Here is a 71841-nt window from a genome sequence, read left to right as displayed (position 1 = left end):
GGCGAATAAAGTTTCAATATACCTGGTAGCTTAAAGATAGAAAAGATTAACTTGAGCAAAGACAGAAAAATTAAAACAGTCCAAACGGGTTTCATGATGTTTTATGGTCTAGGACTCAAAGGCACACTGGCATCTGTTGAACAAAGTGACTTGCCAAGGAAGTCTATGGGCCAGGCTATAGATACTGTCATTGCAACAAGATGCTACAGACACCTCAAAATTAGGAACTAGTACAGACTGGGATTTCTGCAGCTCAAGGTCTCTTCTGCTATCTAATAACCACTAACAGAAATAAAGGTATTAAACTTCTAATGAGAATAAGAGTTAGCAGACTTGCAAGAGATGTCACTCTAGTTTTTATACATGAGAAGTTGGGAACAAATTGAGGTGAAGGAACAAAGTACTCTTCCATTTTCAGGGTAGCAATCATTTTTTAAAGGATACTGTAGACATGAGGCCCAAGAGGTGAAGTAATGCCTCCCCAGCATGCTCCCACTCCTGGTGCACATCCAGCTGATACACTTGTCATGACCTGTGCTGATAAGCCACTCTGATGCCAGGCAGAAAGTAATAGCAGACACTCGATTCTGGTGAGCTGTGAGAAGAAAAAGATTCCGGCTATTTTCCCCCCAAAATCAAAGTGCATTCCATACTTCCATTCTAATTCAGACAGAGAGAGGTTGAAGATGATATCTAGGCAATGCCCCAGGGATATCTCTCACCATTATATAATACTTGCATCTCAGCTGAATGAAAAGGTTCCCATAGTTCTGTTTAGGATTTGCCTTCTGAATAGCTCAAGTGAACCAAACCCATCACTCAGCTGATGTAAGCCATTCCCCCAGAGAGAAAGAAGCTAAGTTCAGCCCAGATACCCAAGGTTAAGGAACAGGCAAATCCTCAGCTTCCTCTAGTTAGCTCAGAACTTCTGAGAGTAATGCAACACATCTAAAAACTTGAATTGCTTTACTAAATGCATGTTTTTGTAACCCAGAGAGCTATGCTCACATTCATAATTCCAAGCACCTGAAAGGATATCTAGTCCATGGCATTCAAACTGCTTCCTGTGACATCAACCAAACCCCACCCAGCTTTGTTGAGAATGCTGCCACTAAGCAAGAAGTTACACGTGCTTTAGAAAGAAGCCTCCCCTGTCCCCCAGGCTGCAAGTACTTCCCTTGACTGAATTGTCAAATCATCTCCCTTAGGATAAAGGGAGGTTTTGTTGCTTTAAGAACAAGGTCTTTTTCTCCCAAGCAAGAACATTGCTTCTATCGGTGTCAGGGAGTCACAAGACAAACTGCACTTTGTTTTGCTACATAATCTGCAGTCTTTAAGAGCTTCAGGCCTTTCATATTCCAATTTTAGCCAACAACTGAGTTTTGTACTTCTCTAAAGGATGTGTACAGACAAATGTTGAAATTAGTATCTCTATAAATATTAGAACAATCCCACAAACCCTGTTTCCCACATATTGGAAAAATTAGCTCTTTTTCCTCCCTGTTGCTCTCCTAGGATGACAGAGGAGGTATGGACTCTTACCTTGAGCTAGGAGTAACCAAGCCCATTGATTACAAGAAGTAAGGAGAGAAACTGCAAATACCAAAATCACCTTTAGAAAGCTCTTACACCAACATTCATGGAGTACACCAACATGGAGTACAACTACTCCAGCTGAAGAGCAAAATCCAAGCTCACTAGTTCTGGGTTGTTACATTGCAGGCTAATGATGTAGTGAACTTAATGATAATGACTATAACTTAGACTCACTTGTCTGACAGAACATTTTTCTTATGGCAGTTATCCCCCAACTAAGTGACATCTGTAAGGTCAGTCAGAGTTAAAGCATATCTAGATTTGATTCATGTGTGACTGTGTCCAGTTTCCCAAGTATTGTAGATACCTTCCCTTTACACAAATATTAGTGTAGATAGGTAGTGGTTAACTGTTTACCTGGATAGGTCTTGACAAAGTTCATCTTATTAAAGTCCTCAGAAATATGAAACTCCTAAAAGCGAAGTGAAATTGTTAGAAGATACCACAGTGGCATAAAGCAACATTGATACCAAAAAAGGAGCAGCAACCTCAGACGTGAAATTTGCATAGCAGCAGTATAGCCCACAAAAAACAGGCATCTTCTGAGGCTGGAACAAAGCACACTGAAATACCAACTGTAAATTAGGGTTTTAAGTGAACTGAATTTTCAACAGGGAACATCCTTTCAGAATTGAGTTTACTGAAGGGAGAGTATAGGAAGAGATAAGATCTCATTTGTCCCCAGCAAACAAACAGGAGCAAACAAAACTCTGTCTTGTAGTACTTAGGATCTGCATGTTCGTGACTTCACAATGGACAGGTTTAAGTGACAGGATTCTCTATTTGATCCATTAGACTTAATGAAATTTTAGAAGTCTCACTTGAAATTTCCAGTAGTTATCACTAAAATTCTATGCAGTTCTTTGTAGGCTATTCACAGCAGTTATCTGTGGAATCACTCTTTATGACACTCATGCGGTACCCTGGCTCTTTATGGGGCAGCTATGATTTTGACCTTATTCTCATAGAGAAAGGAAACCATTAAAGCATCTGAGAGTCACAAGATTCCCCTCCTTTACCAAGGGGGGAAGAATAAAACCCAGTTTCTGTTCTGCCACGTGTATGCTCTCCAAGATAGGGACAGCAATTACAGCAAGAGTATACAAAGAGAGAAGAAAGAATTCCCAGCAAGAAAAGAGATGAACCCAGCCTCTTATAATTTTAGAGCTAGTGATGAAATTTCTACATTATAAAAAGATCTGCAGCAATCAAATCCAGAGATGAATGTATGGCAGGATACAGACAGATCCATACTCCTGGCCAGGGGCAAACCAAATGCAGTTCACAACCCCTGTCAGAGCACCACCATGGCACTCTGCCCAGCTTACTGTACTGCCCTCAAAACAACTCCTTGGCCAAGAGTAATTGTTTGGGTCCACTGCTGCACTAATGGCTCAAGGGCTTCTTGAGGCTACCTGGCTCACATCTAACCAGAAGAACCTTTGCTTTGCAGTCCTCCCACATATGTCTCAGCTGAACTGCCAAGAAGCTCAGCCATTTAGCAGTAGCTGCATTCCAAAATGAATGGAAAGAAAACAGACTATCAGCTGCCAGCAACACATGGGCAATCTGAGCAATTCTAACCTACATTCAGCAGAAAAGTCACAACAACTTACCATGATAGCTCCATTATCCTGGCCAACAAATATCCGTCTGCTGTCATGATGATAAGCCATGGCAGAACATGGGGCTGTCAAAAAAAGCAAGTACATTACAGTATTTAAATAGAGGTATTAGGATACACATGACTTTAATAAAAGTCAATTCTTTCACTCAGGACAAAAGCTGTTTAAGTAGTTTGAAAGAAACTAGTCTGCCTAACTAACATCCCTTGGAATGACAGTTCAATTCCCACGTGTGAAGCTGAGGACAGGAACATGACTACTGTAACTCAGATATACCAACAGGAACTATATGCAAACATGATTTCCTGCCAAGGTACAACTCAGAGGAATTTTACATAGGCTGAAAGCTGACTTAACAGCAACAGCTGATGACACTTAAGAACTTGAGCTCACTAAAATTATTTCAAATGCAGCCCTGAAAGAGAAAAAAATGCATACCTTGGAAAGCTGAGAGTATTCTTATGTCTCAACTTTCTAACCACTTTCAGCTAGTGGTTAGAAAAGCTCTCTTAATTGGCAGACAAGTTATCTGACATCATTTGAGGCACCTCCAGCAGCAGATCCACAATCATTTACCTGGTAAAGGATGTGATTCTGACAGAACACTGTCACAGATCTCATCCGTCATGCAGCTAGTTTTAAATCAAAGTCTGAGCTAGATTTGCTGCAAAGCTCCCAAAATCAAGATCATTGAGGGAATCCAGCCCTTGGGGAAATAAGAAGGAGGTATTCCTACACACAGCACAGGTACAAAACCTATACTATGCCTGGCCACCACTTAGCACATCCATATTGTACTTACATGCCATGGTGTGATAGATGCTGGGCCAGTACTGCCCACTGTCTCTCTTCAGCCATACTCGGATTGTCCTGTGTCATGGGGAAGAGCAGGGAGAAGCCAGCTTAAGTGCATCATCCCCTACATCTGAACCACTTCATTACTTATGGATCAGCTCCACTGCCCTTAGCTTTTGTGCTACTCAAATATAATAGAGGAACAACATAACAGAAATGACAGCACTCAAATATTGCTCTAACATGACAAGAATACTGGCACCCTTGAAGAATAGGCACCCTTGAATTTGGAAAAGTTTTCTTCAAAGCTATTTATACATGGAGTTTCAGTAAGTATGAAATGGAAATACTATTTCAGCTCACCTCAGAAATTATTACAAATTGCATCCCTTTACTTCCTTCTTGGCTCTGGTTGATACAAATCAGAATCAAACTGCAGAAACTTTCTATCTTTGGAAGAGCAAATCACAGTTTGTTTACAGCAGATTAAGTGTCTGATACATTAAAAAAATTGCAAATTATTTTTAATGGAACTCCAAACTTTTAAATTTTTACAGCATCTCTGTGTAATTCACCCTTCAGCAAGCCAGATACTGAATATTAATAACAGAAGCACCTCATCTTCTAGACCAGCACATTACTGACATCTCCATCCCCAAATATGAAGAATCTATAGAGGACAGCATATCTAACTCAGTATTATTTCCTCTAAGCCATGCTACTAATCCTTCATGTAGGAATGCAAAGGACAACATTAGTTGCTGTTGGTTTGTACTGCTTCTCTGCCCTAAATATGATCAGGATTGATAAGCCAGTCAAACGTTAACTGAAAAGCTGACAAGATGGCTTGGACAGCATGCTAAGATTCTTTATAAAATTGCAACCTTCCAGACTCATCTCTTGGAAGGAAAGGATAAGTGGTCTTGTGAACATTTAGCATTATACTACTCTGATGACTGTCAAATCCTGGGAGGAGGGTGTAAGAGTATCAGCAAGGAAGTGCAAAGCTACTGTCAGTTAAAAACATTCCCACAACAGACACATTGAATGGACTCTACATCAAGAAGTTAAGAGCACACATGTAGACAGTGTTAAGGTTAAGTCCTCTTGAAATGTAATCTCCAAACCATTGTTAACCTTTTTGTTACTTTTTAAATCTAACTTCCTCATTCCTAAATGATCTGTAAATATGAGTATCTGGAAACACTGTCAAGAGGTTTCACTGAGATGTGCTGTTCTATTTACTGTTAGCTAATGGAAGTTCTAGTATTCAGAATTCTTTAGAAAAATACTAGGGGACTGATTAGTTAGACACCATGTGGGATCAACACTAAAAAGTTTAACAAAAAGAGCACAGAAGGAGACCAGTGTCTTGCACCACAACCGGAAAGTTTCAGAAGTTTTACTGCTCAAGATACAACAGCAGCATTCTAATCTTCCAACCCATTTCAAGACTTTTCTTTAAAAGACCACTCAAAAATAAAGCAGACAATGCCCACTCCTAATATACTACTTTTTGAAAACTTGAAAGCAATAGACGTGAGCATACACTGCCCCAAAATAATGATTTTCAGGTTTTAAATCAAGTTACTTTTTTACCAGTTTAGGGGCATATGTAGATTAGTCTAGTAATTGTTGGACACTAAATATTTTGCATTAAGACTGTCTCTCAAAAGCTATCACTTCCTCTTTACAATAATCAACAGCCTACCTTATGTCAGTGAGTCACCATTTCAGAAGAGCAGTTGCTATTTCTTGGTAACACAGAATATGGGAAAAACAGTGTTTTCGAGTAATTCTAACAAATTACTAGTAATAGTAATAGTAACCTAATAGCACAGGTTAACACCTATGCACCTTTATCAGCTTTTAAACTTGGTTTTTAAAGAAGCTCCATCATACTCAAACTGTTCTGAACATCTCAGATGGTGGCTTCTACCCTTACTAATTCAACTCTTCACTTCTAGGCAAAGTCATGTAATTATCTTTTACTTTTAAAAATTACATGGTAAGTTATCATGGTGATCAAAATCATGCATTGCTGATTTTTCAAAAGCAGACTTAGCTTTCTCTCAGTATGGTGGTTAATTGTACTGAACTAGAATAAAGGAAGCAAAGATTAGTTTTTTCTAAGAAGTTATTTAATAGGAGTATAACTTCTGTGTTGATCATCAACGGTACAGTCCCTCAGTGAAGTTGAGAGGCTAAGCAAATAGCTGCAAGAGTTAGCAAAATTAACTTCTGAAAGCTTCTTATTTTGGTTTAAGTAAGATTTAGACTCTGCTCGCCTCATGCTTGCAAAGATAAGCTGTCAGATAGCTTTATATCTAATTATATAAAGCTCTGACTGAGCAAAATTTGAAGAGATCATTTCACAGTAGTCAGCAAGTGACCTCTGCCAAAATGCCATTTCTCCCTGATTCTCCCTCCAACAGACCTGTTTTTGTGATGCACCTCCTTATGTTGGGACAAATTCGTAAAATACTAATTCTTAAAGGGCTAGAGAAGTCCTCCAGTAATGCTGCTCCCACAATCTCCTTCAACCACTCAATTCCTTTGTTATGACAACTGCCTTTAGCACTTTCCTCAAAACTTGGTCTTTAATGAAGAATCCTGTGCTCAGTACCTAAGAAGAACCAGCTACCACTCCTCCTTAAGCATTCCACCGGGTTGTTTGACAGCAGTCTCAGTGAAGACACAAAAATGCTGCAACTCATTAAGAAGCACCCAGAGATAGATATATGACTTTTTAAATTCTAGACTCAGGTCTCTGAGAGTGGCAGGAGGAAGCAAAACATTTTTTAAAGAAGATTAGAAATAACCTCCAAACTTCCCTAACACTCAGTACTGAACCAGAAGCTGCTTTCAGCTGAGCAGCATGCACATTTATAGAAGCACAATTCAAAGGGGTTTTGGCACAGGATTTTTTAATGAAATATAAAGAAAGACACTCAAAAGCCATCTTCAAGCAACACTGACTGTGGCCTTACCAATTTCTAAGAGTTTTTATTGTTCTCAATTGCTGTTTAATTGACAGAGTGAGTAAACACCCAACATTGTTGGAGAAAAAACTTGGGATTTGAGAGCAGAAAATGCTGTATTCCAACAGTGTTTGTGCTCCTGCTACACCAGCTGCCCTCTGAAAGCCAACAGCACAGGTGCCAGGGAGGGAGAATGATGAAAGACCAACAGTCAAATCCAAACCTGTTACAATACCAGCACTGCTGCAGGTTACTACAAGCTACACCAGCCCTGTTCCCAGCACTGCATCTTCCTAACTCCTTCAAGCCACCAACAACTGCTTTCCTACCCAAAATCAACCACTGGCAGTTGTTTTCCTAGCAAGAACAGAATACTGCCTCTTTCTGGTAGTTTAAATCAAAAATATTTATACTGTTACCAACCTTGTTCCCAAAACAGCAATAGGAATCTGGTTTAATCACAGTGCAATGGAAGCTCAAAGACCCAGCTGATAGTTTTTATCTAATTTCTGCTAAAACTAAACCATATATTGACCAATATTTAAGCTTCATAAGAAAAATAAACAACAAAAGCTAATACTGTACTTTAAGCAGCAGCATTGAAATGTGCCAGTAACTCCAGAGCTCCTGTTAGGCTGTAGTAAATACATTACATTCATCTTGCATTTAGGGTCTTGCACATAGCTTATCATCCCTCAGCATTCCCAGCTGCAGCTGGGAAACACTCCTCTTGCCTTAGCTATTTGTCTGCTGAGGGACACACTGCAACAATTCCCAACATTGTCTCGCAGCCAGGGTCAGACAAGATGCCAACAGGGACACAGAGTTAATCATCCTTTCTAGATAAGTTCTGAGAAAGCTTCACAGATGGCAAGTGTCCTGCTGAAAAATCCGATTGGGAAAATTAACTCTTTGTGTCCTGCAGGTATTCTTGTTTCTTTTTTCCCCTCTAAAAAAAAAAATCGTAGAACTTTGTTGCCATTTACAGATCTACTACAAAATTTTCTGTATCCTCTGAAAAAAATAAAACCATTGCTTTTCATTCTAGGAAATATAATTTAAAATAGGAAGAACTACAATGAGTAGCTCTAATGAGAGAATAATCTACAACATTCCCAGAGAATGTTTGTGTACCAATGTTTTCCTCACCACCCAACTTGTAAACACATTCCTCTGACTGGTTATTATGAAATACTTGACAGCCTTAGCTGCATTAAGACACAATAAAAAATACTTTAGCCCTGCTCTTAGTACACACAGCAGCTCTTTTGCTCCTTGTACTCTGCACTTTGCTGCCAGGAGCATAACCAGTTATGCAGTATTAACACCTACACCCCACTTGTAGCAAGCAAACAGGGGAGCACTGTTTGACAACATGTTGAACTGTAGGTAAAAGCTTTGATGTACTGTAGGAGGTATCCCAGATTAGAGGCAATACAGGTCTCTGAAAGTTCAAAGATTCTCACAATAAGGTGGGTGACACAAATCCAGCCACAAGTCCACAAACTCCCTTGGAACTGACACACACCAAAGGTGGGTGGTGGCCTCTCCCTCCTTGTACAGGTCTGTATCTGACATCAAAACTTGCCCAGATAAAGATGCAGCTCCATCCTTGGCTCTTATCAGCAGCCTAAGCATGCAAACTGCTTAACCTTCAGCATTAGACCTTGAGTTTAAACGCTGGCACTGTCTGCCCACAGGCAAGCCTCTGCAAGCCTGTACCATGAAACTCTGTGAAGGCTGAACCCTGCTATAGAGTCTTAAAAATCATTATTTCCTCTTCTCTCCTTCAGGAGGTCCATCAAAGCAAACTGAACACAAACAATCACACCTAAGTGACTGGAATGAAAGGAAGCTGCCCATTCCCATCATAAAGCTGTTATCCAACATGTACTGCACAAAGCCATCTCCATATTTCCTATGGATGACACAACCAACTAGACAGCTCATCTGTTTGCAATTTTTGACCTAAAAATAAATGCCAGAAAACCCAGTTCAGATAACACCGTTGGTCTGCTGATTTTCAGCACTCATACCCTCCTATTTCTCACAAGGTCAAGCTTTCCAAACAAAAATTCATGCAAATATTAATGCAAGTTTAGTTTTAAAAGTTTTATAATATTACAGTAAAATTATCCCCGCACCAAGCTACACCTCAAAGAATGCACTTTTGTACTTTTAAAAGTACACCGTTGCTTCAAATGGAGCCACAGTTTCTTAAGAAGCACCTCTCATCCCTCTTCACATTTAAGCATCACTTTCCACATGGCACAGGTGAAATTCCATCTCTCGCTATACACACTGCAGATCCCTCACCACTTTCCTGGCCACAACCCTCTGTACTACCTGCTTCCTCATTTCCACTTTCCTTTCATCTGAGTAACTGTTTAGCGACATTACCAGCTTCCGTGGCAGAGGAGCCAGTGCCGAGAAGCAGGGTCAGACTCTGAAGAGACCTTCCCCTCAAAGCAGAGGAGCCAGTGCACAGCAGCTGATCACCCCCTCTCCCCTCAGATCTGCCAACTCACTCCCGGAGCGGCTTCAGCCGGAGGGAGGCAGGTTTGGGACCTGCACACCGAGCCACCGGAACGGGCTCGCTCCACCGGGGCAGCTCGGGAAGCTCCAACTCTCCCGACAGGCAGGGGAAGCAGTGACACACTGCAAGTGTTTCAGCCAGAAGAGCGGAAGGCCGAGGGAAACACACTCCCTGACTCCTGTTCTGCTCTGCAGGACCCATTCCCACAGGACGAGCTGTGCTTTCCCGCGGCTCCGCAGGCGCAGGACAGCGCGCACGGAGCACAGCCCCTTCTCCCCGCCGCTGCCAAAGTGTCAGCCCCGCGTCCCGCACCGGGCGGGCCGAGCCAATCCTCCCTCACAGCTGATGCCATCCTCCTCCCCGGGACCGCGGCTCCGCGGATTTCCTTACGGCTGCAGGCACCCTGCGCGCCTCCCGGCAAAGGCACAGCGCACACACGGATTTCCCTCAGCAGCCCCGGCTCCCACCCCAGCCCCGCGGCCCGGCCCTGCCCGGCGGGGAGCGGGCCCCGGGTCACCTGTCCTCGCCGGCCGTGATGACGCCGTCCTCCTTGGGGATGAGGAGCGCGGCGCTCACGGCGTCCTGGTGCCCCTCGACCTTGCTGAGCAGGACGGGCCGGCGGCTCTGCGGCCGCGAGTGGATCTCGGCAGCCATGGCCCGTAACGCTGCGTGTAGCGGCGCCGCCCGCCGGGCCGAGGTGTCCCGAGTAGCGGCGCAGCGCCACCGCGCGCCGATGCCGTCACGGGCGGGGCGGGCCGCCGCCAGCCGTATGCTCTAGAATAGAAGGGCCGCGGGCCGTATTTCATAGAAGAGCGGAGAGGTCAATGCGGCGGCGGGACGCGTCCCCTTCGCTGTGCCTGTGGCCTGGGCCGCGGTGCTGGCTGTGCCGTCCCGTGGGATCCGTCCAGGAAAAGTCGTTGCCGTGACCCCGGCTCAAGGAGCCCAGTCGCTGCCCATCCCCGCTGGCGCGGGGCCACCACAAGGCAGCAAAGGAAAGGCTGTTCCCCCTGGAGTAATTAACGGAGGGATATGGGCTGAGGCAGGATGTGTAGCCACAGGAAATACATTAGCTCCTTTCTGTCTGTTAAAGCAGCTGTAATCCTTCAGCCTATAAGTTCTTAAGCAGCTGGATTGTGCTGTTATTGTCTCTGTGTTCACTGCATGGGAATGTTGGCCACGTAGCTGGATAACCAACAGCAGAATTCCTTCCCTCGGTGCTTGGTTTTTGGTCTTGTATCCGAATACCAGTGTTTGGATATAGCCAACACACGCTGGGCTTAACTGAAAACGCTCAGACAGAGCTGAGCCCAAAGAGATGAGCTCCAAGATGAGGTGCAGACAAATCTCCTGGAGCAGGGTGCTGGGGATTGTATTATTTGATAAACTGCCACAGACCATGTCACACACCTGCAGTCAGGGAGGGTGAATGAGGCTTCCCCAGGATCGTGGGGGTGGGCAGCAGACAGCAATTATCTTTTCCTTGACCTGTCCCAAGAGAGGAATTTTGTAGCTGAGAAAGCCAGTAAGGGAGATTGGCTACACAGCAAAAGAAACAGACACTGGAAGAACGGGTCCAACTTGAAACTTTAAAGATACATGTAGTTAAATAGACTTTGTTTTGCCTCAGTTTTTCCCTGCTTCCTTATTTTTCCTCTGTATTTCCAGAGTGACTTGGTCACTGAGGACAAGAGTATTACTCCAGGTCTGGCCTAACAAATCACCCCAGTCAAGACAACAGGCAATGACCACCTAAGCAAAATACTTGGCATAGCTGGATCTAAAATCCTTCAAACACAATATTTCAGGCCTTGACCATGTTTGCTGTGCAAGGTTTCCCTGTGCTTGCAAATAGCAATGCAGTGCTTGGCCCAGTGGACATATCTGTAGTCAGAATGATAATTTGTGATCCAAGCAGACGCCAAAAGGCACCTTGTTGCCCAGTGCTCTGGTTATTATTCAGACTTGTACACACCTATTCCTCTGCTTTTTAAGCCTGACCTGCTTAGCTCCTGCCAGTTGTCAGGGGTGAGTTTGGCTCTCCGCCCAAAGAGGAGACCGTGTTCTCCACATACAGAGGCTTCACAGCAGGGATTCTGAATGAACGTGCAGCTGGCATATCCACAGGGAAATGTTTTCAAGAACTACTATCCAAAAACTTTATTTGATGACTAGCGGTTATGAGCTTTTTTTAACCTTCCTTTCTTATCACATGAGACATTCCCTCCGGCCTCATCATCTGCTACTCATCATCCTGCCGCCCTTGGCTAGGGACTCGTGGTGGTGTTTTGGCGTGGAGGTACATCCTTCCACCCGCTCTTCCGCCTCCTGGCTGGGGACCCCGTCCCGCAGGAGCGGGGGATGTGCTGATCCCCGGTGTTTTCCTGCTCCCGCACCGGGGCCCCGCCGCGCCCCCGGACCGGCACCGGCACCGGCACCGGCACCGGGCTGCGCCGTGCGCGCAGCGCCGCCAGGGGGCGCTGCGGCCGCGCCGGGCCCGCGCCCCAGGGACGGATCCGCCGAACACGGGGACCGCGGGAAAGGGGGACATGGGGACATGGGGACAGCGGGACGTGAGCACAGGAGCATGTGGGGAAAGGGGTGCGGGAGAAATGGGCATGCGGACAGGAAGATACGGGGAAAGGGGAGAGGGGGACAGAGGGACAAGTAGATACAGGGAAGATGGGGACAGGGAGATGGGGAGATTGGGAGATGGGAAGAGGGTGACGAGGACAGTGGAAGGTGGGAAGAGTGGGGTATGAGGACAGGGAGACAGCGGGATATGGGGACAAGGACAGGAAGATCTGGGGAAGGGAGAGAGGGACAAGAAGATATGGGGTGATGGGGACAGGGGACAGGGAGGCAGGAGGATATGGGGACAGGGGGAGAAGGGAACATGGGGAAGTAGGATATGGAACAGGGGGATATGGGGACAGGAGGACATGAGGAACCTCCTGGTGAATCCCATGCAGAGGCCAGGCAGGAAAGTCACCTGTTCAGCCCCTCTGCTTGGCCCTGGTGCTTAGAGGACACTGTTAAGAGCTACCAACAGGAAAAAACAAACAAACAAAACCAAAACAAGAACAAAACTGTTCAAATGACATCATTTTGCCTCGGAATGGATTTAGAGGGCTTTGGGGTCTTTGGTTGATGGTTTTGTTATTGTTGTTTTTGTTTGGGGGCTTTCTAAAGTGCAAGGTGGAGCACTGAGGGGTGGCACTGCTTCTCAGAGGGACTGATAGTGCCCTGTCCCCCCAAAGCCCCACTGCTGCTGGGGACAGCTGGCAGCCAGGCTGGTCCAGGGGCAAGAACGGCCAAAGGTGACACGGGGCTGTGCTTTCCGTGGGCAAACAGCTGCCGGCAAAGCCTTGAACAAACCAATTGTAGTGTCCTCACCCCAACCATTTCAGGAAGGGAGAAAAGCCCAGATTGGTCAGATGCAGCAAAAGATGCATCCCTGCCTTCCCCCTTCTGCACCACCTGTTCTGGTCCCAAACCAGCACACATTAGTCTGAACATGGAACAAATGCTGCCTGTGATCCAAGGAGACAAACCCAGCCCTTCTGTCTAGGACAGGGTGGCTCACAGCCAGTGTAATTAACTGATGGCCACAGGCTCCAGGTGCTCGGTGCCCCAGAGAAAAATCATTTGATTCATTACCTCTATTGCACAAAAACACTTCAGGAGCTTAGACACTTAATTACAGGGAACATGGTGCATTAGTAGCCCAGATCCAACATTCAGGGGAGATGCCATGGACCTAGCAACCCAAAACGGCTTGGGGAAGATAATCCTCAGACCAGGGTTGATTGTGCATTGGCAGCATGTTGGAATGGGAATGACACTGTGTTAATGCACAATGCATGGCACACACATCCCAGACAGGGCCCAATCTTTCTTCCAGTCTGTACGAATTATCCTCACCGTGGTCTTGAAAGCAAAAATTAGCATCCCTGAAGAAAAGAGAGGACAGCACAGCACTGAGCTGGCTGTCCTGCTGTGGGCTGGCAGCACACACCCATCACTACTCCAGCAGCAGCACAGAAAAGTGTCATCTAGTAAGTGAACAGTGCCCACCTGGCCAAAGCAGCAAGCCCAGAAACAAGAGCAAGGACAATGCACTCTGTCACCAGCACCACCCTCTTGGGGAGGAGGGCAACTGCAGCTTCTACCTTTAGGTTCCCCGAGCTGATCTCCTCCTGGGTCTCACATCCAATACAAGACCATCACAGCTTCCTGGCACCACAGTAATAATGGAAATTATTAGTGTTAGACGAGTTTCAACCACTGCAGGTATTGGTATTATTATTACTAATAAATGCACACAGTTTAAACTGGTGAGGCTAAGCTCTTTAGCTTGTAGTTTCTTTGAAGTATGAGGGAGAGTTTTTAAAATGTTGCTTACAAAAGAGATATTTCAACTTGCTCTTTTTCATCTTTATTATGCCACATTGCTGCTGGGAGGCAATGCAGCCATGTTTTTAAGGGAGAGGCTGCTGTCAGAAGGCTGCCAGCAAGGGACTGTGCTGTGATGCCAAAGAGTGAACAGCAGTTGTCCCTTTACACAGGCTGAGGAATTAGCCCTTCCCTACACTTTCCACTCAGTCCAGCAAACAGGATTTGAAATCAAAAATGTTAATGAAATGCGGAAGTTGTAAAAGAAAACCAGCCTTTTTAGAGCTCTCTAAAGTTAGAAAAACAAAGTTAAGACATGGTTTGGCAGATTAATAGCCTGCTATTTTACCTGTTAATTACTTCATGACTAACTACTTTCTTCATTATGTACCTGGCTCAGGAAATGTATGGCAAGTTTTACCAAACTCTTTCTCCCTACTTATTCTCTAGGCTAAAGCAACTGTAATCACAAGCATTTTCCACAGCCATTCCCTGCCCAGGGTTTCAGCCTCAGTCTGAAGAGCAATCAGTCTCTCAGGGCTTTCCACCTCAGAAAAGTTTACAAAGGATGTGTTATCTGTGCTTTTAAAGACTGAGAAACTGAGGTGTCTGTAGAGAGCAGCCAGGAACAGCAGACAATGCGACCATCTGAGCAGCAATTCTGCAACTCCTGCTTGAAGTTAACCCATCCATCACTACAATAAGTTAAGCTTTGCACATTCATGGTCTCTGTTCTTCCTTGAGGATGGTCCCTTCCCAGCCCTCCTACCCTCAGACATCGAAGGGCTCAGGGGCCCAAAACCATCTCAGCTTTGCCAGGATGACAAAGTTCAACTGTGAAGCAGTTTGGAGTGAAGGAGGAATAGGCTGAACCAAGTAGTGGGAGCATTCACCTTAGACCTGGGAGTCCTAGAGGCACAGATGACTTTGAAAAAATTAACATGCTGCCTCTACTGACTGCAATCAGATTCCCCAAAGCCTTTCAAGAGCAGCTAACAGACTGCTACACTAAGGGTTAATAGACTACACTAAAAACTGCCTTAATGCAAAAACATCACACTGAACTCATTACTCTGTCAAGCAGGACTGGAAATTTGATATTAATCAGCTCCCAGGATGGAAGAGCAGAGTGTTTTTACAGCACTACTGAAGAGGAAGTTTTTAGCAGCTAACCTGACCCCCACCTTCCAAAGCTATTAACTCATTTCCCTTCACCCCAAGCTCCTCTACCCAGTTTATAGGTAAATATCACCAGCATCTTTGTTCAAACCTGCACTTTAACTTTTCTTTTCCAGCACTGAAAAAAAGAAAAAGTGCTGCCTAGGAGTGGCAGAGCTGAACTCCCCTTTTTCTGAGTGGTGACATATTTCACCCTTGTACTGCAGAAGATGGAAGCTCACCAGGAGTAGCTGAGACGTGTAGCATTCCCCCTCAGTTTGCTCAGAGCTCAGCTTGGGCAGGTAGTCCTGGCTCCAGCAGACTAAATAACCCTGTTCACCTTTGCCAAGCCACCCTCTTCACTGTCCACTTTTGGGAAAAAAAAAAATACCCAGTTACTCACTGTTCATGCTCTAAAGCAATCATCTTATTTTACAAGTTATTTCAGGACTAACAGAAGGGAATGACAGTTGTTTACACAGAAACTGTGCTAAGGCAAACCTGAAAGCTTATGTCACTGCATTTTTTTTCTTGCCCAAACCTAATCCCAAACCTGCTTGCTGCCCAGAGCAGACACTGCTGCTGTGTCTAAATCCTGTGGGAGCTCAGTTTCAATGCCAACCCCGAAATATTTGAATTCTTAACACAAACATTAAATAGAAGCAACTGGAAAATTAATTCTCATATTGCAATTTTATTTTGATATTAAAACAGCAGCTGTTACTCTGAAATACAATCCCACAGTGCTCCAGAGCCCAAAGATGACATCTTGCACCCCAGTAGTCAAAAAAATACAATGTGTGTGTGAATTAAGTCTACCTCAGGTCCTGGCTCTGGAGTTTCTGTGAAGCAACATTTCTCTATTCTTGCAGGATAAACCATGTTCAAGACAGATGCAGGACAAACCAATGCAAATGTCACTGTAATTGTTTACAGCCCAGTAACTATTCTGTTGTTACTTGTGCTCCTTAGGTCCATGAGATGCAAGGAGGTGTGGCTGGGTTAGCCAGGAGAGGTCTCCTGCTCAGCACTGGAATCTTCAGTTACCTGATCCCTACTTGTTTTTTGTTTGCTGCTTTTGAGTGTATCTTTTTTTTCCCTTCCCCACGTGCAGGGTTCACTTTCTCTTCAACAAGACAGGAAGACAATGAGGCCATGTTAGTTTCTCTGTTCACCTATTGCAGGAGACCTAGCCCTCAGCATGCAGCAGGAGCATCCCTTTCCCAGCTTACATGGATTGGGTGGTAGGCAGCTAATATATCCCATAAAACACCTACAGATTTATTCTTCTTGATGAGTGCAGTGTTCAACTCAAACAGGAAAAGAGAGGCTAGCAGATTGGCTCAGTATCTTGCAGCATAGTATGAGCTCTCAGCCTGGGGTTTGGACTGGGTTAGGAGTGACCATGCACAACACATTCAGGTACTTTCTGCTGGAAGCATTTTCTCTTCATCTTGTTTTCTTACCTGGCCAAGAGTCTCAACACTCCACTTTATGGACACATGCTACAGTCACCTATTCCACCAGGGCTGAGTCTGCAGGAATTTCTCCCCTGAGACCAGCAGCCTCTTCTCCCCGAGTGTGCCCTTCAGAGATGCCAAAGATTTATTACCTCACCCACCCAAATCCCTCAGTTGCCACAGAAGCAGTACAACAAAGAACCATCTGTGACAAGCCAAAGGGATTTACTGCTTATCTTTTGGAAAGAGTTTTGCAAGAGTGCTGCAAGGGGCATGAAGAGATGCCCATGTGCATATAAACTGACTCACAGGGAACCGGAGGAAAGGCCCCAAAGGTGCACCGAGATGTCCTCATGGGGCAGTTTTCAGCAATAACTTAGGCATACCAAAATAGAATTCTCTTCAGATACCAAACCTGTGGATAATTCATCCACAGCAGAATGACTTCAGAAAAGGTCATCAGAAGGACTAAAACAAGCAAAATCCAAACAACCAAACAAACCCCACCACAAAAAATCCAACCAACACCCCCCCCTACACACAACAGAAAGGTCTCACAAAACATCTCCCTCCTTTCACTCTTCTTAAATCTCAAAACAATTACACAGGGCTCTGGACCCCAATATCCATCAGCACATCCACGATCCACAACACTGACTGTTCATAATGCAGTTTTATTTTTTTCCTTTGTACAAAAACAAATATAAAATTTAAATCCAATAGAAAGTGTATACTAGCAATGACAAGTTTACATTACAATGAGACAGGACAATGCGATGTGTATTGAACACCACATTAGTTTTAAAACTCTCAGTGATACATGCACTATATAAAAACTGCTAGAACTTTTATTCTATTTCTACCAAGAATATCCAGCTACCAAGATACTCAAGAACCAAAAGTAATCTTGATAGGTGGTATCTACAAAATTAGACCTTTTCCACACACAAGAAGAAATCAACATTAATAGAAACATTTATCATTCTTTGTTAAAATCCTCTCACAAAAAGCCATACATAAAATTCTTAGTAGATACAGAAAAAGCTCAGAAGCTGCTAGCATAGGTAACCATTCAGTAGTTTAGAGAATCTTTTAGACATTTTGAAGAGATACTGTAGTTTTCAATCTGTATTTTCCCCACAAAGCCAGAACTATGTTGACTCCTGTTTCAAAACCTAGTCAGTGGTTAAAACTAGTTCTTGAGTGAAGTCAAAGAGTAGTGTACAAAATATTTAACAGAACAGGGGTGTGCCTGTTTACTTCTTGAAGAAAGTCTTTTCCACATTCAAGGTTTGTTTATTTGTCCCATAAACAAGATTGTACCTAAGGGATGAAACAAAAACAAGGATTACCATCATCTGCAAATAGAGTTAAACTTTTCCATGAAAGCATTAAGTCCACAGAGCACAGCCAAGCCACCTCGTCAGTCCTGTCCAGCCTCCCGCAGGTCTGTGAGCCCAGGGAAGGCATGTTTGGATAGGTGGCCAGCTCCTGTTTCTAGACACACAGCCCTGTTGATGCTCTGTGGAGGCTGGGGATGGGGCCTGCTGCCAGCAGCCTGCTCTTCCCCCAGTGCTGGCAGCAGCACCTCGCTCCCCACTGACCGACACTGATCACACAGGTCACGGCGAGAAGGGCAGGTCTGCTCTAGGACAGTCAGCCCATACTGCAAAGAGCATTATATTGGAACACTCACTTATGTTCAGGGCAGGCTGGAGCAGCACCCTGGATCCCAACCCCCTGTTCTACCTTGGCCCTCACTATCTGACTGTCCAGAAAGCTGGGTCCTGTTCACCAATTCACTACCAGTAAAGAGCTGTTTCCTCTGCACTCAGGCATCTACAACTATTAAAGACTCTTCTTTTATACCCAAAAACCTGCCACACTTATTTCTGTTACCTTGACAGCCAAAATGTATTTTTTTCCCTGTTCCAAGCTGTATTCCCAATAAAATAATATAAAATTAAGGGCAAAAAAAAAAAAAAATCCTGCAAGTACATTTTGTAATAGTTATTCAGTAGCTCCAGACTTCTTTTGTCACTATTACATAGCTGATACTCAACTTCTAAGCCAAAAAGTACTTGCAGATGCTGCTTACCTGTAGGATTGTGCCGGATGAAAAATACAAATGGTCTGTCCACTATGAACCAAGGAGGGGATGACCTGGCTATTAAAATTGCAGCTTGCCAAAAAAAAAAAACAAAAAAACAAAACAGGTTAAGAGTGAGACAAATCAAGCACCATAATGAATTATATAATCTAACAAAGTAAAGTTTCCTTGTAGATATATAGATGTGCGTGTGTGTGTGTGTGTATATAGGCTTGAATAGGTGCAGACAAATGCCTAAAACTAACTAGGACATTTAAAGCCACACAGATCACATGATATTCTTACAGGAAGCATTTAAAAAGACAAGACCCACAGAGAACTGGAAGTCTTGGGCTGTCACCCAAAGGCTGTAGTAGCTTACTCTTCTTTGTAACCTGGATAGCCAGAACATGCTATCAGTGGCCTGATATAAAGTCTAAGCCATGAGGAGACACTTCCCTAGAAGTAAGCCTGTTAATATTTCTTACAGTGATCAACACTGGCAAGTTGAGATTTGACTGAGACATTACACAAAACCCATTAACTGATCTGAGTCTGAGCACGCTGCTGCAGTGATCTCCAAGTGGGCTCTCTCTGCCTAGTGCCACAGCCTTCTAATGGTGTTTTCCCAAGTCTGACAGTTATCAGACTGTTACTTGTCAGATTTCTTACTTGTTGCTGCAGAAGCTTTGGTTCCATCTTCACTAACTTCAATTTTTGTCTTCTGCAGAACATTGGATACATGAAGACCTTCTGCTCCTGAAAGACCCAGTAAAACCTTCAGTAAAACTCACTGAGAGAGTCCTGAAGTACTGTGTAGCTAAGCAGCTCTGTCAGCATGGCTCAGAATACTAAAAGCTGCTACAATCCTAAAGCTGCAGTACAGAACCATACCTCTGAATACAGTCACTAAGTGAGTAATTACAAAAATACAGAATAACCTTCCTCCTCCTTCCTCCCCATTTTTAAAGTTTTCTTATTGATGGTTTAAGTTACAAGTGCTCACATGCATTTTTAGTTTTAACTTAAAAAAACCTGAAAAAATTTGCTATTTGAATTTAAGTTATATTTCCATGTGTCTCAATGTCAGGGAAAAAAAAAACACTTAGCAACATACCTTGCTTTCAATGAAACACAGGCATTTGTTTTCTAATTAAGCCAGCACAAGGTAAGCTTTTTTGTTAGACATTTCTACAGAAGCTAATCAGAATTTTAATGAAAGCAGTGAAGAGAATAAGACGATATTTTACAGCCATGAGTTCAAAAGTGTTTACACCCCATTTTCAGATACTAATATTTACAGCTTTGAGTTGGTTCAGTCCCTTACAGTGTGAATGTTTTTCATACACACTTTCTTACAGCTCAAGAAAAAGTCACTAAACACATACTTCAGGGAAGGTTACACACTGTAGTTGCAGTATTTGCTACAGACTAAGGCATGGCATTGTTTAAGTCCTGCCAAAGATTTCAGACAATGCTCAAGACCCTCAAGTTGCAATATCAAATCTTAAGCTGACCAGCATGATTTACTGTTGTAATGTAAGATGAGGGAGGAAAAAAGCCACTGCAATGTTGAACAGAAGCAAGCAGTCATGCCTGGCTGGCTACAACATAAAACCAGCTCCAATGTCATGGCAACACTTAGCCAAGAGAAAGCAGACAACTGCATTGTTAAAACAAGCACTTCATTCAGAGCTAGAAACTATCAAGGGCCATCATGAATTAAAAACAAAAACAACTTACTTGTTATTTTTGCAAAGTTTGCCTTTGACTGGTCAAACATATCTGTAATACCAAGTGCTTGCAGAGGTTCCTTTAAGTCTGTTTCTGCTTCTGCTGTAAATCTGGTTGGAACAAAAAGAGAATGCATCAGTATTATGCAGGAAAGTCACCTGAAGTATTCCTTCTCCTGTATCAGATGAGATACATATAAATAACCCCCCAAACACTCCCTGGAGAAGGAATGGATTGTGTAAGTACTTACTTTGGTAAAATAACCTGCACTCTTTTTGCTACCATGGTTGTCATCCAGCTTCCTATTGTTTTTGTGCTGATGTGGGGGATGATAGCAGAGAGCGGCGTTGTGCTTTCAGTGGGCAGTGCAATCAACATGCTGATCATTTCCCCGTGGTATGGCAGCTCAATGATGTTGTACCACAGCTCATTTGGGGTACTTGTAGTGCCTAAAATTACAGAAACAAACCAAACCAAACAAACTAGTGAGCCATAGCCATTATAGCCTTAAATCACTACCTTAACACAACTACTGCTAGAAGAGTCTGTCAGGAAAGCTTTGCCCACATCTCAAACCCAACTCTGAAGTCCCAGACTTCCTGCTGAGCTACCCTTCAAAAGGCTTGGGCTCTGTATGGATGCTAGTATGACATAAAACACAGACAGGACGATACCATGGAGCATATACTCATTTAACATACATACTGTTTCCCAGACAAATCTCACCAGCCCAGAGCAGCAAGCCAGCTATTCTAGAAGTCACCAGGTCTGTGAATTAACTGGATCTCTGCTCCAGATCTCACCTGTACCAGAACCAGCTGTAAACTGAGAATAAAAATAAAGCAAGGAATAGCAGCAAATCTTTCCAAACTGAAGAGATTTTGCAGACAAGCTTGTTCCTCCAAGAGTTATTGCAAGACCTCCTGGTTCCTGTCGGAAGTAGTCTGTTGCATTTGCTTAATTTTCTTGCTTAATAAGGATCTGATTAGGAAGCAAGCTGAAGTCTTTCAAGATAGTGGAAAGCAGCCACTTTGAGGCAGTGCAAGAGGCCAATTAGATGAGATGGAGGGAGATAGCAACACATCCAAGTTACAGCAAGACTGTCTTTGAGCAACCCTCGCCTCCTCCAGGCTCCCATTGCTTACTGTGGGATTTCTGGCATGTGGCTGGGAAGCAAATGCTTTTTATAGTAGTTTCAAGTTAAAATTTGTCAGTTTAACTACAGGCAGTATTTCAAGCAAGGTTTTAGGATAGCAACAAGATCTTATTGTATTTCCCCTTTCTTCAACTAAATCTGTACTTGACAGTCCAAGCTGAAAATCAACAGCTTCATTACGAATTTAATCTTGTTGCCAGTGCCATGAAAGCTGCTCTAAACTCATATTGCTACAAAACTGGCAGTTTTGCACCTCTGTTTTGCAAGAATCGTGTTCAAAGTTGGCAGTTTCACTATTCCTTTTATTATGGCAGTGGCTCTCAGGCTGGATCCTACAGATCTAACGCTGCTTGCAGAAGTCAGCTCCAGGACAGTCACACAAGGCAAACTGTCCAACAGGTAAGCACTGCTTTCCTCATTTGCTACATGCTGCTACATTACTGAGGCAAACTGAACAGGAGGGGAGATCAGCTTCAGTCAGCTGATGGGACTGAAGATACTTAAAGATATTTAAACTTTTAAAGATCCTATTGCAAGCATGGATAAAATAGAAGCCCTGTGTTAGGAAATCCAGAGATAAAAAAACCTCATTTGAGTCCTCGGGAAATGAATAACTCGGCAGTATTTCTTTTGTTCCTTTTTAGCCTTAATAGTTTCTCTACCTTAAACACAGGCCAACCTAAGGGATATTATAACCAGCATCAGAAGTCAAAAGCATTCAAGATAATAGTCTTGGTAAACACCACCTTAAGTTATGAACTCATTTGAAACTCCAAAATTAGTATATACTGCAGTATATACTCCCACTTTCAGCAGTTAAAGTATTACATTACATCTGCTCTAATATACAGGTTTGAGACAGAGTCACAGCTGTTTACTTCAACATAAAGTCTACTAATATTAGTTGAGCACTACTGACAGTACAAGTAGGCATTTAAAAGCATAGTGTGTCTTACTTTTAGATTTATAGCAAGTTGTATTCTCAGGCCTATTTCTCAGAGTATGTTTAGCACACATGGAAGTAAGTTCCAGGCAGCACTTCTTAGAAGGATGCAACACAAGTTTTTAATCAGAGCATCCATCATACTTTGACCACTAAAATCCCCATAAGGCTGCAAACTGGAGCTCTGAAGTACTCTGTCAGTCACATCAAGCTGCTGGTGTCAGCTCTGAGAGTCTCCAATGGAAGTCTGGCAGAACCTGCTGAACTTCTTTTCACTTGTGACTCAATCTGAAGAGCAGTTTCACACCTCAGGAGATACAGCCAACATTCTAACCCAGCTCCTGCAGCTCCCATAGGACTGGAGACTGTGCAAGTCCCATTTCTCTATCTGCAGTAAAACAAACTGAAACTCCAATCTTTCTCTCATATACAGCTCACCACCAGGTAACCCTCTACCATTCTGCCTGTTGGCAGCTTTCCTTTAGTCTCAGCCCTTATAAACATGTACTTATCTTTCTTACAGCAAAGCTAAACTAACATGCAAATTTCTCAATTTGGGTACTTTAGACTTTCCCTTTTGAAGGCAAAGGATAAAGCAATACTTGACAGTATCCAGTCTTAAGGTAACTGTTAAGTACCGTGCCCATGCCTCAGCAGCAGGAGACACTTCTGTAACACAATCTATCTATATCAGCTACAAGAAGCAACACCATTAAACACGACATGCACAGCAAGCTCCTGGAAAGAGCAAATTCTACACCCTTTGCTGGTGGTAGTGGGAGCCACTGAGCTTACCACAGCGGAAGATGGACAACTGGGACAGCATAGGAACTTGGTAGGTCTTCCCATCAGCTCCATAAAATGGGCGTTTCTTGGTATTTTCAGGTCGAAATCGTGATTTCCATAAGCCCTTGAAATACACAGCATTCACTAAAACCAGTCTGGTCAAACTGCCTTCAATATCATCTGGAGCTACAACCTGATCAATCATACCTGGAAAAAATAAAGGACTTCTTGAGTATTTGCTGTCATAACACTGCCCAACACAGGTTTTGAAGAACCTGACACACAATATTACTTTAGACCCCTTGACCTGTGAGTGTGCCAGCTCCTCATGGGACAATATATTTAAAATTCATAAAGCCAATGGTATTCTTTGTCAAAAAGTAAACTTTTGGGATAACTAGAAATAAACATATCTTGCTAACTGATAGCCTGATGTTTTAACAACTAACAAGGCTCTACCCTTTCCAGCACGTAAGCAGATCTAAGACTACATGGAATAGTTTCAGCTGAAACACCTCCCCATTCACACACTGCTTGCAACATTGCTATGCAAAACTGGTGATGTGGTCGAGAAAGAATTTGACAGCCTCATTTCACAAATACCACATCTAACATCACTAACACACTCTTCACATCCAGGAGGGACTTGTTTTAGCTCCAAAATGTACCAAACACATAGTTCCCCTAGACTGGGAACACGCTGCAAAACGTGACCTCTGGCTTTAGCATATGTAAGCTTTACAATTGGTTCAAGAGGTTTGAAGCATGAGGAGCTCTGTCAAGGCAGGGTTGGTAAAGAATCCTGCACTAAATGCGAGTCCTAAGAACAGGGTCATATCTTAGGACAGTTCAGGGCAGTCAGAGCAAAAGCTGAACTGCCCTATAGCTTCCCATAAGTCTGATTTACTGAGTAAAACGTCTGAGTTGCCTGAAAGCATCTATGTTTGAGAAAGCATGGACCCAAGACAACTGTGCTTGGATTTCTCCCCAGTTACATGAATGTAAAGAAGAGTAAAAGCTGCTCTCATCCCATGGGCAGATGGACACACAGCCCAAACACATCCCTCCATGCCACCACACAGGCACATCTGCTGGGGCAACCAGACTGCTGGTTCCTGACCCACCAGCTCTAAAGCATCACACTAATGCCAGCTAAAAGACAGCTTTGAGCTGCAGAACACAGCTTTCTCTACCTCCCTATATCTTTCTCCAATATTTCCATCTAAGCTGGATGTCTCAGACACCACCCTGCCATGCACAAAGGCACTCACCAATACTCACCTCTTGTTTCATTTTTCACCCATTGGTTGATGGAATCACATGCTGCATTTGGGTCCTCGAAGTCCACACTCTTGACACTGCACTGAAACACCTCTTTGTTCCTTGTAACAAAAGGCACTTCCATTTTAAAGCCACTCTTTGCAAACACTGCATTAGCAATTGTTACAATGTCTTTATTCTTTTTTGAGACTATCAGCCTGTTTATCTTCTTTAAGGCTTTACCAACCCCTAGTTGGAAAAAACAGCAAGTTTAATTTAGAATAACATGATAAACCAGCAGTTACTTTATATGCAACTATTAATGACATGAAAAGTCAGACATTAAGTGCTGGACTAGAAAAGGAAGACCAAAGCAAGCATTCTGAAAGGACCTCCAAAATACCCATTTCTGATGTCTCATCTGCATAACACTACTGATTCCCAGCAAAAACATGAACCTCCACTATGAGGCCTGCTGCACCTCTAGCTGTCTGCCCAGAATGTTACAGACAGTGCCTGAGATTACACTGAGGTTCAAATGTTAGTGTAGAGCTACAAATCATGCTCTTCCAAAGAAACTGTTCCAAAAATATTTCATATCATATAAGCCAGGTCAATTGTCAGTTCTGTGACAATGATAAGGAAAGTCAAAGGGTCAGCCTATTCACTCAAGAGTTCTGCAGGATTTGATTTGCATAACAAATGGTCTTGAGCCTCAGAATGTAAAGCAAAAATTGTTTTCTTTACTTCCTTTCCATTTACAGGAGAATAAAGGAAGCCGGCCAGAGTTTTATAATAAACTTCCAAGTTGAGTCTTAATTTCCTTAAAGACTAAGTCCTGGCCTAAATCAGCTACAAGCAGGAGTTAATATCTTAACACATGAGCTTGCCTCTAAAAACAGCAAGAGGGAAAGTAGTAGGTTCCAGTGCTTAGTCAAGATCCTTAGGACCTGAAAGCAGATTGTGCAAAGTGCCTGCTAACTCCTTCACTGTGTGTGAGGGAAAGCATATGGCAGCACAGAAGAACTGCTATGTGCACCACACCCAGCTCTCCCGTGCTACGCCTCATCAGCGAGTGCCTGCCTACACAGGGAAGCTACTGCCAGGCAGGCACCTTCCTGTTCAACCATTGCAGCAAACAGCATCCTAGGGTGGCTGTTTTTAATGGGTTACCTCTGTTTCTCAATACAATTTAGGCAAAAACATTTCCTGACTACTTTCCTATGTAGACAAAGAAGAGATATGAAGGGAATTAATTAGTTCAGAGTTATTCTCTTAGCCACATGTAAGAAAAAGCCTCAGATGGCTTTGCTGTTTCACGTATCATGAATGCTTTAACAGCATCACTGGTATGAATTTCTACATGTTCACTCTCCAATATCATGGGCAAATTCTTTTGGAGAACATACCATAACAGAGGTTCTCAAACTGTATTCTGTGGACCACTGGTGGTCCACGGAGCACTTGCTGGTGATCCGGGGAGAGCTGGCTGGTCTCATGATGCTGGCTCTCCTCTTTGCTTCCAGCTGCTAAATTGCATTAAAAGACAGCTAAAGACAAATTAAATACTTTTCAACTAATACCTTTCCAAAGAAGCAGTTGCTACAGTTGCCAAAGGACTTTAAGGTAGTCACAAACAAGAGCAGGGGAAACCTGTGCAAGGACAGAGGTAGAATCCCATAACAAGCCTCTAACCAGGCAGTGGCTACCTTCTGAGGTGTTTGAGAACCTCTGTGTCTGACAGTTAAGATTAGGAAGTCTGAAGGCCAGATAAAACCAGTTGATATAATGCTTTAACATTTTTGCAAGTACTTAGATTTTGAGCATTCAAATGTTCCTAGAGCTGATTATCCCATGAAGAGATTTCAATCTACATCATTTAGACGTCCAATATTTTTGTTGTACTTCAAATCCAGGACCAAAACAGCAAAGCAAATGAAGACAGGACAACATGTTATAGGACAATACTGCTCAAGATTAAAATGCGCACTTACCTCCTGGAGGGTTTTCTATTCTTGGAAGTAAGGCAGAATGCTGGCACTAAGATGTTAAGTCTTGCTGGCAAACACTCACAAAAATAGCATGCAAATTAAAGCAATAAGACTCTTCAGCCTACTCCCTCTGGAGGGGCAGACATTGGCAGAGGAATATGAACACGGATGCATGCAGTGTCAGGCACAGGCAAGCAGAAATGGCTGTTTCAAGAAGAGGGCACTACAAGAACTACACATACAGGGATTCTGACAGCAGAAACACATGAACAAAACTGCAGAGCAAAGTGAAGGTATCGATTGTATGGTTAGTGTGCACTGCTTTCAGTGAGGTGCCAAGAAATATCCTCTTGCCCTGTTATCTAAGGAATGGCATGTTAAAGGTTGTTCAGAACAGCCTGAAATGGAGTACTGCCACCTTCCTGCACAGAGCTAGCACTGGACCACCATCCACCCAGTTCTGGAATGCCAATCTGGCAAGGACAAAGGCAGTTCTAGCCAGGGCCCTGAAGTCATTAACCAAGCTGCTTATAAGCCAGTTTGGGTATATGTACATACCCATGCTCAAATTGCCAATTAACTTTAAGCATGTCCATTTTGTGCTTTTGTAAACAGAGTTAATTGGTGCATGATGCAATCTACCACACTTTGAAAGCCATCTCATACATCATGAAGAGTCTGACAAAACACACCCAAAACCACCTTAGGATCACTGACCATTTACACTGTATCTCATCATAGTTGTCAGCTGCTTCTTTGTCTTGCCATCAGCTCCCAGCTGCAACACCCCCAGGACTGATGCAATCCCGTGAGGAGAAACAACAACATTGTCCTGAGGCTTAGCTTTCACTATTTGATTGAAGACCTGGATTCCAACATCAGAGCTAAGCTCCTCCAGAGGATAAAAACTGAACTGGGAACATACAGACATTAAAGTCCCAAGAACAAAGAGGAGTGAAAAGTGCCAGTTCATGATTCCTGGTTGGAGATATCTGTAAGAAAACAAGAGGGGAAAGTTAAGTCAACTTTCACAAGTACAGCATTTTAAACATAAATTCTTATTTGCCTAAAAGAGCAGGCAAGTCTTGCACACATGCCACACACCATTCACAGAGCTCTGGCAATGGGACTCACACCTGTGTTTTTCTGACCACTACCTGGATTTTAGGTCTAGGGTTTCCAGATGCAGTGATAATCATGACATAGCTAGATACCAGTGCCTATATAAAGGACAAAAGCCACCAAGTTAGGAGACTACCTCTCCTGACACCCTAGTTCATAGTTTTGTGTTCCAGTTAAATGAGTGTTGCCATTCTATTTAGATTGCCCTTTATGGTAAATGAGTGCTGAGAAGTGTGGTATGGTCCTCACCCACTAGTACGTGATGCACAGTACACCTCATAGATCATGTTCTGCAGTGAACAGAAGCATATCTACATATGCAAACGGACCTTCTGTTGAGGGAATTTACACCTGCCTAGAACAATAAGATTTAGCTGCATAATCGGCATTCTCAATAATGGGTACATAGAGGAAAATTTTAGATTTTAAAATGCAAATGTTGAACTTTGATTTCAACCTGTTCTTTTCCATTTAAGAAAATAGAGCACCTAATGAATACAGAATGAAGTTAATATTCAAAATGGGCGTATCTTCATCGGCAGGTCTAACACCTGACAGAACTCAGTATTATTACCCATGAGCTCCAAAGAACTGAAGCACAATCAACATTTTGTTCAGGACCTATCAGCAACTGATGATAGACAGCCAAGCCCAAATGTCAAACACTGAGCACTGTAACTACTGTGCTCTATTTCCTCATGAAACTGCATTCAAACTTTTTTATTAGGGCAAAGAGATACTTAAGAGAAATATGCAATAATCTCCAATTTCCTTAAATTATGTTCCCTGTTCACAACATTTTTAAGACATTTCACTTACACAGTTCGCAGCCCTGACTTCCATTTCCAGGCCAGCCAGGAGCCTGCTCCCTCACTGACTTCAGAAGAAAGGCTGCAGAAGGTGTACAACTGAATGAAGTATTATTTGCATAACAAATGCAAAACCAGGTCTCTGCTGCCCTGGAGCCCCCAGTGCAGCAAGCTGGCACACTTGCTCTTCTAGGTGCAGCGCCCCAGGGTGCTGGGGCCCAGCAGAGGCACAGCCTTGTCACTCCCAGCCTCCTCCCACACACCCCAAGGAGCTGTGCCATCGCCAGCCTACCTACGCTGCGAGTTCAAACCATGCTGGAGCTCTTGACTACCAGAAAACCAGCTGGTGTTTGTACAGATTTGTTTAATCATCTTTTAATAGCATGTACTTTAACTGTGCTAAAACACTTGAAAGCGACAAATACAGCGTTTCCACTTTCTTCTACACCATTTGAGGGGACAAAGTTGGCTTTGTCGCAGTTTGTCGCTGCAGAAAAACCAAATGCTGAAAATGCAATAATGCAGGAGTTTAGACATCTTTCTCCCCTAAACCCAACTTTAGCATATTTCTGACCAGAGGAACTTGCTAGACTGATTTAAGTTATGCAAGAAAAAGTGAAAACTCTGTCCTACAAAGTGGGGTAACAGCCCACCCAATAGTTAAGTCTTCTCCATAAACCTACTAATCCCCCAAGCAGTTCTGAGGTCACTTAAGCCCAATTCCTTCCAAAGGAGCTTCATATCAGCCATCTACTGCAACTACTCAAGCTTAGTCCGAAATTTAGACTGGACCGGGCTAGCTGCAGCTGAGACCAGCAGAACAAAACCCAGCACCTTGGATGGGGTTTGCAACCCCCTGAGGCAAGCTGCCTGAGTCACTCCTAGGTTTGTCTTGTACCCCTCATCACCAGCTACAGCAAGAAAATGTCATGGGGGAGAGCCAACAGCTTGACAGGGTAAGTAAACTTGCACTTTTCAAAAAAAAAAAATTAAAATTGTTAAGGAACATTCTTCAGTGTTCTTTGATACTAAAACAAACCACCTGAAACCTTTAGTTTTGTTCTTAAGGGCAAGAATTCCTTATCTCACAGGCAGCAGCTCCACACTGATGGCACTGTTGCCTTGCAGGAGGCACTCCAAGAAAAGCTACTTTTAGGGGCTAGCTTTTAGGGTTTTCTTCGGTGGTTTGGTGGCCATCTCTTCTCCCAAATCTGGAAACCCAAGGGGTAGGTTAAGCACATTCTTAATCCTGATATTAAGCAGACTTACAACTCAACCTGGTATCTTGGCAAAAAGAAACTTCAAGGCCCTAAAACTATTACAAAGTCTTACCAGATGCACTTTGAAGCAAGCAACGGTGCATGTTGGTGCAGTACAGCCTGTCCCACGTAGTGATGGACAGGGACAGTACCAGATAACAACCACAGAGCAGTTTGAGCTGCAATTTGAAAACCAGGCTTTTGACCAAGTCAACTCCACCTGATCCTGACAGCAAACCACAAGAAATTAGGCTATTTTGAGGGCAATCTACCCTTGACACCTTATATAGCAAGAAGCATACTATGAGGGCAGAGACAGGAGCGACACTTTGAAATCAAATAAAACAATGTTTCATTGTCATTTAGGTATTTCATCTGCACAAGCCTAACTGAAGACAGACATTTCTCTTCTTGACTTTCCCAGAATATATTACAAGTCTCCAAGTTTTCTACTTCACTGATGACAGCCCCTGACAGACTCAGGGTGACAGCCTCGTATTTTCCCCATAACATGTGAAGCCTTGTCAAAACAACCCAACTCTGCTCCCAATGCCACTGTTGCAGAACTTGGGGTTTTCTTCTGTTTCAACTGATTACCTCCTGCATCTGGTTTCCCCAGAATTCTCCATATTTGCCTAACCTCTCCCTCCTGACACACCATTAAGATGGGCTGGTCTCTGTTTTGGAGCACAATCTCTAGCAGATACCTATTCAATAAGTGAAAGTCATGTGAAATAAAGTGAAAGTCATGCAGTGCTCTGAGCATGGAGAAAGAGTAAAACCACTTTTCATCACAAGTTACGGAGCAGTCACTTCTTGGCCTGGCCCTGCTGTGGCCACTGTGTAACTTAACCAGGTAACTGGGGAGACAATTAGATCTTTGAGAAGAAGCGGCATCCCTGCAATTGAAGTTTCCATCATGGATTTCAGTAAATTCAACTTCTACACAGTCCAGTATCAAGAAGTGTATTTGCATATCCTGAAAGAAACAGCTTAAGCACAGTGCTGGGAGAAGAAATCCAAAAGGATGTATGATGTGTAGGATGGAAAACAGCTGACCTGCTATACAGAATATCAACAAGCTTTCAACAAGCTTTCATAACACTGAAGCTAAAAACTTAGTGATAGTTAAATCTGAATCTAATGCTTCAGAAAACCAAACAAAAATACAGGCTAGGCATTTCTTTGCCTATGACCTTTATATTTTTTACAAAGTTAAACTGAGAGGGAGGAAAGTGTATAGGCAAATTCATTTACATAAATGTGGGCTTTTGAAAGATGCTGGATCAAAAAAAAGTCCCTCTGTAGGGTAGGCTGCCCACTTAGACTGAGCACTTACAGGAAGGACAACATCCACAATTTCAACTCCTCAACACACAATGGAAATACTGTCACTAACTCAAAGAAATGTAGCCAGTGTTATCATACATTGCAATTTGTTATGCAAATCAGTTCTTAACCCTAATGCTAGAATTTCTGAGCAAAACAGATGAGTGTCACGTATTCATCTACATGAGAGATGCCATCTCCACAGCAAGCACACCGAGAACTCAACTCCCCCTGCCTCACAGAGCAGCACCACCCCAAGTCCTGTACATCTCACTGAAGTACCAGTTATAACTCTAACTGCAGAGCCTAGCCTAAGCCACAAAAGAATTTTTAGACAACTATTCCAGTCAGGCACAGAGCTCTGGGGAAGGCAGAGGAGGAAAACAGCAGCATGGCCTATGTACACTGATGGTTCTGTGTTGTTTCATGACACATGATGGAAAGTCTTCAGACTAGCAATGCTGGGATGAGCTCAGCTCCATGCTAGCGCTGCAAACACTGTCAGATGTACTGAGCAGGATACTCTACTCTCACTAGGCTCAACTGTTCAGATCATCACCACAGTACCTAGTTTAAATTTTTTGGATGAAATTATTATGGAAGTAGTTATATCAACAAAGAGGACATAATGCTTTCAGCCTGCATTTACAGAATGCTTGATACAAAAGCAAAGTTATATTAATACAGACTGTTTAATCTGTGTCTAGAAAAGCATTTGGTGGAGCAGGGAAAAGTTACATCTTCAGCCCCAGGCACAAAATACTGCTAACAATAAAGACCCTCCTACAGCAAAAAACTAGCTTAGGAAGGACTTCATTTTCAGAGAGCCAAACCATGCTGCTGCAGTCTTCCCAAGGGGAAGAAGATAAATGAGTTTGGTTCAACATCAGAGGTAAAAACATGATCTGAAAAAATATCCATACTTAATATCTAAGTTGGAGAAACAGCCTGTCCCAGAGAGGCTGAAGAACACTTTGCAGTGGATTGAGGATGAAATAATCAACTGGTCATAGATTTTTAGATCTCTATAATGACTGCCCTGTGAGACACCTCCAAGTGTTCATTTTGAAGCCTGACTTCAACAGCAATAAGGTATAATCCAAAAGGCTCCTTTTTGCACTTGCAAGGTTGATGCTGTAGTTTCTTTAAAGATATATCAAGCACAAGGAAGTTTAGACACCAGACTGCACTGCTGTGAACAGCTGTAACCAAACAGCAGCAAGCACAGCTCAAGGGACTAAAACTGAAGAGCAGTCTCACAGCATTGCTGGCCTCACTGTATTAAGCCCAAAAACCTCAGATCCCCTGAGCCCATGTGGCAGGCACTGGGCAGCCTCTGTGACCAGAGAAAGCCAGTCTGGAACACATGTTCAGGGACCTCTCTAAGTCTGAATGTTGATGTTTCCATGCCACTGTCATCTGGGCTAATTTAAAAGTCTTATTTCAATTGACATATGAGCTGAAAGAAAGCAGCTTCACTTCAGGCATTTAACCAACTCTCTTCAGCAGGACTGAATAAATACTCAACCAAACTTGTTAACAGTCATTAAAGGAGCTGGCTGAACACACAATTGTTTCTCCCAAGCAAGAAGACCACTCTGGCTGCAGTGGGAAGATCATGTGCTGGGTCTTGTTTTTCAGCTGATGCCAGCTCAGCAGCATGGTAAATCACTCCAGCCTCTTGGTAGGCTTCCCTCCACCTCACAGGTGTTCCTGACTCCCCTTCTGCCTAAGCCTCTTACATACCAAAGGCTTCAGCTTCAATATCCTCTGCTCATCCTGAACCTGAGTTTAGGCTGCTGAAGTTCTGGCTTCTTCCACATAACAGATCTGGGAAATGTTTCATCTTCCTTCCACATTTTCTGCTACATCTTGAATGTTGGCTCTCCTGTTTCATCTAACAACTCTTTCTATTATTACTCAATACCTGGAAAGTTTAGTATATGCAGAGCATTTCCAAGAATGGATGATTGAGAAGTTTTAAACAGCTCAGTACTCACGTTGCTCTGAAGAGGAGTAAGTTACTATCAACAAGTTATAAACATAACTTGTACACAGAGATAAGCTGGAAGTGATGGGTTTTTTAAAAAATAATTTTATATCTTAAGACATTGGTCTGACTTCAGGCACAGCAGCCAGCATTGCATATGAATGCAAAAAGCATGGTATTGGTTCTGAAGATTTCCTCTCCCAACCTTAATCCTTTCTCTGCTATTCCTATCTCAGGTTTTTAGTGCATTCTGAAAAGCCTGTTCAGCTGTGTCCAACCAGCCCCCCCCGCCAAGTGGGAATTTATTTCCCTGCAGGGCACCAGCTTGTAGATCCAGCTGGTACCACACAGGAACCACGTCTTTGTCCAAGCACTGCTCCCACATGAGCAGGAAGTTAAGAGGTCAGTGCTTCTTTATGAAGAGTCCTGACCACCACCACTTTCTGGGAGTTTCTGTTAAGCATGAAGTGCAGAGAGACAAGCTCAATTTCAAACTGTCTATAGCCTCATGACCAGGGTCTCCAGTTCACAAGCCACACTAATTTTTCTCACCAGTATCTATCTACCTATCTTCTACAGCATTTGGTGGTGGTTCATGGTAGTTAATTACAAAGATCAAAACTGACCATGGTTTTTTACTTCACCACTGAGTTGTGACTGTACAACAAATACAGAGGCATTATTCAGAGTTTCAAGAACATAGATAGGCATTTATGTATCATTTGCTTTTACTTACATCCCTCATTTACACATGATTTAAAAAGCCAAATTTAGCTGTGCTTCATGAAGCAGATACAGTTGATAGGGCTTTTAGACTATTATGCACAATTCTATTCTATACTGCACAATTCTATCACCATTCTCAAATTGTATGTGTTCTCTTGTTACTGTAGGCTCAACTACAACTGCTAAAGTTTCTAGGTATTATTTATTCCTGTACATAAAGTAGTTTCCACAGAATTCTCCAAGATCTAGTATCAAGTCTTATGGTATCAGAAAGATTAAAGAAACTTATGTTTTTAATTTACTGGTGTCACTTTATTAAAGAAGTGGTTTGGTTGATCTTAAGTTCTTTATGCAATGTGGTGTTTTAACATAATGAAGAAACAAGCATGGGACAGTCAACTCATCAAGCCTAACGCTGCAGAACCAGTTTCCCCAAAAGAGGGAGCACAGCAGTGCTCCACAGCACGGTGGGGAGGCTGGACCCTCTTCTCTGGACTCACCCCAGTAGAGGGAACAGGGGTTGGACAATCATAGCATTTCCCTAAACTCAAGCTCCCACTTTTAGATTTTAGTGCAAGAAAGGCCTCATGGAACCACAGTTCCCACATTTATTGTACATTAACAATGCTCACTATGCAACCACAGGCTCATTAGGAGCCAAAGGCAAGCCTACAGCATTGCAAGCTCCCATTAATAAGGTACAGGGTATTAATTCCTTGGCAATGGGCTGTGTGAGTACAGATTTATGAAGTAAAGAGTCCACAAGCTGCTGGACTAACAATGGTGGTGTATTATCAGGTACCTCACCACCACCTTCACCTTAAGTCCCACCTCTGCTTTAGGACTTTACCATCTTTTTTTCCTTAAAAAAATATTAAAGGGAAACCCAGTACCCTTATTAATTTTCACTTGGTGTAGGTATCTTGGTGTCATTCTGATAGCAAGACTCACACCACTACATTCCTGCAGCGGAAACAAACCTGGTTCTCCTTTTCTCAAGTAAATTTTCACCTGCTGGCCAGTGACACATGCCCTGCCTCTTGCACCTACCAGGCTGGGAGAGAAGAAACAGCCTTGTGGAGATGGCTCCATGGCCATTGGGGACTGTGCTTGGAGAAGATTGAGTGCCAAGACCTTTCAGGATACATCCTTCTTCAGAAGGGTTAAGACACCAATATCTCTAACACTTGGACTTAAAGAACTGCCAAGCAAAAAAAAAAAAAAAAAAAAACTGCATAAGAAATAAGGAAAACTAAAGGTATAGAATTGAATCCTCAAGCCAACATATATTAACAATATTTTCAGAGCTTTGAAAAGGCATGTGAGGTGCTGCGGAGTAGAAGAGAGATGACTGCCTTCAGATTCTACAACTTTTACGTTTAGGTTACTCTGCAAAAGAGGTACTTATATTTCCTAACAAACAATGCTACAAAGCAAATTCCCATCACTTCACACTCTATGGTTCAGTCAGGGTTTATAGCATAACTGAAAATTAGGCTATGGAGCCATACTATTTTTCATTATTTTCATTGTTATTACTCCTAGGAAGCTAAGAGAGGTGGCAGGATCTATCAGCCATACATCTAACTAAAGCCAACCGGGTTTAGAGATGCCCCACTGGTAACAGAAGATGAGGAGAGCGTCTCCCCAGTTTCTTAAAGAGGACTTTAAGAAACCTCACTTAAAATAATGCAAATAATATTGAATTACTTGCATTATTTTAAATTTTTACTTATCCCTCCTCTTTCAAGAGGAAAGACTATGGCACTAACAGCATTGGCAGTTGCTCTAAAGGTACATACAGTCAGTACAGTCATTTCACTATAAAAATTAATTGGAACTCCAGTATTCTCTGTTCATAACAATGACATTTATAAAAGTTTGCACTTACACAAGCTCATTGATAGCCAAAACCTGATACCTTAAGCATTTGTACACAGGGAATGCCACCAAATGACAAGTTACTTGGAGAGATCAGGAATGCTGTTCTAACCATTTACTGCACTTGTGGTCGGAGATCTGCAGAGTAATGGGTGACTATCCTTTTATTTATTTATTAATCACACTGTACAACATTAGCAATCAACCACATCCTATTTGCAAGCTAATTTAGAAACCTTATCTGAAAAACTAGATAACAAATATAACACTTAAAGTGTAATGTAGCCACGTTATTAACATTTAAGATGAAAAATGTATATTGATTTTCTGTATCCAGGACAGCATCACTGAAACAGACCTAAGCTCACAGGAACATGAGATACTAGTTTTCAGTGTTCTCTTCTCAGCCATTCCAGCCCCAGCTTGAAGGTTACCCAAAAAGGATAAGGACATCCACATTTTTATTTACAGCACAGACATTTACTTATATTCATCTTTTCCCCCCGGAAAGCTCCAGAAGCAGAACTAGCCAACCACAAGAGCATCAGAAGTCCCAGATGCTGTAAGGATGCAGGAATGAAGCCTTGTGCTGGGAACCTCATCCATAAGCTCAGGTAGACACCTCCTCAGTCATCTGCAAGAAGACTTACATTAACCAGTTAATAAGAGAATTACCAGCTATTGAAAGAATTGTATTTAAGAAAACACTTTTTGTTAAACTGACCTCACTTCTGACTGATCCCACTGGCTTTAATACACGTTTCTGGGAAGGCAAGGCTTAAATTTCCACAGTAAAAAAAGAGACAACTGAGTATGAACTATGCACAAGAATTCTCCAAGAGCAGGTCGTGACCTGGTATATTAAACTGTCTGATTCAGTTCAGCTTGAGAGTTTGTAGGCTGAGTTGTGAGCTGTGCTGGCTGAGCCTCCACGGAGTCCATCACTATTTCTGTAATGCAGATGACGAACCTCTGCAGAGGAAGTAGGCAATTAGCTGGGAAAGCAACCTCTTCAACAGAGCTGCCAGAGCAGCTGGAGGCCTCAGCTTGTTTAACTGCTGAGAAAGCCACATGAACGACTCCTTCTGGAAGAGGAGGGTGTATAGCAAGATGGAGACACCCAGATAACAGATAATGCACCAACTTCTACGTGGCATTTCTTAGATTGCTTAGGGATGTTAAGTTACAGGATAACAGAATGGAAGAGGAAAAATTAGTCCTATTCAGTTCTCCTCGTGGTTTTGTACCTGTAACCTATCAGAGCCAATGGGAAACTGTCCCTCTCCTAGTCAAACAAAAAACCTCAAACCTTGTTCAGCTTTGGGCAAGCAGAAGCTTACAGTTCACACCAGATGACAGAACTATCTCAGAAGCAGTGAGAAACATCACTAAATACCTCAACATGCCCTTCTGCAAGAACAGAAGCTTAAAGAGTGAGCTGTTAAATAACACAAGAAAGCATTTAAGCAAAAACACAGGCTTGGTCAAAGCTACATAGCTGATGAACATAAACTCATATCCCCTGTACATCAGCCAAACTAAGGGAGCCAGAAAGTACCAGCATTTCTCACCAGTGCTTCTGGAGACGCCAGGGGGATTTACTACTGTAGCTTACAGTCTCTTGGTAACTCAGAATATTTCTCAGAAACCAACCTACCTGCACGCCAAGGCCACTACATATACACAGCTTTGAACAGGCTTCTTCAGCTCAGCACTCACAGGCCATCAGTCTTGATCCCTTCCACAACTGCTTTCATGGTGCCGTAATACTGAAGAGAATCTAGGCTGCTGTTTCCAAAGCCCAGCATGACAACAGTAGACTGCCTAAAGCCCACACTTTGCACCACATGGCTGAGCATGGTCAGCAAAACTGACATTTTCTCCACAGGGAGATAATTCCACAAGATGAATATGCTTTCATACTTAAACTGCTTTGTGGCATAATTATTGGACATAGGTGCATAAGGCACCTTCTGCTTTCAGCATGAAAATATGGGAAAAACATCTTTCTGGCCATTACAGGTGAACACCAGACCACAGAAAAGACACAACAGCTGCCAAAATGCATGTTTTTCCACAGACCCTGCTCAAGGAGAGGTGCTAATGGATTTAGAAAGCATTTCAGTTAGCATTTAATACTAAGCATAGTATTTCAAGGCCATGATGAACAGCTCAAGAACCTACAGCTTATACTAGCATTGCCACTAAAATTGCCCCATACTTTTCCAGTCCATCATTACTGGCTCTCACTTCAGCAGAGACCTCAGCTCTGCTTACACAAGTCAAGTATGAACTAGAGTCTATCCCTAAAGTGACAGGAACAAGCAGAACACAGGACAGCTTTTTTCCCCCCATAGCATGCCAGCCTAAATGTTTGTGTAGTTCCAGCTGTAGAATGCTACCACCTCTTATAGCTCTCCTCCCACCTCTTTAACCATCACAGAGGAGACACCTGAACACATACATGGTTGCACATATTCAGCTTTCTAGTTTTTACACAAAGATTATCTACTTTAATAATAATAAAAGCCTTCTTATATTTTCATAGTTCCCTAACTTACACCGAATCTTTACATTTACGCTAAATATTTAAATTCATACGTAGGTGATTGACTATTCCATGATACCACTACCTGCTCTTCAAAGCCAAAAAGAGGCAACTCCTTATATCACTACACTTATTCAAAAGTTGTTTATGGCTAGTAGAGGTGCACTGAATTACATGGTTCTTACAGGCCAGCACTTTGCTGTAAAACAAGGTTCGTTAGCTATGTCACAGGTGACTGGGAAGATGCTCAGAGGCACATAAAGATGACTGTTTCTAGCAACACTTTACATATTAGTGATGATTATCCATTTTTTCCCTGTCTTCTCATGTATAAAACCTTGGACCCTAGAGAATCACAGAATTCAGTTAAACTAAGTTGGCTGGAAATGTTTTGGTGATTAGAATTAATTTCCCCATAATTAGTATTACAAAAGCATGCTCTTTCATGCATGCTTGTGATTAAGCAATTCAAGCAGCCCAGACAACCCTAACCCCAGTTTCCAAGAAAAACCTCCCACCGAGCCTCAGCTTTTTCAAGAATGAGCACAGTAGTTCCTATCAAGAATCAAAAGCCACAACCAGCTGAATGAGCCAGGTAGATGCTGTGCCCACCACCACAAATCCCTACCCAGAGCTCCCTCTGAACTGATGCCTTGCTGTGGATACATGCAATTTATATGCATCTCCATTGTAATTCCTAGCAGTAAGGTGAAGTGGTTATTTTTCAGTATTTATACAGACACATTCACTTCAATCTATTCTAAAAATACCTGGTGCAACTTACTGGGCTCCCTGCTTGACATTTTTCTGCCTAACAGATGCTGGTAAGAAACTCTAGGTTGGGAACACTGCCTGTGTTATTTAGACACCCAGGCTAGAAGTCTCCACATGCCACTAAGACACGCTATTCTCCTGGTTGTCAATGACAACACCAAACAGAAGCTTCAACACTTCTGTATACACCTTGAGACAAAATCCACTGCGGGTTTCTGTTTTCTTTTTTGTTCTGACATGAGTTTCTATTGCCTCCCACATGAGATACATAGAGCTATAAATAGATATAAATGTATGTGTGACTATAGTGATGGCCATATCACCAATCAAAGCAAAGAGTTCTTCCACCATCCTCACACCTGGGAAGCACATAAAACAGCAATGCCCAGAGAAGCTGCCTTCCAGCATCTCAAGAGCACTTGACACAATTTGTCAATACACAATACCTGACATACAACTTGTCTGTAATTGTAAAAAGCTAGCATTCATCACTCAAAGTTTGCTCCTGTGCCAAACAACTGTTATTCTCATGAGTTTAATCACACCCCACAAAATGCTAGATCACCTAGTACATCTTATAAGCAGTTGAATTAGTCTGCTTAATAATTCTGCCTTTTTATTTGCATTGGTCTTTCCCTCATGCTCCAAAGACTCATCTGAGCACTCAGCAGGCATGCAGCTGCTTTCCACTTTCCTCAAGGATGTCTGCAGTTTCTCCGAAGCTACACAGCAGTACAGCTGCTTACACCTACGTACATTTTGTGAATAGTCCCCACAAAATCAGGTTTCTAATGAATTCCTGTGGCAAGCTGGGGACAGGACATTACTAAATGCTCACACCAGAGAAAGTGAAGGAAAAAGAGGTCATTTTTCAGTGCAGTGAAAAAAAAAAGTCATTCTACCAGGTTTCTCTTTCAGGAAGTTGCCCAAGAATGCGATTACAACCACAAAAGCCAAACCACGTTCAGAATCAGATGCAGGCATGAGAAAGGGGGAGAGAAATAAATCAAAGGCCTCTAATCCATAAACAGATTTTCCCTAGTTTTATCGGAAATTTGACATTTTAACACCTATTTGTTACTACAATGGTTTCTCCAAAGGTATTTTTCTGTTAAGATCCTCCAACACTGCACAGTACTGAGCCAAAATATCAAGCACCATTTTCACCAAGAGACAAAGGACTCTTCATTTCCAAATCTTCCCAGAACGCGATACACGAAGCAGCTTCTATACCACTCCAAAGTGAGCCGAGGTCAGAGTTTTGGTTAACCAGCTCTCCGCTTCAGCACACAACGCGATACCACCCGCCCTATCTAAATCCAGTTACAGCATCAGAGGATCACCCCTTCCTTCCCAAAGGGCAATGGCCGTAAATGTTTCTCCCCCGTTACTCTGTCATTCGAAATGCCAAGAACATTTCACTTACTAAGTGAATTATGATTTATTAGTTTTATTTAGCACAACACCAGCAAGCTCTCTCTCACAGCAGACAAGAGACACGAATGAAAGCGAGCAACTTCCAGTTTCCAAGCCCTCCCAGCGGAGCCGGCGCTCGGGAAGTGCCACCTCTCCCGCACCCGGGAGCGAAGCGTCTCCCGCGCCGCGCGGGCGATGCTGCTACCCGCGGGCTGCCAGCCTTAAAACCCGCTTCTTTTGGGGGGAAAACCCTCCCTGCTTGCAAAAAGCCAACACGCAGAAGAAACTCGGCGCGCCAGAAGCCCCGCTGCCGGCACAGCGCCCACGCGCCCGGTGCTGGGAAACTTGTGAGAGCAGGTAACAGGGAGCGCGCACCGAGGAGCCGCCCGAGCGACCCCGCGGCCGCGGCCTCCGGGCTGTCAGCAGCCGAACTTTGGGTCCCCCGGTTCCTCCGCCCGCTGCCCCGGCCCCCTCCCGCCCGCCGCTCCGGCGCAGCCCGGGTGTGCCCGCACGGCGGCCCCGCTCACCTCCCCCGCCGCTCTCCGCTGCCCACGGCCGCCGCTGCCCCACCGCCCCGCGCCGCTCGGCCGGAGCGCGGCGGCGCCGCCCGGCATTTATAGGGCCCGCGGCCGCCCCGCCCGCCCGCCCGCCCCTCGCCGAGCGCCGCCCGCCCGCCCAGGGCAGCGCTGCCGCGGCCGGGAGCGGGGCGGGGGGCGAGCCCCGGGGACCGGCTGTGCCTGAGCTCGGTGTGCCGGCCGGGCCGGAACCCCGGACCCGCATCTCCGCGGGGGTGCCCCGGGAGCCTCCCCAGCGCCGCTGGCTCAGCGGGAGGCGCGCCAGCCGCGTCGGGGCGAAGGGGAAGCCGAGGCGGCGGTGGAGGTGCCCACGGGGCGAGGCTCGGCCCGGCAGCACGGCAGGACACCCCGGAGGTGGTGAGGGGACAGAGACCACCGAGGCCAGCTCCATGCGGCCCCTTCCCGGCAGTGGCATGGTGAGAGGTTGGAGGATTTTGGCCAAGGGACACCTCCCCGTGTGCTCCGCACTGCACCCACGTCCTCTCTAAGGGACGAGGAAATGGCTCAGCCTAGGACCTCCATCCCTTGTATGGCCCTGGCGTTTTAATCTGCACAAACAACGCAGGGATCGCAGAGAGGGAAGTTGTTGCTGCTTCAGCGTAACAGCACAGGCACAGAGCAGTGTGGCAGGACAGAAGTGTAAACCTGGGAAGACGCATGCTAACCATAACACTGACTGACAAAGTACAAGAAGGAGTTTCCACTCTGTACAAAACCAGTAGTGCTGACAACTTCAGAAAAACCGGCAGTGTGTTGGTGCGGCAGTGGACAGCACTGCCTTGTTAAGTCATCGTTTCTGCTCCCTGTTTCCAAAAATTTTCATGCATGGCACAGTTCAGCTTTGAAGAAACAGGATGAGTATGCAATAAACCACATTTCTTCCCTCAGGAGTTTGGACTTCTCTGGATAAAAAATCAAAACAACCCATCTCCTGGCATGAGCCAGAGCAGCAGCTGGCAGCTGCTGCTGGTCTTTATGGTGGAGAGCTTTGTGTCCATCAAGGTGGCTCTCTCAGTGCAGGGGCCCTGTGCCTGGGCAAAACCACAGTGATGGAAACGTGCATGAGAGAGGTGGCACAGCAAGCCAGGGAGCTCAGCCTCAGCCAGGGCACAGGGAATTAAGCCAAGATAAGGTGCTGGTGCTAGAAGGCTGGGCCGTCCAGGAATGGTTTCTTCATGGGCAGTGCCAGCTGAGGTGGACATTTGTTAGGCTATTTACTAACCAGCTCGATTTTTAAATTTTAATTAAAATTTAGCTTCATTTCCCAAAATGTTTCATACCATCATTTGTACACAGATACATTTCTGAATGGAGAATAGAGGTTAATTAAGAAACCAAAAAACCCACAAAAATACCCAACAGCCACCTTTTGCATGACTTTTCATATTAGCAGAGACAACCCTTGGGTATCCATTTTCTCTCAGCCATGAAGGCAGAAGTCTGTGTAGACCATTTCAGATCTCCTGCCCAACTACTCAGCATCATGAAAACCACATGGGAAAATACCACTGAATGATTTTAGGAGCATTTTGGTAAAATCTAGCATATGGAAAGGTAGCTGAAGAGTTAGACCCTGACTAGCTAGCTGAACTCAGAACTTGGAGCAGGAATCCTGGTTCTAGTCTGACAGCCTGAAGACCTAAGCCAACAGCCAAGTCCCCAAATGCCCTCAGCTTGGATCTGAACCCAGCCTCTGCACGTACAGACTTCGTAGTCTGTCTTCAGTAGAAATTGAACAGGGAAAAAGAAGTTATTTTCCAAGCAAATGAAAATTACATGAAATTGTCCAAGTTTTGATTCTACCCAGTTTGGACAGCACAGTTCCAGTCCAGTGAAGCTGGAGCTAAAGAGTAAAAGCCAGAAGTGCAGTTTGTCCTCTTGGTTGTTTCCACATTGCCCACAGCTCATTCAGTTCCTGGCTGTGGCAACCACCTCCCACCCAGGCAAGAAGGCACTGTTCCTTCTCCTTAGCAAGTGGCTTAAGTGATCCAGTTTGTGACTTGAACAAGTCAGGCTTTTTGGAAACAGTGAGGCACCACACCTAATAAGTACTTTGCATCAACAAAGAACTAATTTGTGGAAATCAGGCAAAAATAGCTGAAGTCAAGAGGAGTTTGAGGTGAAGCTACCTGAGATTTGCCCACCTAACCAAGCAGCTGCCAAAAGGAGAGCACTACCATCCCCTCCTTTTTCCCCTACCCCGCTCAGGGTCTCAGAACCTCACCAGCTCCGCTGCCTGCCCAGTCCTTGTGTGAGGCATCTCATCCTGGTAGGGGAAAAAACAACAATAAGCCTTTTCCCCCTGAATTTATTCTCTGATTCCTTTAGGTGGGACACACTTGGTTGCTACTAGAATTAATTTCATAGATAAGTACCTATGCACAGAGATGAAAGATGCATACATGAAAGCAAAATTCACTGACAAGTTGTGTGTGCTGTGAGGCTATACTTAAAAGCAGAGAGGTTCTTCAGATGGTATCTCACCTCAGAAGGGCAGATTTCAAACCGTACACCACATTGCTAATGAGGATACAGGAAATCTCATCCATTTTTTCCACTTGATGCAAAACATCTCTTCCCACAAAGGGAAATGTTGATGTTTCCCTGTATGATTTAGGCTGAAAGAGGAAACTGACAGGCAGAAATTCACAGTGAAATAGAAAAACTGGCTCCAACACAAACAAGCCTAAGCTTGACAAAATAGGCTGTAGTTTTAACAAGCAGGTTAGGAGAAGACCAAGGCGGAGGCCCTTAAAGAAATTTACTGCCTTTTGAGACCAAAAATTTGAAAGCAACATTTCTCAAGCAGTTCAGATAGGAAATCCTACATAAAAGGGGGGAAAAGAGGACTTCCCAGTTCTCATCCATGTTTTATAAAGCTAAAGAAAAAAAAATACAGTAAAAGTGATAAGCCTAAAGAATTTATTGTTTCATGTATGGTTTTGACAGGTTGCCAAAAGAATGGTGCTGCTCTATGGAGAGTAGAAGAAATGACATTTTCTTTGCTTTAGATTGTTATAAAATTTTCAGTTCTTTACAAGCCCCCAGATGGTTTTTATAACCCCTTCAGGGGTTGCAACATATTGACTGAGAAATACTGATTTATATAGCAAACTCCACTCTCTTCTTGCTGGCAAAAATTACTGCTTTGTATCTGTGTATACACACAGTAGCTGAATATAAATAAAACCCCAAAAATAATGAGATCTGAGGCAAAATCCACCACCTGGCAGTACATTAAATTGGATGAAATTTCCCTAAATTTACACTGGTGTAAATAAAAGGAATATTTGGCCCTAAATCTTTTAGGTGAATTTGGGATTGAGGATTAAAAAGTTTGTACTTTGTTTCACCCTGCAAACAAGCAGGCTGCCTTCATTGGTGTCAAAAATAAGGAAACATTTCCAATCAACAATTCTTTGGAATTGGAGGATTTTTTTATTGGCTTTCATTGTGTTCATCTGCAGTGTTTTAACTGGGAAGTATTGGTGCCTTGGGATGCAACAGGCTTACAACGCAATCACCAAAGCAGGTGACCTGAGCACCTCAGCAGGAGCAACTCTGAAATGCTTTGCCTGTAATGAAGCAAATAATTACTGAAGTGTGTCCAGTTTTTGGGTTTTATAGACCACTATAATCATCTGTATGTTGTACATTCAAAAGGGTATAAGAGAATTCTTACCAAATTGTGACTTCACAAAGAATGTCTAAATCCAGAGTGGACCATGAAGAGCTCATATTCCTTGGGGGACTAAGCCTGAGGTTTTGCTCTTGCCCACACTCCTGTACAATCAGGCTGGTGGTTTCAGTCACTGGGTGACTCTGGTCACTGCTGAGACTGCCTAGGTAAAAAATATCACACTACCTGGTGCTGTGCTCCAACTCACAGCTGGGGAGGAGGTAGCACCCCGTTCTTCCTGTACCTCAGGGTTAGGTGGTCACTTAGAACACAGGGAGTGTAATTTCAATTCCAATGAAGGCGGGAGGAGAGTTGCTGGTGTTCCCAGGAGAAGTCTCTGTCTACCCTATCTGAGGCTTTTCTGGAGAAAGAGAGATTTTGGTGACTTCCTACTTTGTATTAAAGAATTAAAAATGCATTTGAGCAGGCACAAGGAAAGGAAGAACACGGCATCGTAGCTTCGTATTTAAATCATCCTTTGGGAGGGTGGAGACTGCAGTTCTGCTCCTGGCTTGCCAGGCAGAATACTTTTGTATTTTACATTAGTCAGCCAGTGGATAAAATACATGAAGAACCCTTAGGCTGGTCAGAAAGTTTAACTGATATCCTTGTACTCAGCATCTCTTCTGCTCCTTTGCATTGCAATACCTCACTCTTCTTGGAGCTGAGCCTTAACCTGTGCCCTGTAGCTCTGCACGGAGAGAAGCAGAACTGCTGCACTAAACTTTCTGGCAGTTTTCATTATGCAGATTTTGAAACCTTCAGATCACAAACTCTCTCTGTCAAGGCATGCACACAGCTCCCAGCTCCTTCAGCCCCCGTCTCACGCTGATATTAAAGCAGCAGCGAGCTGCTTCCAGATTTCCTTGGATTTGTGTGGATTTAGGGCTAAGTCCCATCAAAGAAGCTGCTGCTTAAACTTTTGTGCACTGCGTTTAAGTTGTAGGACCCAAGTGAGCAGAGCTGGCAAGGTTTTAGTGTTGGTTCAACTCTTCCTGCGCACTTGGACAGCTGTTAAAAGAGCAGGCAGCAGAACAGCTCCAGACCTGAAAGAAGGCAGCAAAGCAGACTTGGCAGAGGGAAAAAAGCACAGGCAAGTCAGCTGGCTCAGGGGAGGCAAGTCAGAGGAACGAGCCCAAGGCACCAAGAAAGCAAATGGCAGCCTCGAGGCTGGCCCGGGTCCTGGTGGGGCAGAGCCGAGCCTTGGCCAAGGCATGGCTGCTTCCCAAGGCCGAGACAGACGCACGTCAAGGGGGATGATGTGAATGAATGGCACCAGTTTCTGGCTGAAATTTGCCTGTTCCTTCAGGCTAGAAATTGTGCCATTTGCCATTGTAAATACCCTATTCAAAACCACGGTCTCTATGGCACTCAGCTGAAGGACTAAAGATCTCATCTGCAACTCCTCAGTGCTAGGAAAAGCCAGCACTGCTGCGTCAAGCCTAAATTAACTTCCCCGTGTGGGCAGGATGTAGCGCTTAAACTCCTTTGACATGTATTTCCTAGAGACAAATGGCAATTCCCTCTGTGGCCCATCATTTACTATCTACATAAAAGCAGAAGGAGATTATTAGAGTGGGGAACTGCCCTGCTTTTACTATATTTAGTGCCCTGTCAGCTCAGCCTATAACATTCTGCTCTTCAGTTGTAAATAATACTCTAAGGAAGGGAATAAAATGAATATCAAACATGGAGGAGCTGGTGTAGAAAAGCAGACAAAAGACTGTAGGTCCAGAACACATGGGAATAAACCTTCTACTTGGGATTAAAAGCTGAAGGAGTCATTAATGGAGCTCATCCCACCTCCTGCCCCATGGCTGAAAGTGATAGAGAGTTGCAGTCTTTGGAGTCTTCCAGCAGGAAGCTGCATAAATCAGTGAGTCTGGCTGGCTCCTTCTGCCTGGCACCTGACAATATGGTCTGCCATGAAGGCTTCCAGCACTATACCTAAAGGAATTCTCACATTTATATTTCAAAGAGTTCTGGGAGGCTGCACATATTTCTTTTACGTGTATGTATTTAAATCTATTCAAATTTGTTCCTCTTAAGAGTGAATTCCTCATCATAAATCATCATCAGGACTTATTAGCTTAAGCTCTACACAGCACACACTTACAAGGAAAAATACAAACTATATATATACCTTAAATAATCCTGTGGTAGCTGAACATCTTACAGCGATAAATAGATTTTCTAGCAGCAGCCTCCTGAGGTAAAGTGGAATATTCCCATTTTACAGAACAGTAATGGGGATGATCAGTCCATGGCTGTTGTGGACATCTGTGGAAATGACCCCAGATCTCTAGTACTTCAAAATCTTTGCTAACCCACACGACCAGCTTCTTCTAAAACCAGATGGAAAGGAAAAGAACAAAGGAAAGGGTTTGATTTGGTTTGGTTTTTTGCCAATGAAGAGTAAAGGAAGAAAGCCATTAACAAAGCATTTTCCCATGTGATTCAAATTAGGGCAGCCCATAATGGCTGAAGACAATTGTTCTTTTCTTCTTTTTCAGTGATATTTTCAAATTTGGGAAAGTTTTTGTTGTTCCTTTGCCATTCAACATAAGTAAGTTGAGTTTGGTTCCACCACCAGAATGATTCACTGCACTCTGCACTGAAGAAATTCAGAACATCCCCAGTAGAGGAAATAAATTACTGAATTTTAAATCTTGACCACATCAATACAGGTTTTTCTGTGCTGGGAAACAATTTGTCTACAGTCTAGAGGAAATGCTCTCTAACAAATGAAAAATGAATCCTGATTGTAAACCCTACTTAAGTTCACTGGGTTTGTTTTTTTTTTTTTTTTTTTTTTTTTTTTTTTTTTTTTTTTTTTTTTTTTTTTTTTTTTTTTGTGAGCAAGAAATGAGTAAAAACAAACAAACATCCTTTTGGATATGCACCAAAACGACACATTAAACTTTAGTCAAGCTTTTAGCCATAACCTTCTTGGAGATCCACAGTCTCAGTGAGTTTTTGGTCATGCTCTTCAGAAAATACACAACACATACTTTATTCAAGATAACTTAATGCAAACAGCTTGAGGCATTTTGGTTACAAGCTGTAGGTTTCTTTATTACTGACTCACTCTTCTGAATACCTGGTGCTGGCTCTGCATTCTGCCTGAGACTGGTTTTTGTAGACTTTAGTTTCTTCAGTTCTTTCAAAATGAAGAAGAAGAAAAGAGGTAATAAGGAATATAAAGCAAAAAAAAATCACACACACAAGAATTTCAATCTTGAGGTTTCTTTTCACTGTTTTATGGCTTCTTTTGTCTGAAAACTCCCAAAATTCAATTCTTAAAATAAATATTTATGAAACAAGCATTTGTAAAATGTGCTTGCCTGCCAACTCCAGTGAATACTTACTGATGAACCATTTTTCCAAGACTACCTGGGTGTTTTCATATTCTCAGTTCATAATACAGTTCAGTGCATTGCCGTCTCTGGGAGTTCACACTCTGAAGCAGCAGCACATGAAGGCATTTTGCATTTGACTGAACAGAGTTTGGATCTGTTCTGCTCCATATGCTGAACATGTTTGCATAATCTATCTGCAGGAGTAAACCAAAAAGCCTGGAAGAAAGGACACTTGATATGATAAATAATGGGAAGTTGTAGAGGTGAGGCATTTAGGACTTCTTCCTGCTTTTTATTGATAGGGAAACAATAAAAAGCTAATGTTCTCTCCAGAGATTTACAGATTAAGAATTCAGGTTTTTGGCTTGGGGTGGTTTTGTTGTGTTTTATCCCATTCAAGTGGCTTTTGGGGCTAACAAGTACATTGTATTGTCTGAGGATAAGTTCTGATATTCAGCCCAAGAATATGAAATCAGTTTTGATTACTGTTCTCTTTCAGAGGCCTTTAGAGATGAACAAGGCTCAGGGTTTTGATTTCAAGCTGCTTGGATGAAATGTGCTGCTGCTGAGCCTGCTGGAGAAAGCAAGCCATGGGCCTGCTCAGCCAGCAGTAAACACCCCAAGGACAAAGAGGCCAGAAGAGAAATGCCATGGCTGTGATTCCCCAGAGGTTTGAACCACCCTCTGAGGTAATTAGGAGCTGCAGCCTGTAATCACTGGCCACTGGGGCAGGAAGGAACCCAGCAGCAGCCAGGGCCAATGCAAGCGTCCCTTGCTCCTGCCTGAGCCAACCTGGCTGCACTTTGTGCACCAGGGCTTGCCCCGAGCACGGCACTTTGAGCTCTCTGTTGCCACAATCTTCCCTCATCACAGGGCTGCCAGACCTGACACCTCAGCCAAACCTCAGCACCTCACATTGGCCTGCCTCTTCCCAAAACAAAGGCAGCTTCTGAGTTTGCAAGGTGAAGTGACACACAGCAAGTCTTGCTTTGGTAGTGTTGCTAAAATAATGTGTAAGATGTCAGATCAGGCAGTCTTTGGCTAAAAGTAAATGTTTCTTGCCTTTCCACTAATAAACATGCTTCAAGTCTTGCTTTGAAAGCCCTGTTACTTCTTAGCAAGATATTTCTGGTCTCTTTATTTTCCTGCCTGCACTTAAACTCTAATCACGCTAATGATCTTCATCTTCTGTGCCTTCTGTCATGTTTTTTTTGTGACCTCTCTAGGTCTCTAGGGCTTGGCAATTAAAAACTCAACTCTGGATAAGGTGAGGTTTTTTATATTTATATAGATATAGATATAAAAGTTTCATATGTATAAAGCACCTACCATCATATTGATAAACATTCTTTTTCTATTTTCACTTATTTATTTCTCCACTCACCATCTCTGGTGTGTTTGATGCCTCAGTGTCCTGGGTTTGCCCACTCCCTTCTGCATTCCAGCATGAGCTTCTCCCAGGAATCCTCCCTGCTTGGGAGGAGAGATTCTTGCCTATGGTTCAGTCCAGACATCCCATTGAGTCAGTTTGTGCCACAACAACAATAAAGACAGGATTAACTGGTTCAAAGCTTAAAGAATTAATTTAAGAGGTGATGGGAAAGGTCCTTTCCCGTGTCCCCTTCTTAGGGATGGAGTTCAAGCTAGCAATCTCTTAAGTTTCTGAAGTTTGTGACATTTCATCTTCTGAAGGCAGAAGTAAACTGAATGGTTCACAATTCAAACTCATTCTTTTAGAAGGGGGTGGAGTTTGTTTTAATAATGCCACACTAATTTGTGAATTAATATCTCTATATTCTGAGGTACAAGAGCAGGCTGCTTTGGAGGAGTGGTATGTATGTAACAAAAAAAAAAAAAAAGAGGTCAAATCTAATTCTTTAGATTTAGTTTCTACTGTGCTTTAGGACTATAAGACCAACTACCCACTATCAGTCTGTCTGTAAGGAAGGCTTAATACATTACAATACACGGTGAATATATAAAAACACATGACATAATCTGTGACCAATCTGGGGATTGGTTTGTTTGTTTGTTTGTTTGCCATTAAAAGGTAAAACCCAGCAGCACTATGGGAGACAGATACTCTTAAAAATAGAGAAATAGTAAGGTTCAGAAGATTTGTTTACAACTACCAATAACAGAATGAGCATCTTTAATCACAAAAGACATTTCTTTAGTACAAACAGCTAGACTGAAGCTTAAATACATTACATCTGCTCAGGTCAGTGCTCACAGGGAATGATACCACAAGGGAAAAACAAAGGAAGCAGGGAACACACAGGATGCTGAAGTGTTTCCCAGGCCTCGGCAGTGCCATTCCCATGGTGTGTGGGTGTTGTGGACAAATGCAGCCCATGCTCTTGCCCTGTGGTTATCCTCCACAACTTCCCACCCACTTCATTTATTTCTGTCCCTTTGGGTGGCAGTGCCAGCTCAAACTCTGTCCAGATGGCCAAGGCCAGCCCCTGCCACACAGGAGATTGTCTCTGCCAGTCCCTTCCCCACTGCACCACCACTCCTCTTTCTGAGGCTTCAGCAGATGCACCCATCCATGGATCCTAGCACCACTAGGAAAGTGAGGGAAGCTGCTCAGCCTGTCCCGGGCTGGGCACCTTTCACCATGCCAGAAGTTGGGAGTCTGGGCAGTTGCACCAGCCAGTGGTTCCCCCTGGAAGTAATTAGGCACACTGAGGTCATTGTGTGGGGCTGAACAGCTCTGGTGGAGCACATTTCCCTCCCAGGTCTGAACCTCTGGCTGGGGCCCAAGCACCAGGAGTATCCCTTCCTGAACAGAGGATGTTACCACAGTGATCCATCTTGCTGTGGCTCCACAGAGAGTGACTGTCATTTCCACAGCTATCATAACAGTTCTGGGGGTGTGTTCCAGTCTCCAAGCTGTGTATGCTGTCTGCATTCTGAAACCACATATAAGTTGGTGGGCTCAAGAACCAGTCCCAGAAAACCTCAGCTCTGCACCAAAGTCTCTCTCAGGGTCTTCCCTGGGTCAGCACCTTTTCACCCCAAAAACACATAGCCAGCAGACCAGAGATTAAAGCTACCCCTTAACCAAGACAGGACACCGTGAACCAGAGGCTGTCCCACATCCCCTCCTTCTAAAAGAAGAACATGACTTTTTCTATTTTTGTTGTGCTGGATTGATAGTTCTGCTTTCCCCACTGTGTTTCAGTGTCATAAGAGGGGACATAAATCAAGGTCCAAATTCCCAAGCCTTCTCTGTGCCCATCACTGCATGGACTACCCTGGCCACACAAGAATCCTTTTTTTTTTTTTTTTTTTTTAACTGGGCTGAGATGGTCTATATTTTGTTTGCAGCTTTTGTTTTGCTCTAGTCCTGGCTTGCCTCCATCCACTTTTGTCAGCTAGGATTTTGCTGCTTTGTTTTCCAGTTGCACCATTTGGGCCCAGAGGATAAGCTGTTCAGTCAGAAAGCTCCCACACAGGCAGCAGCATCCTTGGCTCAGGCTTGCTCTTGCCCCATCCGGCTTGACAAGACTTCAGAAATGATTGATGTGGTAGCCCCAGTGCCCTCCCTTGGGATGACAGCACTCAGGAAAGCTGTCAGTGCTCGAGGAGAGAGGATCACCCCAGAAATGATGGCTCATTTCAGCTTGTCTCCAGAGCCACTTACTCAGAGATCATAAATACATGAATTGGGGTTTCTACCTTCATGAGCTCCTGGATAATTGACAGTGAGAGCTGTATTTCTGCAGTAGAACGTGGATGTGCCTCCCCCAGGTAACAATGCCATGAAGCAGCCAGTATCTGCAGTTCATTTGGTGCACTCTGTGGTTCAGAGGTCATGGAAGGCCATGTAAAACATCTGCCCAGGTTCAAATAAGTGCAGATAAATCCCCTCCCAGAGGATTCTTCTAACTGTGCCTGGAGGGGTAAGAGGCATATGGTGTGTGAAGGAACAGAAGTCAGACACCTTATGTTGCACTGGCCTTATGTTATCATTCTCATGTCCTGTGGCATCAGAGGAAGCTATTTTTGGCAATCATATCACCAGGAAGGTCCAGGAAGGTAATCAAGATGACAATGAGCTGCATAAAGCAAATTCAGCTTTTCTGAGGAATTTCCCACTTGATTCATACACTAGACCAAAGGTAGTGTTCCTACCTGGTGCCTTTATGCCTGCCCCTTGTGACTGGTATTTGTTCAGGTTGAACAATCATTTGTGTTAAATAAATGGCACATATCAAAGCAAGCTTTTAGTACCTTGTAGGAGAAAGTCTGGGTATTAGGCTTAAAGTAGCTTTGAGAGAGCTCAGAGCACCAGCATGTCTCATCCATCCAATTCTTCCAAGAACACTTCAGATTCCCTGTGCTTCTAGAGAAACCATTTCTCACTGCCATGTCTGGACAGCCATGACCTCAGAGGTGCTCTGGACTTTGCTTTCTTGGGGTGGCTATTTCTGTCACAGAGGAGTTCTTGGTAGCTTGCCGTGGTTTCTCTCAATAAATCTTCACATATCCAATTTTTATAAGCTTTTTCTCCATGTTAAGTGTTGAGCAATCTAATATTATATCATTTGTACTGAGTGTTCACTGTCATCAAGAACAGAGAACTGCCTACTGGATATTATTTCCTTTCAGAGGCAAAACAAAGACATTTTTATTAAACCTGAGTGTTTCAGTCAAATACAGCAAGTCTGGCCCCAGCTTTCCACACGTGTGTAGAACCAGTGTTAGGCAGCCACCAAACACCATTGATCTCCCTCACCATTCAGGAGTGGTCTGTTCACACTTGCAGAGCAGCACAGGACAACTGAATTCCAGTTCAGCAGCATTTAGAGTCCAGTTTGCATAGAAATAAATAATTACCCAAGCATCAAAGACAGAGAGTCAGAGCCCAGTATCCATACACTGTATTCAAGATGCACGGAACCTTGCTGGTCTCCTTTTGTGATCATTAGGACTGGCTTGTTCTAAGACACTGTTATTAAACAGATTCAAGGTGCATTACATCTCTGGTAATGACCCCCATACCTTCGAGACTCGATTTTCGAGTTTCCTGTTCACACATGCCACATCTCTTGGTGCTGGCATGGCAGCTGTGTGCACAGAGGTGGCATCTGTGCCCACACATGGCCAGCTACTTACCAGATGGACTTGGACTGCGCTCCCAGGTGGGACACACAGGTCCCTCAGAGCAGATGGCTCCTACTTTTATTAAGTTGCTGTCAAAACAGTGCAGTGCTAGAGCAGCAGAAGCTAAAAGCCGAGTCGAAACAACAAAGACAAAGCCAAGCTTATGGATCACTCAAGCAGTGCCAGCATCTCCTTGGATTCTGCATCCATCTTTCCTAAACACGCTGCATTCAGCAATTCACACCTCGGGCTAAAACACTTCTTCTCTTGTACAACCCTCTTGCCAAGCATCCCTTATATTTCATTACCAATTCCTATTATTTGGATTGTTATTCCCTTGGCATGACTGGCTGCCCCCCAGCTGCCTCTGACACCAACAGAGATGAAGTGGGGGAAACAAAAGCAGCAGATACTCTTCCTTCAGTCCCCACCACACTCACTGCCTTGCACTCACTGCTCCATCCCCACACCTCAGTCCTCTCTCCATCCTTTCTGGATCTAGAGAGTGGGAGAATTGCCACTGTTAGCAAGTGGGATGGTGCTAAATGCCATTTTCTCCTTAATTATTTATAACAATCTCCATTGGAATATTTTAAAAAATCAAAAATCAAAACTAAAAAAAAACACCAAAAACCAATACCAACCAAAAAATTTCACAAACCAAACCAAATCAGCCAAATTCCATTGTTCTCAGCAAATCTCCTTGTCCTCAAGCTCTTCACATTTTGTGTTTTGGTGCCCATTTAACATAGACTCCCTTATTGCTGGCAATTATCATGGATTTTGCTGTGTCTGACTGGAAATCTCTAAGCAGTCATTTGAATATCAGGCACTTTAAGATACATCATGACAGCACCATCTCTATTCACACTTCTCCAATATGCCCTTGATAAATCATCTACTATATTTTCAACTCCTTTTCTGGATTGGCATTCAAACCTTCACTTGGTATTTCTGGAGTGTTAACAGCTGTCTCCCTATTCCTGGTGAATGCTTAGTGAAGGTTCTTGAAAATAATCTCCAACACCCAGTGATGTGTTCCTAGGGCTGATCAAGTTTTCCACTGTGGACACCATGAGGGGCACTGCTGTTGCAGCCACCCCTTGTGACACTATATCTGGGTTTGCTAAACACTGCTTGAGATTAGAGATGCACTTATAAGAGACAATGCAGAGGTGGGATGGGAGATAAGTTGCAACATAAAAAGAGCAGATGGGGAACTGAGGCACACTTGGCTTTCAACCAAATATGCAGAGCATGCTCTATATAAAATACAAGAGAATGAGGAGGTGGCACTGAAAACCCTTAAATCTGTCAAAGGAGAACAGAATAACAATTCTGGATTATTAAGAATGACCCTTTTCATAACTCAGAAAAAAACCCCAAACCTCCAGTACCAAAGATTTATCTAGTTCTTTGGGGACTTGGGTTCAGTCCCTGACCTGTGAACAAACTCTCAGTGCAAGCTTTAGGAAATCACTTAATTTGCTTTCATCTACCTCCCTGTCTGTAAAATGGGAATAGTGACATTTCTTTACTGTGGTGCCAGACAGCAAGAATTTGGAGCATGGAGATGCTCAGATGTCACAGAGTCTACTACTGTTCCTAAAAAGTTGAATATTCCTCATCTTTATGAGTGGTTTTTTGATATGCATGCAACAGAGGGTAGCTAGCAAAATGAAACAATTAGTTCTGTGACATTTTCAGCTGCCTAATGAGTTTCTCTTCTGCTTGTCACACAAGTATTTCAGAATTGGAGCTTGTGTTACCAGTTCTCAATATTTTATGCTTTTTCAGCCTGAAATTCAACAGCTGTTTCAATATTGCAGTTGGAGCCAACATATTCCATATAGACTTTCTTCAGTATGTTGCCATTTTTTAAACCCTTTGCCATGCCTCTTTGCTTTTTGTGGCTTGATCATGGCTACCTCTTCATTAGAAATCTGGCAGTGGAGGTTTTCTCCTACAAATGTGTGAACTGAGTTTGTTTTAATGTCAGTCAGAATAATTTCTCAGGAAACTCAGGTTTCTGTCCCAGCACTTTCCCCCCACTCTACCAAGCTGCACATCATGTGCTTGTTAGTCAGTTTTCCACAAAAATACCACAAAAGTCATGCACAATAGTGCTCTTTCCAGCTTTTCTACTTCTCTTTCTAGGTTCAAGAAGGTATTGTATTTATCACACATGTTATTGGAGGGATATTTTTTTTTTTTGGTCCAGACTTTGTTTCTTGGAGCTGGTACAGAAAAAAATTTCCTTATGACAGCTCTATATGCTATTGTTGTTAGTATTATTCTCTCAAAAGTACTGTACTGCATTGAGGATAAGCCTTCTTTTTACTCCTCCTGACATATTAAAAATCCATCTGGTGGGATCTATACTCTGAAACTGGCCTTTCTCTCCTGTCCTGAACTAATCTCCCACTTATGTTCCTTGTCCTGACTTCACCAGCCCTGATGACAAGGGATATGGGTCTTCCTGCTATTAGAAATCATTACAATGCCTGTATTGATTTTAAAATTAAACTGACACTATCTTTGTCACCTCTACATAGATAAATATTCTTTTGAGCTTTTCATTCCTGCTATGTTGCACATCCCACAAGAAAGAGCCCCTTTCTTTGTTGGAAGGACTCCCTACAGCAGATCCATCACTGTCGAGGGCTGGAACACACCTGCAGATTATTATCTCTGAAAAGCTTTCAGCCATATACTTTGGGCCACTTGAAACGGATTTTTTTTTTAATACAGTATTTAGGACAAAGGAAAATATACCTTTGTATTTGATAAGTTGAAAGTACTATGAGAAAAATGGAAAAAAGTACCTCTCGTGTGAGCCTTCCTTCACTGCTGGATGCCCTTTTCCTTTGGTTCCTCCTTTCTGCCCACAGGGACCCAGCTCTCCCACGAGCCCTGTCTGCTGTGCCTTCTCCTGCCACCCTGGGGCACAGCGTCAGCACAGCACCAAGGTGCTGCCAACAAAGACAGCCATGGTGACCCCCATCTTCCCAGGGCCCACCAGGCAGAGCAAAGGGTTAAAAAATTGTGAGGGATTTCTCTGTGAGCCATGGAAAGGACTCAGAAAACGGAAACCAGGCTGAATTTAAACTGAGGACCTCATTCTTCTGCCAAGCCAGTCAGTTTCTTAATCAACTGGGGCCTTGTTTCACAGTCAGTCATCAGAGGCTTTAGAAAGTCCTTCTGACAAATCTGTAAGGGGAGATCCACAAAGGATGTCTTTTCTGTGGTACTCTCCACCTAGAATATGCAATGCTGGGGACAGGGCTGCCCTCAGTGGTGCTTCTGTACCACTGAGCACAATGAACAATGATGCTATAGGATACTTCCACTACTGAGCTCCTGCTTATTTAAATATGCATTTAATTAAGGAAAGTACCATAGGAAATTAAGCAATGAGCTTTCCCAATGGTACTTCTCCTCCTTCCTAGGAGAAAATCTTTCTCAGGTTTCGGAAGTGCTGCAGTCTGCTCCAAGTCAGACCTTTCTTTCTCTCATTAGCTGTGCAGTCCTGTCGCTTACTAGATTTCTAGCTTCTAAGGAAACAATTCCTCTTTTTTTTTCTTCACAGTCTAGTAGTGCTTTAAATGATTTCCGAGAACTACACTTTTATTACTCATTATTTTCGAGTCAGGAGAAAAAAAAATACCCCACATAATAGCAGAAATCTAATTATTCTGGGAAACTTTGAAATTCCCTTCTCCCGTGGTATTCTTTGATGTGCCTATTAAATAAATAATTATTTTAACATCTAAGGTTTATCTTACAGTGCAAACACACCATTATCCTCAGTGTAAAAACACTTTTCATTGTTAGCCACTGTAAACATGGGCTGAAGCTGTGATTCAGGAGTGCTTGAAGCTGACCTGCTCAGGTATGGGGCAGTGTAATTTTTTCACATTAACAACTTGTGAAGGAGAAATGGGCCATGGAGACAGAGGCACTGCAACAGGGGGAGGGAAATAAGAGGTTAGATCAAAATAGAAATATCATGCAGGCAAAAAGAAACTAGCAGGTACTCTAAAGACAGAAGCATATCTGATTAAAAACAGAATATGAGTCTTTTCATAAGATTTTTCAATATCAGCCTCAGGCACTTTGTATGACAGCAGGAAATAGGATGACATTTCTGGAATGGTACAGAATTAAAAATAACAATAAAAAAGATCAGAGTTTACCAAAGAAGGAACTCACTAAAGACTTCAGCAATGGTACGTGCAGGACATTACTATGTAAAGCCATTTAAAGTAATGTATTTTTATGTCTTTCCTTGGTGTGATAATGGCTTTTACTGTTAAGTGTGCAGTCTGGAGTCCAGAACTGCTCAGTACCTGTTCAGCTCTCTCCATGTCTACCAGGACCTGTGCTCTGTGCCAGTGACTTGTTCCCCTCCCTGTCCTCCTGGGAGGCTGGGAATTGCCTCATTTGCAGCCTGGGATGGAGCTGTGCCACTGTGGGCAGGGGCAGGGCCAGGCTGCACGTCCTGAGCTGCATCAAGGAGCTCATGTAGACCCTACAGGTTTTCATGGGGAGCTGTGTTATCTGGGCACTGAGAGGGCCCCAAACCTCTCTGCATCATCTGACTTTCACCCACAACACCCTGGCTTGGGGAAGCCCCTCTGATGCCACACAGAGTCCCGTGTTCACCTTGGCTTGGGTGCCTGGTGCTGGGCTGGGAGGCAGGACACTTCTGGAAATGCCCAGCTGCTGGGTGGGCACCCAGCTGGGCAGTCTTCAGCTGTGTGTGTCAGAGAACATCCCCTGCAGCACCACGCCAGGAGCAGCGTGTGGGACTCACTGCAGGGGAGAGTGCAGAGCAGCAGCACACCCACACCGAGCACAGGGAGAACAGGGAGCAGGACAGAGGAGGGGAAGCTGGAATCAGAACTCCCATGGTGTTTTTTGGCTTTTATCCTTACTTTTATGTCCTGAGTTCCCTGAGGTTTTGCGGGGTTTTTTGGTTGGTTTGGGGTTTTTTTGTTTTGGTTTTTGGTTTGGTTTTTGCATCACAGATTAAACCCAGAAGTCTTCTCCTGTCTTTCACTTTCAGTTCCCACCTGTGTCTTCTCAAAATTTCCCTGATCTGCTGCTCATCCCAGAAGTGCTGCTCATCCCAGAGTGTGCAAGCACACTCATCACACAAGACTGGAAGAAGCCATCACCACAGGCTCTCACTGCACAGAAGCAATCTTGTGCTCTGGCAGCAAGGCCCTGTGCAACAGATTGCTGGAAACTGGGAACTTACCCTGGCAGAATGCTGCTCTTCCACTTGTTTCCCAAAACAAATGTCCATTTCCAGAAACCAGAGGTGATAAACCTGGGAAGTGTTTACACCTGGAATAGAAAAGCTATGTTTAAAATGAAGGCATAAGAAGAGCAGCGATGAAAGAGTGTTTATTTTGGGTTGTGTTCCCTTGCAGCACTGTGTGAGCACTGAGCCCCAGCCCTTCTCCAGCCCTTCTCATCCCTGTCCTGAAACAGAAGCAAAGAATGGTAAAGGAAATGGAAGTGAGCTGTGCTCAGTAATAAAGTGAATGTGAGAGAGGGCATTTATCTGGAAACCAGAACTCCTTCCTGGCCTCCAGACTGTTCACCTGTATAAATGAATCAGCAAACCCATCAAACCATCCTTGGCTGGCTGGTTTCTTCCAAAAGAAGGCTCCCTGCTTTGCAGTCGTGCTTACTGGAGCTTGGAGCAAGGCCCCAGGTTTTGTGTGCTTCCTACATGAAGAAGCTAAGAGAAGCTTTCAGCGGTTTTCTGAATTTTAGTCTCCTGAGCTGCTGGATCCAGTTCAGCCCTGAGCATTATTCACTTCTGTGCAGTCCAATTTCTTTATAGGCAATGCAGTCTAAGTGAAGGCTACCAAACAGAGCAACATTTCTCCTTCAGCCCTAGCAGATGGAGCCTCCTAGGTCAGATTCTTGTATGCATAGTTATGGCCTGACACAAACCGAGCCTACAGTGAACGTCACCTGCTTTGTACAGGGTGGACAACATGGTCTGAGTCAACCTCACAGCTCGGGGACACCCAGGGGCAAGAGAAGGGAGAGGGTGGGAGTGCACATGTGGGATGTGAGGAGGCCTCCTCTGCTGGAAGCAGCTTGCATTTAAATGGGATTAAGCGTTTCCTGGATCGACACCCTTGGTTACATGGGATTTCGCTTCCAGGCCGCTCTTAGTCATCACAGCTGGCAGCGTCCCTCCCACAGGCCGCTCCACAAAGCGTGTGCCACAGCACACCTTCATTTCCAGCACTTCTGCTCCCTTGTTTGGGCTGGAAGCTGATGGAAGGGTTTCTGCACATCTGCCCCACTAATTCCTTACCAGTCAGGGCAGCCAAAGCTGTGAAGACCCTTCCAATGCTCCTCTCAGGCTCAGGGATGCAGAAACCAATGGAAGCCTTGGCCCTGGGGTCTGTCCATGTCACAGCCCAGCAGCTGTGCCCGCTGTGACAGGAGTGACCAGCCCAGATGGCATTGCTGCTGCCCATCAGTCAGCATCAGCCCAGCTCCAGACAAACATGCAGCAGATCCATCTCCAGAGCAAGCTGATTATATCCTGGGCAGGACAAAAAACCACAGGCAGGTGAATTAACAGAGAACAAAAATTAGCTGCAGTCTGTGTGGCTTGCCAAACTGCAGTTGGTTTCATGTCCTCAACTGAGTTCAAACATGATAGCAGTTCCCAATACAACACAAGAAAAAGCCCTAAACCTGGCACGGTGGGGATGGGAGCTCCTGCTGCCTCAGAGGATGAGCTAATCAAATTGCACAAGAGGGAGAGGGTGGCAGTGCTCAACTTTCACCTTTTCTGAACTGTTGCAATTTTTCCAGGAAGGGTGTTGGTTCTTTCAAGAAATCCACTCATCTCCTGTAGATTCACATAGTGAAAGTGTTTGCAGGTACTTTTAAGAAGCAGCCGTGGGCCACACATGTGGTTCTCAGCCCCAAGTCTGCTGAACAGCTTTGCTTCTCCTTTTCTTTACATCTGTGGCCAGGCATGGTAGCACTGTCCCAGTTCAGCAGAACTTGTAAGCACACCCAGAGCTTTACCCAGCTGCTTTGGCTGCAATTCTGTCACGGGGCAAGTGAACCCAAAATCGACGTCACTCTGGTCCTCTCCTTGCCCTGGCACTGGCTGCATGCTCCCGTCTCTCTTCCTTACATCAGTGGTGATATTTTACTGACCTCTGGAGCTGAGTGGAGCTCCAGCTGCCAATTGGGCAGAAAACTAACCCCACAAGGAAAAAGGAATATGTTTTTGCTGGTTTAAACCATATCCATAAAGCCAGAACTGATTGGAACCCTCTATAAGACAGTTTTGAATGTTAAGTTACTGTAAACTTAGGCTCCTCTTATCATTCTGCAAGATGTCAGATATATTTCACCACAGTTAAATTTTTGAAACCATGAGTGTATCTAAAGACCTTGTTCTTCAGGAAGACTTTCTTTCTTAACTCAGGGGAAAAAAATAAACAACTCAATCTGCTTCTTTCTTTCTTAACTCAGGGGGGGAAACCCCAAATCTGCTTCTAGGAATTTCTTTTTTGAAGTATTTACAGGAAACAAAAAGTTGCAAGATTATTATGCCCTCCCCAAACAATGAAAAACGAACAAAAAGAAAAAGGAAAAAAAAAAAAAAAGAGGGAGAAGAAAGAAAATTTCAGTTGAAGAAGCAAAAATCTTGGATAATTTCTCATAGTCTTTTACTGGAATCCAATAAACACATTACCAAATTACACTGTATATTTTACTAGGCCAACTTATCTCTGTGTATATTAGAGGCACAGCATGAAGAAAAACAATAAAAAATATTAACCTCCTTTGTATAACTCAGTAGAGTTATAAAGGATCTAATTGAATAAACTACATTTGACAAGAACAAATGGTGACATTTCCATTTAATGTTGTCTTTTTGGCTTCCTGACAAAGAAAAGCTTAAGGAACCATGAGTTTTGTTTCCTAAGGGCAAGTTCTTCTTCTTGTATCAACTCAGCAATCAATAATAAAGTATAAGCATAAGCACTTTTAATTTATGAACTGTATACTTTGAGTGAGTTTAATGGTTTAATCTTACGCACGTTGCTGTGTGTTTATTTTTGTTGTACTGCATAGAACTGCTTAATGGAAAATACTGCATTAAAGCAGTAAAGCAGCCATATATGTAGAAAAACAGAAAAGGAATAATTAAGACACAGGGAAATTAACACTGTGCTGATTTCTTGTAAGCAGAAGAGCACCATTACATTAAGGAGGAGCAAAACCCCAAACAGGGAGCTAGGACTGGTATCATCTCTCAGCAAAAGAGCACCAGATGACCAGGCTTCCTCTTCCCTGACAATCATTTGTCACTCTTCTTTTTCCCTCAAAGAGCAGAGTTCAGCACTCCCGAATTTTGGTACTTGGCTTAGGTGCAGCTTTGTAGCCAGTTCCCAATTCTGTCAATGTGGCTTGTCCAGCATGTCCTCTCTGAATCAGCACCCCAATGGATCTGCCAGCTTGCACAAAGCTGGGAGTCAGCCAGGAGGGGTTACGTGTGTTGGTTTAGACTGACCTAGAAAGGGCTTACCAACAATAACACTTGTCCATAAAAATATCACTCCCATTTGTCTCTGGGAATAAGGAGTGGACTTTATGAGACTAGCTGTGGAGTGAATCACTGCTGTCCATTACTCACAACTGAAATTGGATGTGACCTGCACCTGGTGTTAGGGAGAGGGTGGCTTTTCCCACCCAACTCTCATTCAGCCCTGATAAGGATTTTCACAGTGTGTATTTCTCCTGTCAAAAGCTCTTTCACTTTGGACTATTGATGTTAGGCACAGATGGGCTTCTGGTTGCCATGCAGGTGATAATGTTCCAGTGAGTTTCAGTTAATATTAAATGGAAAGTGGCTCAATCTGTATGTCTCTCTAGAAACAACAAAGCAACTGTCTTGAGAATCAATATTGATAATACTCTGAATGTGAAGCAAAAAAAATAAACACAGCAACAAGGAACACATGTCATGTGGTGACTCCAATAGATGTTAAGAAACTGCAGTATCATGCAACAGGAAAAGCAGGACATTTAAAAGAGAGACAATTCTTTAGAACTTCAGAACAGAATTAAGACCATGCATTAATTATCAGAGTGCAGATCATCTATACATAGCCACAACTTTTACCTGCCAAATCCGTATTCTGGTGTAGGTGAGGACCATGGGCAGGAGGAACACACAGGAAGAAGAGGCAGACCTAGGCCAGCTGCACTGTAGATCATGGATGTCTTAGGAGCATTCAGGGGCTGGAAAGAGCCCTCTCATCCCCCTTTGGCAAGGGAACACAGGGCTGAGGCAAGCCCACACTTGCATTATTGGATGTGGGATTTTTGTTCTTCTTGGCCTATGAAAATGTGATGAGACAAAACAGCAGGCAAGGAGGATTAATTTTGTAATTCTATCTCAACCCACATCACACACAATGAAGAAAAGAGATACTTGCTCACCAAGCTGCTTCAAGCAAGGACAAAGTGCTCATGACCATGTGTGGGCCCACATGGACCTTACCTTTCTCAGAGGAGTTTAACTTCTCAGCATGGTTACGCAGTCAGTAATTCATAGAAAACTGTATTATTTGGCATTTCTACACCAGCCAAACTGAGGTCTCAGATAGCCTGCTCTGTTTTATTAGTGTCAGCTTTCTTACATCTAATTTATGGAGGAAAGCTTTTCTGGAAAGCTTAGAATTAGGGTCCCTTCCAACCCAGAGTGGCCTGGGTTGGAAGGGACCCTAAAGACCATCTAAGTTCCAACCCCCCTGCCTTGGGCGGGGACACTTTTTACTAGACCAGGTTGCTCAAAGCATATGGAGAGTATATTTCTTAGCTTGCTTTATATTACCAGTAGCCTGCCTTCTGCTAAGTATTTAGCTAAAATAGATTTAATCAACTCATCAAAACAGAGGATTGTCTGAATCAAGACAGTTGGTGTGTCTCATCACACAAGCAGGATTCTCTTTCATTTAAACATGAGTGTGTGTATGTGTACGTGCAAGAAATTTTTTTTTTTAATTCTGTGTTCTAAAGAAGTTTAAAGCAAGCAAAACCCACAGGAGACAGAACTAGGAAAGACACCCTGTGGCTGGTTTGGATCTGAACCAAGAGAAATGCATTTTGGCCTTAGTTCGTCAATGTGCTTATCCCAGGAAAAGTCCATGTTTCATCCTAAGCTCCTCAGTGGAGGACAGCACTGAGATTGTGGACACAGGTGAAAGCTAAAACATGTGCAAAACCACTGAACAAGTGGCAGTGCTGGGGCAAACGCTGGTTCAGGGCTGGTGCTGAGCCATGGTGATTCCACCAGCCTCGATGCAGCTCCTCTGAGGCTGGAGGCAGGCAGCCTACTCATTTCCTGATGAGCAGGGCAGCATCTTCATCATCCACATGCAAACACAAGAGAGGGATGTCACAAACTAACCTGGAAACAATTTGTGCATCACTTAGCAGAGTGAAGGAAAACAGTACATGAGTGATTGCAGTCCTCGAGGAAGGGAAAACGGAGAACAACGTTGTCAAAGCTTAAGTAAAACACAAATGAGAGTGTTTGTGTGTTCCCTTGTCTGCAGTCTCAGCTCTCCAGCCGGCTTACGCAGGCTCACCACGGCAGTGAGACAAGAAAAATCATGTGCTCAGCTCAAAATGCCATGATTTAATTCCCTAGAAATCAACTTTATTTTTAGTAATTTTTTTTTATAGTTTGCCAGTTCAGTTGGACCCAGATCACTTTTTCAAAATGATCATCACAGTTTTACCTTTTCTAGTAACAGTGAAGTTATTATGGATGCAAATGATCACATTAGAGTCGTTGCCACGGAAATAAACTGCAATGTTATAAGCACAAAAATAAAGAGCCTGCTGCAAAAGAAGATGTGGCAGCCACAGCTTCAGGGAAGTGCTTTTTTGGTAGCAAAAGATCAACCAATTGCTCCAAACCTCTTGAGCTACAGGAGGTAATACAGCAGCCCTGTTTTGCATTTTTATAGGACTGTGCATAATGCCTTATGTCATTTTAGAAACAGAGTGCCACCCACCTCATGGCTTGAGGTTAAAGGGGAGTTTTGTCATACCAGGAACTCATGTGGGACCTTCTGAAGGGTCCTTGCACTACCAGGAACTAGCCTGTTGAAACACAATCCCAGCAGCACAGGTGCCAAAAACAAGTCTCTTTTGCAGTGATAATGTGCATTGGTAAGCATGACTAAGACACCTTATAGCAGACCCACCCTTTCAGGATTTCCCCTTAGGCAGGAAGATTTCTCCATCTGGCATATCCTTTGAGCCTGTAGCCATGTGACATCACAGCAATGTATAAGGGGGCCAGAGTCTGATGGGATTTAGGGACCCATTTTAAAGGATGAAAAGAAAAAACTCATTAAAATTAGCACTGCTTAGTTACTCTTGCATGGTGAAGGCAAAAAACACATGGTCAAAAGAACCTCATAAAACACAGATTTTGAGAAGAGCCATCTCCTAATCTTGCTCAGAGGATCCGACAGAGCACTGGGAACACCAAGCCCCCCAGACAGGCTGCGTGTGGAGGCAGCTGCTGTCGGGAGCTCACGCCAGGTACTCGGGTGGGGAGCACAGGAGTGGGTGGGTGAGGAGAACAACTCTCACTGCACAGAATTCCTGACACCCAGGAGAGCTGGTTTGCATCTTGTGGAGTCTGACTCCAGAGCATGGGGAGTAAGGAGCTGTCACAGCTGCTCTCCTCTGCTACCTGTTCACAGAGAGCAGTGGGTGCCTGGCTTTTCCAAAGGGCATGTCTGTGCCAGGGAGGGGACAGGGAACACAAGCCCACCGCTCTCACCACAAGCACCTTCCTTCAGTTAACACAAAGGTTTGTACAGAGATCCTCAGTGTTTTGTTTTCTAATCTATTTTTCTAGCCCCACCAGAGGAATCAGAGGATCAGGCTTGTGGTGGCTCCCATCCCCATCCCTGCCTTGCCTGATGCTAACCCATCCTCTCCAGTTGGGATTTTGTTGCTTGGGCGCGGCTGCAAGCCACCAGCCCAACCTGCACGGGTGCTGGGCTGCTGGCCAGCCCCAGCAGGCACCCTCCCCCGGGGAAAACAGCCTCCCTGGGAGGCACACGGCCAGGCACAGCAGGGCAGAGCCAGACCCTGGCTCCTGGAACGTCCAGAGGCTGCTGTGGAAGCGGTGGGCACTGCCAGAGCCCACCCGCTGTCCACGCTGCGGCTGCACACAGACAAACTCTGCTTTCCCAGTCTCTGGCAAACTCATGTCACAAAGTCAATTAGCTTTGTGAAGTTAAATAAACAAACAGAGAGGAGATTAAAACTGATTAACTGAAGGGCAGGAAACATGAGAAGCTGGTTTGCTAGAAAGAAAAGCCCTTGTGCTGAGATCTCCAGTAATTAGCAGCAACAAGACCTACAGAAATTTATGAGGGAAAGAAAAATCCATGAACCCTTCCTGTTTAAATGTTCTCCTTTCACATGTTTTGCTTGGAAGGCTAACTTAAAACAAACACAGACTGGGTCTCAAATATGGAATAGATTCATGTTCTGCAGCAGTCATATACTTGGATTGCAAAGCAAATGAATGTGTATCAATGCAAGTCCTTTTTTTCCCCTCCAAATTATGTATTTTGTTAACAGCTATCAGATTGACAGCTCTATCCCTCCCTCCAAGCACCTGGAAGGCAATTTGGTTACTGCTGGCAAATGCTGGAAGTGCTCCTTGGAGCAAGTTGAAGACTGAAGCCACTGGAGAGCCAAAGGCCTTAGCCAGGACTGACCAGTGAGATTCAGTAATAATTCAGCAATCCCAGCTCAGCGATGGCTTACATGACCTGTTTACCAGTCTGCAGTGGAGCTGCTGTTGATTATGCAGAAGCCTACCTGCTTTCATTATACTGGCTCAGAAGTGTCCTCCACCTGGCTCCTGGAGCAGCACACAGTCTCCACAAGTCATGTAATGAAATTCCCCAGGCAGAGCTGGAACCTTGACCTAGATTTCAATGGCACTCCAAGCTGTATTTATGCATCTTCAGCATGGCCATGTTTACTCCCTTAAATTGCAGATAAACTGAAAATTAAAGAGAGCCCTGCAGGTTCATGTCTCCTTTCCTGTCCTGGCTTTGCCTTTCTTTGTTGGATAACTCAGAAGACAACTTGAATCAAAACTGAGACTTGCTCAAATTGATTGCAAACCTTAGCATACACTCGGAAAAGCAGCTTGAGCAGGCCAGCAGTAATTCCATTGGGAAGGGAGATGGCAGGTCTGATCCTGACTGAATGCATGGAGCTCATTAGCATCGAGTTATTATTCTGCATTATGGTGTGTCCCCAGAGCAATTACAGCTCCAGGATGCAGCTCTCTGCACATGGCAAAGGATGGTGATTACACTCGAATACAAAGGTGAAGGAAAGAAGTACTATTCTATTTCCCTGACACTAAATTGAAGAAAACTCAAGGTAAATCTGTGTATCAATGTGAAGTAACATAGAGAAGCAGAGCTATGTAGCCTAATAGCTCTAGAGAGCCCATCAGCAATATTGCTGGGGTGTCCTGTCCCCTTTCCAGTACAGGATAGCACTTGGGTATTTGGACCTGACTTCCAGAAATCATCAGCATCAGTCAGACACTTCCCAATCAGGTATCAGTGGCAGCAGGATAAGGCCACTGCAGAGCATTCTGAAAAACCTTCAAATACAGGGCAGCCCTTCTTCCCCTTCCAAAAACAAACCACTACAGATGTGGGGAAGGACCCAAAGCCTGACCACTTTCCATTGCAGGATGTGATGGTTGTTGCAGTGCAGGAGCTGGGGAGGTTGTTACCACCCAGTAGTATCTTGTGGGAAACAAGCAGAGCAGGGGGCTCCTATATTTCCTTTGCTAATGTGCCAGTTTTGCAAGTGTGGAGCCCTTTTGCCAGGCTACAGTCACAGACACAGCTGTTTGACTCCTTGAGCAGTAATTTTATAGTTGCTTAAAAACCTGCCTGTGGATAAGCTGGAGGTCCCTGGCTGGGACCACTCCAGGGCAGAGTGAATGTGGGTATCAATGCTCTTTGGAGCCTGCTGAAGCCTTGTTCACATTAAAAAGCAAATGAGTGGGTGTACATTAAATATACACAATTAAAGTGGTGTATATTTATATTTCTGTCTAAAAAGAGCTCTCCCACAATCCCACTGCACTTATTTCAGCAGAGCGCTGAACTGCCATTAATTTACAGCCACAAGAAGAGAGAAGAAATTAGAACATTTGACTTCTTTAAATAAATATTTTCTATTTTAGTGCCCAGTACTGTGCACTTCCTTCACAACCCAGGCAAAAGGTATCAGCAAAGGTTGACAGTACTTGCAACAGTAAAAATACATTTTGAGAAATCCCTGTCAGTTTCTGGATATTTGTGGAACTGTGAAAGGCCACCCTGTCCCCACAAGAGAGCTGTCACCAGGAGGAGCTTCCCAGCATCCAACCTCATGGTGACACGAGTGGGAGGCTCAGGTCCCACAGGTGCAGAGCTGGGCAAGAGCTCTGCCCTTCCCAGCCCATCAGTTTGCACTCAGAATAATCTTGCTGAGGAAAAAACCAACACGGCTGAGAGGTGGAAAAGAGTGGCAAAATCAAGGCTATTTCTGCACTTGGAGTCAGGCAGGACTAGAGGAGCTTTTAAGATGGAGAAGGGAATCCAAGTCAGTTTTGAATGCATGGGAAGCTGGAGGTAAAGTCTGAACTTCCTTTTCACCTCTGGCTCTGTGTTTGTCAGGTACCGCAGCTCTTCCCCAGCTGCTCTTTGTGCACACCAATGGAGACTCCCCCGAGTTCTGTTCAGCTCTGTGCTGCTCCCAGGGCCTTGAGGAGCCATGCCTGTGCCCAGGACTAATCCTGGAATAAAGCCCTGCTCTACTTTATGAAAAGTGAGAGAATGAGCGTTCAGTTGAGCAGGAGGTGCTGCTCCCACCCTGCTGTGGGCTGCACCCTCACCAGCAGCCCCGTGCTGGGCCTCTGGCAACCCCTTGGCCACTCAGTGGGTCAGACTCTGCTCTCATTTGGCCAAAAGCCATCCCACAAAATGCTTTGGAGTGACACTGGCAGGGAGGGAGAGTGAGGGGAGCCAGCCCACCCCCTCTCTTCACAACGTGCAGCTCTGCCAGACTGTGCAAACCCCAAAGCTCTTCCTGCTGTGGGAAATGCTGTGAGCCTTTGATGGAGCAGCCTCCTCCTGGGCATGGAACTCCACACCCAAGATCATGTCCACGAGTCAGGCTGACAGCCTGCCAAGAGGAGCAAAGCTTTGTCCAGGAAGGGACATTAGCTTCCCTTTCAGCTGTTCCCAGAGGAAATGTTTGGACAGTGGTCCCCATAATGAGGGGGGTATTACCTTTCTGCTGTTCTGCAGAGGCTTGTGAAAGCCAGGCACTGCCTGGCACGGCACTGCCTGCAGCAGCTGGGGCCATTTCTACTCTGGCCCTTTTCCCCACAGATACATTCATGAAGCTACCTCTGCTCCAAGCCCATTGCTGGCCCTGCTTGTACAGCCCAAACACTGTCCTGCTGTTTTCAGTCAGGGCTGTCAATAACCCTTTTGCAAGATGAAGTCCCTGTCTCTGAAGCACTTGCATCAGTAGCCTCTTCTGTTCATTGTTAACCTCCAAAGCATCACTGCAGAATGATGCAGTTGGTTAAATGAGAAAATCTATTTTTTTCAGCCACCCTGATGGCACTCTCATGCTCCGTTGTGCTGGCCATGCACCACAGTGCCCAGAGAGCCTCCCCATTTGGCCTTACCTGCACTACTGTGACTTGCTGGTGAGGCTGTTTGGTGTGTCACCCATCCTGTCCCACTTCCTCAGCTCCAGTTTGTTCCTCCGCTCCTCCATATGGCTCAGACGAGGGCTCTGATGCTGATTAAAAAGAACTTTAAAATATATCTGGTTGAATTTACATCTTCAAAGGTCTCTGAGAAATGTTAATCTGTATTTTGGAAGAAAAATTAAGAAGTACATTTTTGAAACATCTCCTGTTTCAGCATATGTGATAAAAGGTGAGGAAACAGAGGGCTGGAGAGATGAGTGAGGTGTGGGAACCCATTTTCCCTCCTTTGGCACGTGGCTGGGGCAGTCACTGGGCAGCTGTCCACGCTTGGCCCTGCCTGGTGACCACGGGCAAGTCCAAGTGTGTGGGGAGACCCAGGACAAAACTGAGTGACAGCCTGTGGGACACACCTGCAGAGCACCACGGCAGCACAGAGAGGCACGTGGTGGCACAGACAGGGACATGGCAGCACAGAGAGGCACGTGGTGGCACAGACAGGGACATGGCAGCACAGAGAGGCACGTGGTGGCACAGACAGGGACATGGCAGCACAGAGAGGCACGTGGTGGCACAGAGAGGGACATGGCAGCACAGAGAGGCACGTGGTGGCCCAGACAGGGACATGGCAGAACAGAGAGGCACGTGGTGGCCCAGACAGGGACATGGCAGAACAGAGAGGCACGTGGTGGCACAGACAGGGACATGGCAGCACAGAGAGGCACGTGGTGGCACAGACAGGGACATGGCAGCACAGAGCAGCTTGTCTCTGCCTGACCTCGGGGACAGGAGGTGCCACGCAGCAGAGCCCTGCAGAGAGGAGCCTGCCACAAGGTGACAGAGGGTGAGCAGCACGTGATCACCCCACAGAAGGACATTTGGAGCGCGTGTTGCAGACCTGGCAATGTGTGACAGGTCTCATAGTGAGAGCTGCCATGTGAGGAAATGCTGTGCATTTTATACACAGAAGTGTATAAAAACCAGCTCGTTTCTCTGAATAAACGATTCAGGCTCCCTGCTGTCAGTCCGTGCCTCAGTGGTTACACAAGTGAATCACCAGGCTGTAGCAGGGCCCTGGGCAGCTCTGGCAGGAGTTTCCTCATGGGGCAAGAGGATGGAGCAAAAGGCTGAAATGCTGGTGGATGCCTGAGCAGTGGGTGAGCCCTCCTGGCCACGCAGCTGCCACAGGGAGCAGTCCCTGCCTGCTGGGGACTGCTGTGGCTCCCTCAGCAGAGTGAGTGCACTGGGGACTTACTGTGCCTAATGCTTGCCTGCCTTTTGTGATGTGTGCCCAGTAGATTAGTGACCAATACAAAACAGATTGATACAGTCAAAAAGATTGGGTTGCTTAAATCTGTACCTTTTAGACCAGATGGTTGCTGTAGGACCCCACTGCCTCAAAAAAGCAGGATACAGAGAAGAAAAGGGCATTGCTGCCCATGTATTCCCATCAAACACACACAGTGCCCATTCTAGAATGGCACTGGAGGACCATGAGACCACTGATGGACCACAATGAGCTGAAACTGCTGACCAGGGTGTAGCTGTATTTAATTACACCTCCAGTACCTGCACCTTGCCAGGGAGGTGTGCTCAGGGAGTTCTGACAGCCTTCCCACACTCCACAGCCTCTCCAAGGGCGAGACCACCATGCCAGGAGCCTTCCCTCAGCCAGGAACCACTGCTGGCATAGCTGGCTGGTCCCCATCCTGGCAGGGCTGCCCTCCCTCACCAGTCCTGGCAAGTCCACTGGTGGGGGACTCAGCCTTCCAATTAGAGCTGCCTGAGAAAAGCAATATGGATGAAGTACCAACCAGCAGCACTTGCAGATGCCCTAAAGGTGATACGTGTTCTTTTATGTTCTCCTAAATTAGATTCATGGGAATTCATTTGGCAATGCCAATACTGCAGGCTCAGGAGCACTACATCATCCTTTATGGGCACATTAACATGGCTTTCAGTCTCTGTCACATTTAGTGCTGGCAATAATTTCACACGCAGCTGTAGATCAGCTCCTTTTGATCACAATGTGCCACCCTTTCCCACCATTCAAATTTATAGCAACATTAATAGTTCAAAAGTAATAGTGTTTACTGTGTACTGCGTTTCAATTAATTAGAGGGGAGCAACAGATCCTAAACAAAGACTCCAGAAAGCACCAAAGACGAACTGAATGTCAGCTTTTTCACCCTGATTAACACATCCTTGTCTACTGGCAGAAAGTTTTCATTGCAGCTGTGAGAAAATAATTCCATGGATTATGTCACATCAATTCAAAGTGAAATTCAAAGCCAAGGAGAAAGCAGAAAAGTATTCCCTGTGTTCTTACAGAAAATATCACCACTTCAATTAGGTGCTACAAATGCTTGAAGTAAACATATTTTCCACTGGTTTTCTTAGAACCATATCCACTTAAATCTCCAATATTCTTCTGTTAATTTCTCATCCCAGTTTAATACCACACCTCTGGGTGTTAGTGGTTAAGGGGATACTGCCAAGCAATGAAAGCCAAGGAAAGCTGGGATAAGAAGGGAAAATATGGCCTTTATATAGTAAATAAACTTTTCAGCCTTAATGTAACGGCTGCTGTCAGCATAACTCAGAGGGGGAAAAAATAATCCAGTGCTAGTTGTACTTTTCAGTTCTTGGACCATGTGAATGGCCAGTTCTCCAGTTTTGAATCTGCTCCCAATCCAATGGAAATAATGCACACAACTAAGCATTCAAACCTCTAATAAGTCTCATCTTTGTGCAGAATCCCTGGGATTCAGGACAAAACCAAAACTAGATAAGACTTCTCAATATTTCAGTAAATACCATCCCTCCAGTAAAATCTCGAATTCTAGGAAATCTATGCATCCTTTTGATGTAACAAGCATGGAGCAATAAGGCTGGAATTGAAACACTGAGTAATTAGCA

General features: G+C 44.2%; 2 protein-coding genes across 4 annotated transcripts in view; both read right to left on the bottom strand.

Moving 5' to 3' along the window:
* The window catches only part of WDFY1 (WD repeat and FYVE domain containing 1), a 23201-nt gene extending 12973 nt beyond the window's left edge, over positions 1–10228 (bottom strand). Inside the window, exons 1-5 of the mRNA XM_053986581.1 lie at positions 10051–10228; positions 4024–4091; positions 3213–3286; positions 1954–2008; positions 445–595 (exon numbers count right to left, since the gene is read on the bottom strand). Of these exons, the coding sequence (XP_053842556.1) occupies positions 445–595; positions 1954–2008; positions 3213–3286; positions 4024–4091; positions 10051–10187 (485 nt within the window). The 5' untranslated portion in view covers positions 10188–10228. The remainder of the gene's footprint in view (positions 1–444; positions 596–1953; positions 2009–3212; positions 3287–4023; positions 4092–10050) is intronic.
* Positions 10229–17197: 6969 nt separating this feature from the next.
* On the bottom strand, positions 17198–40927 carry SERPINE2 (serpin family E member 2). Of its 3 annotated transcripts, XM_053986584.1 has the most exons (10): positions 40884–40927; positions 27220–27494; positions 25921–26040; positions 24533–24760; positions 23261–23458; positions 20617–20815; positions 20376–20476; positions 19305–19391; positions 18642–18725; positions 17198–17866 (listed from the first exon to the last, which is right to left on the bottom strand). In XM_053986584.1, the coding sequence occupies exons 2-10, from the start codon at positions 27473–27475 to the stop codon at positions 17829–17831; spliced, it is 1311 nt and encodes a 436-aa protein (XP_053842559.1). In that variant the 5' UTR covers positions 27476–27494; positions 40884–40927; the 3' UTR covers positions 17198–17828. The 3 variants fall into 3 exon arrangements, with proteins under 3 accessions (XP_053842559.1, XP_053842560.1, XP_053842561.1); XM_053986585.1 differs by lacking the exon at positions 40884–40927 and having other exon boundaries at positions 25921–26037; XM_053986586.1 differs by lacking the exons at positions 25921–26040; positions 40884–40927.
* Positions 40928–71841: the final 30914 nt, after the last annotated feature.

The sequence above is a fragment of the Vidua macroura genome, chromosome 10 (genome assembly GCF_024509145.1).
Source record: "Vidua macroura isolate BioBank_ID:100142 chromosome 10, ASM2450914v1, whole genome shotgun sequence".
In the NCBI taxonomy this organism is placed as follows: domain Eukaryota; kingdom Metazoa; phylum Chordata; class Aves; order Passeriformes; family Viduidae; genus Vidua; species Vidua macroura.
Note: the sequence above shows the minus strand (reverse complement) of the source record. Positions and strands in the feature narration are given on the sequence as shown.

What these genes read in the sequence shown, in the direction of transcription:
- SERPINE2 (XM_053986584.1), bottom strand. Translation starts at nt 27,475, where the DNA reads ATGAACTGGCACTTTTCACTCCTCTTTGTTCTTGGGACTTTAATGTCT. An exon ending in GGTGAAAAATGAAACAAGAG is followed by an intron (nt 23,459 to 24,532) that starts GTGAGTATTGGT and finishes TATTTTTTCCAG; the next exon opens with GTATGATTGATCAGGTTGTA. An exon ending in GTGCAGGTTATTTTACCAAA is followed by an intron (nt 20,477 to 20,616) that starts GTAAGTACTTAC and finishes TGTTCCAACCAG; the next exon opens with ATTTACAGCAGAAGCAGAAA.